Source organism: Trichogramma pretiosum, unplaced genomic scaffold (assembly GCF_000599845.2).
Source record: "Trichogramma pretiosum strain Unisexual culture from Peru unplaced genomic scaffold, Tpre_2.0 scaffold17, whole genome shotgun sequence".
In the NCBI taxonomy this organism is placed as follows: domain Eukaryota; kingdom Metazoa; phylum Arthropoda; class Insecta; order Hymenoptera; family Trichogrammatidae; genus Trichogramma; species Trichogramma pretiosum.
In genome coordinates, this window is record NW_019641225.1 from 205,790 (window position 1) to 276,476 (window position 70,687).

At 42.0% G+C, this 70,687-nt stretch overlaps 7 protein-coding genes across 10 annotated transcripts in view; 4 read left to right on the plus strand and 3 right to left on the minus strand.

Annotated features, from left to right (window-relative positions):
- Nucleotides 1-307: 307 nt before the first annotated feature.
- LOC106649229 (protein odd-skipped-related 1-like) lies at nt 308-2,392 on the minus strand. Its single transcript, XM_014366530.2, has 4 exons — nt 2,073-2,392; nt 1,827-1,960; nt 1,655-1,761; nt 308-1,571 (listed from the first exon to the last, which is right to left on the minus strand). The coding sequence occupies exons 1-4, from the start codon at nt 2,186-2,188 to the stop codon at nt 1,077-1,079; spliced, it is 852 nt and encodes a 283-aa protein (XP_014222016.1). The 5' UTR covers nt 2,189-2,392; the 3' UTR covers nt 308-1,076.
- A 2,641-nt stretch (nt 2,393-5,033) lies between these two features.
- Nucleotides 5,034-6,425, plus strand: LOC106649247 (myoneurin-like). The gene is made up of 3 exons (XM_014366551.2): nt 5,034-5,247; nt 5,321-5,429; nt 5,500-6,425. Exons 1-3 carry the CDS (start codon nt 5,222-5,224, stop codon nt 6,076-6,078), a joined length of 714 nt encoding a protein of 237 aa, XP_014222037.1. The 5' UTR covers nt 5,034-5,221; the 3' UTR covers nt 6,079-6,425.
- A 7,218-nt stretch (nt 6,426-13,643) lies between these two features.
- On the minus strand, nt 13,644-14,980 carry LOC106649051 (gastrula zinc finger protein XlCGF8.2DB-like). Its single transcript, XM_023458148.1, has 5 exons — nt 14,934-14,980; nt 14,759-14,858; nt 14,559-14,688; nt 13,716-14,504; nt 13,644-13,654 (listed from the first exon to the last, which is right to left on the minus strand). The coding sequence occupies exons 1-5, from the start codon at nt 14,978-14,980 to the stop codon at nt 13,644-13,646; spliced, it is 1,077 nt and encodes a 358-aa protein (XP_023313916.1).
- Nucleotides 14,981-16,853: 1,873 nt separating this feature from the next.
- LOC106649052 (zinc finger protein 182-like) lies at nt 16,854-18,691 on the plus strand. Its single transcript, XM_023458212.1, has 3 exons — nt 16,854-16,987; nt 17,063-17,174; nt 17,258-18,691. Exons 1-3 carry the CDS (start codon nt 16,953-16,955, stop codon nt 18,326-18,328), a joined length of 1,218 nt encoding a protein of 405 aa, XP_023313980.1. The 5' UTR covers nt 16,854-16,952; the 3' UTR covers nt 18,329-18,691.
- Nucleotides 18,692-19,704: 1,013 nt separating this feature from the next.
- On the plus strand, nt 19,705-26,574 carry LOC106649175 (multidrug resistance-associated protein 4-like). Its single transcript, XM_014366456.2, has 10 exons — nt 19,705-20,342; nt 20,687-20,794; nt 21,479-21,589; nt 21,657-21,791; nt 21,881-22,323; nt 22,929-23,545; nt 23,607-24,502; nt 24,675-26,142; nt 26,216-26,422; nt 26,491-26,574. The coding sequence occupies exons 2-10, from the start codon at nt 20,721-20,723 to the stop codon at nt 26,551-26,553; spliced, it is 4,014 nt and encodes a 1,337-aa protein (XP_014221942.1). The 5' UTR covers nt 19,705-20,342; nt 20,687-20,720; the 3' UTR covers nt 26,554-26,574.
- Nucleotides 26,575-28,028: 1,454 nt separating this feature from the next.
- On the plus strand, nt 28,029-30,765 carry LOC106649202. The gene is made up of 2 exons (XM_014366489.2): nt 28,029-29,360; nt 29,422-30,765. Exons 1-2 carry the CDS (start codon nt 28,196-28,198, stop codon nt 30,171-30,173), a joined length of 1,917 nt encoding a protein of 638 aa, XP_014221975.1. The 5' UTR covers nt 28,029-28,195; the 3' UTR covers nt 30,174-30,765.
- A 12,013-nt stretch (nt 30,766-42,778) lies between these two features.
- The window catches only part of LOC106649265 (nucleolysin TIAR), a 497,287-nt gene continuing 469,378 nt past the window's right edge, over nt 42,779-70,687 (minus strand). For 2 of the 4 annotated variants that reach the window (XM_014366575.1, XM_023458219.1), the window contains exons 5-9: nt 53,217-53,397; nt 50,409-50,538; nt 47,172-47,419; nt 46,905-47,085; nt 45,307-45,391 (exon numbers count right to left, since the gene is read on the minus strand). In XM_014366575.1, coding sequence (XP_014222061.1) covers nt 45,350-45,391; nt 46,905-47,085; nt 47,172-47,419; nt 50,409-50,538; nt 53,217-53,397 — 782 coding nt within the window. In that variant the 3' untranslated portion in view covers nt 45,307-45,349. Of the gene's footprint in view, nt 45,414-46,904; nt 47,086-47,171; nt 47,420-50,408; nt 50,539-53,216; nt 53,398-70,687 lie in introns of all 4 variants that reach the window. The other 2 variants (XM_014366573.2, XM_014366574.2) reach the window with 2 other exon arrangements.

Below are 70,687 nucleotides of genomic sequence, written 5' to 3' on the forward strand. Positions count from 1 at the left end.
ATGCGTGCCGACATAAAAATATCACTTTTTGGGGGAAGAACTTTGGATCAACCCTCGGCCCCATTCCCCTTCTCTTCCCCCCCAACTTCGCTTCATTTCCATTTTGTTTGACGAGATTGAATGATATATTATTCCAAAGCTGAGTTGAAGGTAATAATTTTTTTTACGAGAGAACGTGTTATTATTTTTTTTTTTTTTATCGAGAATCGAGACTCTTGATTGATAAAGTTGAATAATACATTCCAAAGCAAGCGAGAATTGAAAATTGTTTGACGGGGCTGAATGATACATTGCAATGCCAAATTAATTATACTTATTGCTTACGAGAGAGCATTTTATTTTTTCATCAATATTTAACAAGTACACAAAAAAATTTGTTTACAGTATTCTTGATTATAAAAGAGTTTTGTACTTTCGACAATTATAGATATACAATTTTATCAATATTATTTTTGTTAACAGAATGAAAATTTTTAATGATATGCGCCAAGTTTGTTTTGTGTCAACAAAACCGAATTCTATAATCATTAATACTTCTTTTGTAGCTTAATTGAATTTTTTTGTGTGTGTGAAGGAATGAAGAGAGCTTACAAATACTGTACATTATTTCTTTGAATATAATTCAACGGAACATTAATTTTCATTTCTCATAAACTATATCATTGCATTATCACTTAAAAAAAAAATAAACGTTTGAATTAAAAAAAAAAAGTAATAGATTTGAAGTAAAGATAATCAAGATATAATCGAAATATAATATATTGTTTTCAATTTGAATAATGAGAAAATATTTCAAGAGCATATGAAAATTTTAAAAATTAAAACATTTCTTTTGACCTACTAACTTATTGTATTTACTAGAAAATATTTTTTAATTATAAAAATAGTAATCACATTCTTACATACTAATGGTAAGTTAGAAATTTACATTTTCGTTCAATCAATAATTCATATTAGCTATGAATTCTTGTTGCAAATTTCATAAAGCTCAAATAATTTATGCTAGTTATAAAAATATTTATAATTCACAGTTAAATAAATATTTTTAGAATTTCTAATTATTATTTCAATAATTACTATTCTTTGGCAGTTTTTTTAACCTTTTTAGCTGCATGTGTGTCTACATAATGTTTGTCATAGTCAAGTTTTGTTTTGAACAGTACTTGACATTTCTTGCAAAGATATCTGCAAGGTCTTGGAGGCTCGTCATCAAGAATTTCTGGATGTTTATGTTTTCTAATATCATCTTCTGATACAAAAGCTTGATCGCACTTGAGGCATTTGAATGGAAATTGCTCACTATTGTTCTCATGCAATTTTCTGTGCTTTTGTAAAGATTTTCTCAATGTAAACAATGCATGACACAAATCACACGTAAAATGTTGCATAACATGAGTATACAAATCTTGTAAATTTGGTAGAATTTCATTGCATGTCAAACATAAAGGCTCATTTTGCTCTACATTCTGTGGACGTTCTCCTTTTGGAAATTTGTCAATTTGAATGGTAAGACGAAAGGCATTTTTCGATGGCACTTTTTTTGGAGGAGGCTTGGAACCATTCAGCGCAGACTGCAACAAATTAAACAAACCAATTACAGAATTGTATTGAAAATTCAAATTAAAATATTTTTAATAATTATGAATAAACTTACATTGCAAGGATAGCTTACTTCTAGCAACGGTCTCTGATTGTCTGGAGCTGCTTTTTTCTGACAGGGACCATCGTCATTGGACACGCTATCTATTTTACGCTTTAAAACTGTGTAAATAAATCATTGTCAGGAAAATTTTTTTATCAATAAAAAGCAAAATTAATTGCATTACCAGGAGTTGCAGGAACTGCATCTGGCCTCAACTGTTTTTCATCGTCGAAGCAGCTTTGAGAAAAGTGAAGCTCGCACAAAAGGGGAGTTTCGCCGACATCGATGTTGCACACGCTTTTCCACTTCTGCCTCAATCTGCAAAAGTAAACACAACATCGCGCGTTTATATCTAACGAAACATGACACAAACAATTTGGCGTATCGCCGTAAAAGAGAAAGAAAAATATGATAGATAGCAAAAACTCACTCGGGGTCAGTCGGGAATTCGAACAGCCGTGCCTTTGCTTCGTTGACAAGAGTTTCCTCGTTTGTTTTGCAGTGCCGGGCGGCGCAGCACCGACTGCCGCCGACTGCGTCTGTCATTATACGATTGGAGTTCGATTTATCGCACTGCGCAATTAACGTCGAACGCAGCTCGAAATCCCTAACCACGCAAACACCCAATACCGTTACTTATCACTCTGTGTTTTTAATATTACTCTCATCGTGGTGCAGTAAAAACCAAAACGGATAAAGCCGAGTCGCGAGCCGCCGCGTACAGGTTATAAACAAAGCGAGAGCGGCGGAGTCGGGGAGAGACTACTACCGAGAAACCACCGCATCTCGACGTTTACTTGAGTGCACGGCCGACAGATGTTGCTGCGGCTGTACGCAGCATTTCGCCTTTATCGACTCGCGGTCCACACACGACACTACAACAATGATCTTATAAAGCGGCAGTTTTACTTGCGCGCATCGCTGCGTATCCTCTTGAGCAGTCGATCGACGCTCCAGACGATGAGCTCGCTGGCGAACGCCGAGCCGGCCAGCGACACGCCGTAACACCAGACGATCGCCAACTTGTTCAACAAAAAGCGATCGTCGGATTTTTTACTCCTGATGATCGAGCTGTACACGTCGTCGTCGTCGTTTTCCTCCCCGCGCCCGTCGACCGTTGGCGGCGGCAACGACCTCCACCAGCGTCGATCGAAGCCCGCCTCCATCACCCACCTCAGTATCCTCCTGGCCTCGCGCAGGTAGGGCGACGCCTCGGCGAAGAGCAGACCCTTGGGTGCGCTCCACAGTGCCGGCTCTATTACGCGCATTCGCACTGTGGTGCTCGAGGCCTGCAGACGACGCAGCTGCATCCAGGCCGCGGATCTGTCCATGAGGCAGCCGACCTTGACGTCCTCGCCGTGGCGCCTGCGATCCAGCAGACGAGCCGCGCACCTCTCGATGTCGCTGACGTTGCGTATCTTGGCCTCGAGCCGTTTCATCGACTGATCGTCTCCGTCGGACGATCGAAACGTCATGGCGTAATGTATCTCGTCCATCTCCACGACCAGCTCGTCGCTCCTCAGCACGTCCTCGAGCTCGCGGTACGGACCCTCGCGAAACTGATGGATGCTCATATCGGTCATCATCGAGTAGAGCTCGCAGGAGTAGCGAAACGACACGGCCATCAAGCACAGGTAGAACATCCAGTCGCTCGTGCGGGCTCGATTCAGCTGGTTAGCGGGCAAGCCGCCGCCGCCCAGCAGCACCTGGAGCAGACGATGGGGCCGCCACAGGCGTCGATTGAAGCGCAGCAGCTTCACCGCGCCGTAGGTCAGCAGGACGTGAAAGACCACGTTGAGCAGCACGAAGAGCACGCCGAGACGAAACACCACCGTGGGCACCGGATAGACGGGCACGAGGAGGCAGTAGTCGTCCAGCCAGACGATCAGGCCGGGTTTTTGGCGTCGATGATGGTCCGTTTGGAGGTGTAGGTAGACCTGATTGGCGCCGAGGTCCGTGTCGTCGTCGGAGAAATTTTGAATTTGCCACTGTACGGTGAAATTCATCGTGGCCGACATCAACTGCACGACGTACTGCGAGGCCGTGATCGGTTCTTGACTGATCGGATCGAGCCACTGCAGCTCCAGCGTGGCGTCGGGCACGAACAGCACCTTCAACGGGTAGCCCTGCATGTCTTTCAATTTATCGGGAAAGATGTTGGTGACATTCGGCTCGTAGCAGCTCTCGATCACTCGGTCGACGAACGGATCGTAGGTGAGAAATATCGGACCGTCGCAGCTGGACGACGTCGATGCAACTTTATCGTCCACGACGTGGTGCAGCAACAGCGACACGTCCAAGAAACGGAGCGACCAGGCGTGCCTGAGCAGGCGCGACGTCGACTCCCTGGGAATCGGCTCGCGACTCGCTATCGCGAACAACGAGTGCGGCCGCGAGCCGCTCGGGCTGGATTTCACCAGGAAGCGCAGAATTTCGTCGAACGTCTCGAATAGATACCGATGATCGCCCAAGCCGATGAAGCTAATAAACAGTGTGTCGCCACCGGCATCGAACGTGTAATTGTCGAAAGCCCTCGAGTCCAAGATCGTCAGCGTCGTCGTCTGCAGCGAGTTGGCGAATTTCGCTACGCCGTCGACGTTCAGGTGGAAGCACGAATTGCCCTCGCGTCGCTGCCGATCCTCCGCCGGAAGTACCATGACCATCTGCCGATATCCATTGCTGACCTGGCGCAACGCGTCCTCGATCGTGCGGATGATCGCTTCCTCGGCTGCGCACTTCGACGAGAGGAAAAAGAGACAGCAAAACAAACAAGCCTGATATTTCGTCATTGGTGTGTGTCGAAGCCGCGTTTGAGGTACATTATATATTTGATTAAAAAAGATATGATGTAGCGAGTTAAAGACGTTACAAACGTTCAAGATCAATTTACTTTATGAGCTCGTCTTGACACACTTCGAGTCGCGCGCAAAGTAGATTTCGAATTAGAGTTATCGATCGGCTTCGATCTTATTTTCCTTTCCTTTTTTTCTATATCCTTTTCCGTTCTCTCATAAAATTAATAATTTAGAAAATCGCGTTCAATGTCATCGCACACCATGTGACCAAATCTACTGACCAATTACAAATCATCCTCGTGTTTATTTTAAAAATATATTAACCATCACTTTTTAAATTCTATATGAATAATATATTGAAATACTTCTAATAACAAAAAATGTAGATTATGTACTTTGTAATATTATATCGATGCGACGGCTGTAGTTATTCTACAAAATCATGAAATTTATCAGTGTGGATTCAGAGACATATGTGTGAATGTTTTCCTGTCGCTGTGTATCGCATACACATAAATACGTATATCGAGTCGATGGTAGAGGGGGAAACATCGTCAAGAAGCTACTACAATTACGTACACGGGGTCACCTCACTAATGTACAAGTAGTATATGTTCAGTTTCTGTCTAAGAACTTGATTCCTGAATAAGTGTTTACAAATTGGCGCAAAGGTACATTCAAATTTACAGGTTACATATCGAGACTACTCGAGGCGTATAACCTCAAATATTTTTTCAATGCATATCGTCAAGATTTTCCAGTGAACATACATGAAAATCAAGAAATGGAATGCAACGAGGATACAGTTAGGTACATAACTATTTTAATGTACGCCATTATATTTTTTAAAGCGAACGCTTCATCAAACTTAATTATTCATTAGGGTGAAACTAGAGCCAAACAATACCTGGCCAGATGCAGGCGAAAATTTCGATTCGATGGACTCTTCCGAAGTCAAAAACTTAGAAAACTACCCTATTGACAAATCATCGGTGAGTTAAATGTATTGAGTTATATTTCGTTTCTTCGTGATAAAAAAATTTATCAATATTTTTATTTCAGGAGAATATGACGTTACAGAAAAAATTAGATGAAGAAATATTTTTAGATTTTGAGTGCAAATATGTGAAACTTGAACGTAAGCCTCTATCGAAAACAATCTGCAAAACTGAGTATCAGAGTTATTCACCAATTATTTTGATAAAAAAAGGTTTCGATTATCATAATAATTGTCAATTTAAAGTAAATTCCCCATTGAAAATTGATACATTTAAGAAGGTTAAAATATTTGGAAAAAATGCACTAAGCAAATTATCGTACGAGTGCAAAACGTGTCGAAAAACTTACGAAGAAAAATCAAAATTTAAGAGAAATATCAATACGTCACATGAGGACATTAGATCGTATAAATGTAAAATTTGTCACAAGTCATTGAGACAAAAAAGTAATTTCGCATCTCAAACGAATTTATTCCATAATCGAAGCAAACCCTTCGAGTGTGAGATTTGTCACAAATTATTTGGACAAAAAATTACGCTAAAAACTCACATAACAACAGTACATGATCGTTGCAGACCCTTTAAATGTGATATTTGTCAAAAATCTTTTGGATGTAAGCGTAGCCTCGATAAACACATATAGATGGATTTCATCATCAGATTAAACCCTTCGAATGTGAGATTTGTCAAAAATCATTTGTACAAAAACGCTATCTCAATGTTCAAAAGCAGTACATAATCTAATCAAACCCTTTGAATGTGAGATTTGTCAGAAATCATATGTAGAGCAGAGTAAACTCAAGCGGCACATAAATATAGTGCATAATCGAAGTAACCTCTTTGAATGTGAGATTTGTCACAAATCATTTGCATACAAGAGTAAACTCAAATGTCACGTGAATGAAGTACATGAACGCAGCAAACCTTTCGAATGTGATATTTGTCACAAATCATTTGCACAAAAAAGTGCGCTAAAAACTCACATAACAAAAGTACATGATCGTAGCAAACCCTTTGAATGTGAGATTTGTCTTAAATCATTTGGACAAAAAAGTACCCTCAACGTGCACATAAATTCAGTACATTCTCATAAAAGACCCTTCGAATGTGATATTTGTCAAAAATCATTTGGGCAAAAAGGTCATCTCAAAATTCACCTAAACGCAGTGCATAATCGTAGTAAACTCTTTAAATGTGAGATTTGTCACAAATCATTTGGATACAAATGTGTACTTAAAAGACACACGATTACAGTACACGATGAGAGCAAACCCTTTGAATGTGAGATTCGTCACAAATCATTTGGATAAAAATGTAACCTCATAACTCACGTAAAAACAGTACATAATCTTATTTAACCTTTTCAATGTGACATTTGTCGCAAATCATTTAGCCACACAAGTGTAAGCTCAAAGCTCTCATAAATTCAGTACATAATAGGATCAAATACTTTGAATGTGATATTTGTAAAAAATCATTACAAAAAAAAAAAAAAAAAATAGAAACTTAAAAGACACATGGGTGCAGTTCATGGTCGAAATAAACTATCTAATGTGAGATTTGTCCCGAGACATTTAATCCCAATGAGAACTTCTATCACATGTATATCCTTCACTTTTGCAAAGAATAATAAAATATTTCCAACTATTATTTATTTGTTCATTTATCTTTTAACATTCCAGTCATCATTTGAACCCTTTCTGGAGTGCCTGCTCTCTAATATTAATATTAATATGTCATTGAAAAATCCTGGCTTCGGACTTTCGGAGAAATATCTTCAAGGAACATTGAACAACTGCAATTATCGTCGATAAACAAGTTCTGCAAGTAATGTCAATTCAGTTCACTCGATACAAAATATATCGTGTATCTTACGATGAAAATATATTACATTTTATACAATTAACGTTTGTCAACGTTCATTAACTATAATAGGTTAATATAATTACGTATTCACGAAAGGTAACTAGGATGCATGAATTGCATAAAATTGTCTTATTATGTTACTAATAACTAAGCGAGGATTAATTTCCCTAAACGTAATCAACGCGTACATAACTTTATCTTAGTTCGGAAAATCGTAACATTTGCACCGATGACGGATTTATACCAAAAACTCGTGCGATCATTAGGTCCATCGCGAACGACGCCATCGGCTCGTCACTCTTTCGCGCAATCGAAATCTCGCCGCGACGAGCTCGCCCAGGAAGCAGACGAGCGACGCGATTATACCCACGTACCACACGATGAGCAGCTTGCTGCGCAAAAATCGATCGCACTCGTCGAGATGGCCGATCATCCGCGAGTGTCTTCGGGGCGTCGCCCTCCTCTTGTCGTAAACGATCCACCAGTTCCAGAGTCCGGCCTCCAGGATCCTGCGCATGACGCGGCTCGCCTCGACGATGTAGGGCGACGCCTCGGACAGGATGCAGCCCTTGGGCGCCGTCCACAGGTACTCGCGCAGTATCTTCATTCGCGGCGCCGGTCCCGCGTTGCTGCTGCTGTCTGTCGAGCCGTCGTCGTCGTCGTCCGCACCGTGGCCGGACTCCTCGGCTAAGAACGACCTGGCCACCGAGCGGTCCATCAGGCAGGCGACGTTGCGATGGCGCAGCAGCCGCTGCGGGCAGCTCATCGGGTCCTGGACGAACTTGATCCTGGCGCGCAGTTGCTTCAGCGCGCCGTCGCAATTGTCGAACGTCATGTTGTAGTGATTGGCGTTCATTTCCACGGTCAAATTCGACCGAGCCAGATCCATCAGCGTGTGATAGGGCCCGTCGTTGGCCTGTCGCAGACTGATCTTCGTCAGGCCCGAGTAGATCTCCAGCGAGTACTGAAACGACACGACGATCAGACAGAGGAAGAACAGCCTCTCGGCGTTCCGCACGGGCTGGCGCGTCGTCGGGCTGCCCAGTATCGCCTGATAGACTCGATGGGCCTCCCAGTGCCTCGCGCTGAATCTCAGCAGCATCGCCACCAAGCGGGCGAAGCTCACGTGGCCCAGCACCGTCAGCATGATGTCGATCACGCCGGTGCGCAGTCGGCCCATGGGCGGCGGCGCCTCCACCGGCACCAGGGCGCAGTAGTCGTCGTACCACGTGGACACGGCGCGCTCGCCCTGCCTGTCCTTGCTGCGGAAGGCGAAGTGCAGATAGACCTGATTGGCGCCCAGATCGATGCTGCCGTTGATGATGAAGTCGAGGATGGTGGCGTCGCTGTCCAGATCCGCTGCACCCGGCAGCGGCTGGCTGTAGCTCGAGGCGCCGCTGAACGGCACCCACGTGATCCGGAAGTTGAGCTTCTGCGAGAGCACCAGGGCCATGCCGTAGTCCGAGCCGTTTATGTCGATGATTTTGCCCGCGGCGTCCAGCTCGTAGTTCAGCGATGGATTTCGCCGCACCGCCGACACTTTGAGCGGGTATTGCTTCATGTTTCTCATCTTGTCGGGAAAAACGATGGCCTCCGTCGAGCCACGCCGGTAGCGCCGCATCGAGTAATCGTTGTCGAAGGGATTGTAGCTATAAAGCAGAGTAGTCGAGCCTTCGTCCTCGTACGATTGAGCTATCGTCAGATCCAAAAATTGCTTCCTCCAAGCGTACAGCAGCATCTCGTTGATCCTCTCGCTCGGAACGAGATGCTCGAAGGCCTCGACCAAGATCATCACCAGACAGTACGGCCTCGCTCGCCTCGGCGACAGCTCGACTATAAATCTCAAACTCTTGGAAAATTCGTCGAACAGATCCTCGTGTCTCGAGGATCCATCGAAGCTCAGCACCAGCAGTAGCAGCGACGTCTGTCGAGCATTGATCAGCAGCGGACGTCGAGCACTGATGAGCAGCGGATCTCGAGGTGCTACATAAGTCTCGTGATCGTCGAAATTCGCTGAACTTATCAAGACGAGCGTGTTGTCGTCGTTGACCCGCGATATTGAGGCGCAGATCGCATCGATCAGCTTCGACGACGAGCCGCGATTATTGTCGTTCGATAACAGCACGACGACTTGATAAGACTCGAAGGTGTTCAGAGTGTCGACGAGAACGTCTAATTGCGATGACGATGATGATGCTGATGATTTTTGTATTAAAGTTGCCGAGGATAAGATGTAATAAAGCACGAATTTGTGTAAAATCATTTTTTTTTCGCTCACGGAAATACTCTATTATAGCTGTTATTGCGAAATTTCACGAAACGCCGCGAAAGTCGCGAGGAAACTTTTTTTCCTTCCACTGAATATAAATTTAATCACTTTCAACCGATCATTAATGTAATTGTCGATCGATGCGCTATAAAAAAAGCAAACACTCTCTTCATCACATACATTGCATCAATTATTAACGCGTCGAACGATGAATTCCGCGGCGAAGGCTACGGTCGCCAGAGCGTAACCGACGCCGACTATCAGGGCCAGCTGCTTCCTCAATCCGGCGCTCTCCAGTCGATCCTTCTTGTCGTAGCCTCCAGCCTTGATCCTGGCACGGCTGTGATTGTGCTGCCACAGTTGGATCAGGCCCGCCTCCACAATCCTCACGAACAGCCGGTCGAATTTCTCGACGTACGGCGAGCCCGGGGCCAGCACGAAGCCCTTCCACGACTTCCAGAAGCACGGGAACATCACTCGTATCCTCGGCTGACCGTCGTCCCGATTCTCCTGCTCCTGGCGGCGCTCGACGTCGTGGCCCATGGTCTCGGGCAGCAGGCACGAGTACAGGCTCGGCCGGGCCAGCTGACGCTCGACGCACTCGGCGAAGCTGTAGGTGACTCGCTGGGCTCGTCGCTTGAGCAGCCGCACCCACGGATCCTTGCCGACGTTCTCGTTCGAGTCGAAGGTCGTGGCGAAGAACGGCTCGAACACCAGGGGCACCAGGCCCGACTCCCAGAGATCGCGAAAGCTGCGAAACGGCACGCGGCCGTAGTTGCGCAGGCTGCGATTGGTCAGTCGGGCGTAGTAGATGGTCGAGTAGCTCATGGCGACGAACAAAATCGAGCCCAGCACCAGACGTTCCCTGAGTACGCTCGAGGCGCGCGGAATCGAGAAACCGATGAGCAGTCGGAACACGTTCGAGCCCTGCCAGACCGCGGCGTCGAATCTCAGCAGTTTGGTGAAACGCACCACCACGAGGCTGACCGTCAGGGTGAACGCGACGCCGGCGTAAAACTTGCGCGACACCTCGACCCGGCTCTCGACCAGATTCGGCACCATGGCGCAGTAGCTGTCCGTCCTGAACAGCATCCCGCGCTCCGTCGTGGCTTCCTTGTCCAGCCAGAGATACAGCTGATTGCCCGAGACGTCGATCAGCCCCAGCTTCAGGGCCTGATAGATCGGCAGATCCTCCGGATCGGTCGTGTAGGAGTGCGAGTATCGTTGGGCGTGACTGGGCAGACTGAGCATCGTGACGTTGAGCTCGCGAAACATCGTGGCGAGGAGCCAGTAATCGGGCCCGCTCAGGTAGATGGAGTGGCCCGTCGAGTTGCGCTCGACCACGAGGGAGGGCACCTCCGGCACGAAGATCGTGCGCAGCGGATAGCCGCGCATGTTGTGCAGCTTGTCGGGGAACAGACGATACAGCGGTGTAGTGGGTGGTGACTCGATTTCGGAGTCGTTGCGATAATCGACGATCTCGATCTCGCGGAGATCAGTGAATGGATTATAGCTGTGGATTCTGATCGGATGATCATCGAGCAGCGTCGTCTCTATCGCCGTGAAATCGAGAAACTTTTTTTCCCAGGCGTAGCGCAACAACTGCTCGATGTAGCCCGCGTCGTCGTCGTTCTCTTCGTCCGAGTGGCTCTTCAGAAACAAGCTGAGCCATCGTGGTCGAATGGTCCTCGGCACCATATCCACGTAATCGTCGAGCAGCAGCGACGTCTCCGACAAGATCGCGTCCAGCCGATCATCTACGTCGCTCGATCCACGGCCGATCATCGAGCTCAGCAGCACGAAGAGACAGGTGTATCTCGGCGAGCCGCGATTCAGCGAGCCCCTCAACTCGTCGAGGTGTCTCTGATCCAGCAAAACCGTCGGATATTTGCCGATGAAAAATCGCTCGACCGCGTCGACATGACTGGCGTGCGAATTACGAGCGACGATCAAAACGATCCGATACGGCGACAATTCGTCGACGGCTCGGCCGATCAATCGCTCCAAGACACTCGAGTTCGAGTAGTCGTCGTTCGGCCGGATAAGTATTTCGCTGCTCGGCGCAATCGTTACGCGGCCGCCGTCGATCGATAACAACAGCGCGACAGCCACGCAGACGATCGTCGTCGGTGTTATTATTGTAATCGACATGGCGCTGTAAACTATTGGCGCTCGACGTCGCGGGCGCACTATAGGATAATGCGTGGATTGATATAAAGGAAACATTAAGCGCGGCGAATTATACTGTGAATTAAAAAAAATAATCGAGCCGAGTGTGTTGCGTGTGTCTTATCGTATTGGAATTATTAATAGGCTGAATTTTTTATTTACGCGCGATGTATTGCAGTAGCAGCAATAATATTGATACGAGTATATGAGCGATTTTATGAAAAGTCCTAAAAAGTCCAGGCCGAAATCACGACGGAGCTTTATGTCGCTTGACGTTTACAAATTGTTGATTGATAGATATAGTTAAGTTCCAGAGATGGAGTAACTACTTATCCCATGTTTGACAGAGCCAAAATCATTCGAAACTTTTAATTAATTATCGGAAAAAAAATCGACAAGGGTTTTAAAAAATTAAGACGATTTAATGATACAATTTTTGGTGAATTGATTGTGATCAAATTAAATGATTTTTACCTTGAAAATCATTCTCTTCATAGAATCATAGGAAGAGTAAAAAAGTTTTCAATGTGCTTAAAAGTTACTCAGAATTTTAAGGACTACCGTGATAATTTGGAATTTGGTCCAGGTGTGGAAGAATTTAAATTATTTTTAAAAAATGTACACAAAATGTATTATTTAATAGAATATTTTATTTCCAAAAGATGGGAGAAAACTTTTGACATGATTGAAAATCGATAATAATTGATATTTTTACCAAACTTAAAAATTTATCTGTCAATTTATTATGCCTCCATATCTTAGGATGAACTTTATTTACCAAAATATTTTATAAAATCATGACAAATATTTATGTGTGCCTTGAGGTAATCCTTGCGGAAATATGATTCGTATCAAATATCACACTCGAAGGGTTTTTTACGAATGTGGACTGTATTTATGTGAGAATTTAGGTTACATTTTAGTCGGGTTTGATTAGATATAGTCCAGTGAAAACTTACATGAAATTGCATTTTTTTGGGGAGAGATGAAACCTAGTTTACTTTATGTTTTTGGGTGCGCTGAATTCATTGCCGGTATTATTTTTTACCTAAAACATCAGCGTCAGGGTGAAAATCGAGGGTGAAAGAGTTTTTCGCTAATATCTCGCGAACGAAGCAAGATACAGAAAAACTAATTGCACCAATCGATTCCTCGTGAAATTTTACATCGAAATACACTTTAAACTTTTCAAGTGTCAGTGCAAAATTGTTCACAATATTGAAAAATTAGTTTACAGCGGCCGCCGGTGGTGGGGGCCAGCGGTGCCGCTCGAGTATATCTATACATGTCGCTTCCCCTTCGCTGCCGGCCCCCACCACCAGCGGCCGCTGTAAACTAATTTTTCAATATTGTGAACAATTTTGCACTGACACTTGAAAAGTTTAAAGTGTATTTCGATGTAAAATTTCACGAGGAATCGATTGGTGCAATTAGTTTTTCTGTATCTTGCTTCGTTCGCGAGATATTAGCGAAAAACTCTTTCACCCTCGATTTTCACCCTGACGCTGATGTTTTAGGTAAAAAATAATACCGGCAATGAATTCAGCGCACCCAAAAACATAAAGTAAACTAGGTTTCATCTCTCCCCAAAAAAATGCAATTTCATGTAAGTTTTCACTGGACTAGATAATTGTGTGCTACATTAATGTGCGTTTTCAGCACATTCTGGTATCCGAATAACTTATGACAAATCTCACATTCGAAAGTTTTTCTAAGATTATGTACTGCATTCATATGTTTTTTGAGGGTATTTTTTTGTCCAAATGATTTTTGACAAATATCACACTCAAAGGGTTTGATATGTTCATGCACTGCAGTTATGTGCCTTTCCAGGTTTGTTTTTAATCCAAATGATATATGACAAATCACACACTCAAAGGGTTTGATACAATCATGTACTGCTTTTACGTGAGTTCTGAGATTACATATTTGTCCAAATTTTTTGTGACAAATCTCACACTCAAAAGGGGTGATACGTTCATGTACTGTATTTTTGTGATATTTGAGTTTAACTTTTCTTCCAAATGATCTGTGACAAATCTCACATTCAAAAGGCTTACTCCGTTTATGTACTACATTTACATGATCTTTTAATCTATGCCGGTATCCAAATGATTTGCGACAAATATCACATTCGAAAGGTTTGCTACGAACATGTACTGCTTTTATGTGCACGTTGAGGGTATCTTTTCTTCCAAATGATTTGTGACAAATACCACATTCAAAAGGTTTGCTACAACTATGTACTCCTGTTATATGCGATCTGAGGTTACTTTTATGTCCAAATGATTTGCGACAAATCTCACATTCAAAGGGTTTGTTTTGTTCATGTACAGTCATTACGTGAGATTTGAGGTGACCTTTTCGTCCAAATGGTTTTTGACAAATGTCACATTTAAAGGGTTTGCTCTCATCATGTACTGTAATCGTATGACTTTTAAGTACACATTGGTATCCAAATGATTTATGACAAATTTTACACTCAAAGGGTTTGCTACGATCATGTACTGTTTCTATGTGTTTTTTCAAGTGAGGCTTTCGTCCAAATGATTTGTGACAAATCTCACACTCGTAGGGTTTAATACAATCGCGTACTGCATTTATGTGAGATTTGAGGTTAATTAATGGTTGAGTTTCTCGACCAATTTTTGATTTACACGATGATATTTTTTCAACAGTTTTTTCAAAACCTTTTAGATTTTCATATTCAGCAAGTTTTAAATGAGAGTTCGCAACAAATTGACAATTATTATCATAGTTAAATCCTTTTTTAATCAAAATAATTAGACTTTTTTCTTTTGGTGCGTGAGGTTGACAACTTGCGTACTCTGTTTTGCAGATAGTTTTTGATAATAACTCCATTTTAGGTTTAAAATCTTTGCACTCACAATCGATCATAAGATTTTCATCTGAGCTTTCCTGCAACGCATCCTCGTTCTCATGTTTCACCTATAACAAAATTTGAGGGCTAGTTTTTAACTATGAATCAATTGAACACAATTCATATCACTGAACTCACCGATAATTCCTGAAACGGAAATGTTTCAACGTTTTCGACTTTGCAAGAATCGTAACCTTCGCCTGCATTCGACCAAGTATCGCATGGCTCTTCCTTCACTCTGAAGAACAATTTAATTTCGTAAGAAACGGATTGAAAAATTATCATGCTAGTTTAGTACATAAAATTTTTTTACCTCACTACGTCACTCTTGCTTTCCGTTACTTCCTTGAATCTCTGCATGTTCAGTATAATTTTTAACGATTTGCACCGAAAAAATATTATTCAGCTACTATACCTTGTGTAGACAACAGTGTACCTTGATTTCACCAACACACTTTTACAAATATTATTTGTAAACGCTCGCTCACCGAGGAACTAAACTCCGCACAACGCATTAGTGAGCGAACGCATCGGTCGTGTTTATTGGCGAGGTTAGTTTCGCGACTGTTAGCTCCATGGGGAAACTTTCCCCCTCTCTACCGTTGTATGTAGCTGCATGTATGTCGCTTTGTATTCTGGGATATACAGTAGATTTCGGAAAAAATACTTTCAAGAGATACTAATCGAGGTTACGATTTATTGCTAGTATTTACACGAGCAATTCTACAAATCATGAGGCTAAAAATTTGAGTCTGAAATCGCGATTAAAATGTTCGTTGTTGGATTATCATGCCATCGATATCCTGGAAACATGAGAAATGCGTAAATTAAGGAAATTTTGATTGTCATACATTGTCTACAGATCTAGTTGGAGGATTTCAAGTCAATTTCATTCCTTCAAACTTTATTGGAAGTCCCAACTTGTATGTCCTCAACAAATGCAGCCAAGCGACAATAATTCAAATTTCTACTTCAGCCTTGAATTTCAAGGGGTTTTTCAAAGAATCGATCATATACGCCTCGCAATTGCTGACGCAATTAAACTCATTATAGTCGCACGAATTTTCTCTCTCTCTTTCTCTCCGATACGCACAAGTCTGCATTAAATACGCATTCGCGTGAATTGTATGCGCCCAATTGACACAAATAGATAAGGGGCCGCCGTGGCGCGCGCGCGATTCACCTTTAAGATTATCGCGAGCGCGACGCGTACTCGACTAATTTGTCATATGCGCGCGAATCGCGTCGCATTTTTTCATATTTATTGTATGCATGTACAGCGGCAAAAGATATATATGTAGGCAATTTGTCGCAGCAAATACAACCGATTCCGAAGGATTATATGTATGGCTTTGGCGCTGCTACCGACGACGCCGCCACCGATCGAGCGTCTCAATCATTTTCAATCAAAAGTATTAGAAGGGAGCTTACGAAGCGCTCAGCCGCCTTTGCCGGGAAGATTGAAGGCAATTAGTGCTCTCGGCTGCGAATTGAGAAGCGCCGAGCGTGCGACATGGAAATGTATATAAAGCAATTCTCTCTTGTATTTAATGTAGCCCGCGCGGTATTATTCATGTTTATTTCATCATTCCCAGATTCCAAGGTTTCAGCGCGGCAGAGAGCTGTTTAAGATTTATTCACGATAAATTATCGCAATCATCTTCGGGAAGGTCGAGTGCGCGCGTAAATTTACACGAATCGAATGAAAAAAATCATGGGTATATATGAGCGATTTTATAAGAAATTCTTAACGTTCGAGGCAAAAATTGCGATTGAAATTTTTGTTATTTGACTAATGGGTGAATAATTGGTCATTTAATTCGCAGAACCATGGTACAATCAAAATTTAGATCTTGAATGCAAAAAATCGTGTTTTCCCATAATTTTAATGACTATACATGAATGGCTGATAACTGTTAACTTTAAGGAAAAATGTTTATTCGTCGAGCAAAAACTAATTGAATATGTAATGTGCTCATTAATACACTAGTTTTGCTTCGTTTACATTGATAAGTTCGAGATTTCAAAACACAAAATTTGAGCCGAATTATTTGGAGAAACTAGCCAACAGCGCATAGATAAATTCATTTTCCATTGTTTACGTTGTGCCTCGCATACATGACCTCTCGATGGTTGACCGGCACGCGGTGCATACCACGACGGCGCTACGATACGCGAGGACTTATGGTCGCAAGTAATCTTCGCATAGACGCAGTTTTGCATATTACGAGCACAGAACAGCCCTCCTCGCTAATCTTGTAGATTTTAGTTAGTTTCGTGAGTAAATTCATCACAAAAAGGTTAATTGTTAACGTAAATACAAGTACAAACAATGGAATCCAGTGACATACTTGATTCTGCGGTCAGGTAATTTTCATTTTTTCAAAATTGAAATGTAAAAACGTTACAACATAATACTTAATCTCATTGAGGTTATTTCAGGGTAAAAGAGGAGTCTCGCGACGAATCATTCATTGAAAATGATTACGAGACAGGTGACGAGAAACCCGATCTGAAAAACTTTCAACTCTTACCATTTCCACCAGAAAATTCAGTAAGACTTGATAATTATATGTAGCTTGTACAATAGATCTTTTTTAAATGAAAAATTCTCACATAGCTTCAATTCTTCTACAGATCCAAACGCTTCGGAAAAGTGACATAAAATTTGAAAATAAACTCGAGGACAACGTGGAAATAGTCGTTGAATGTGAAGACGTCAAGCCCAACTTTGATTTATTGACAGTAAAGAAAATGAACGATAATTCTCAAAATCACGTGCGAAATGTGAAGGATAGTGATGATTGTAAAACTCAAAACGCAATTAAAATAGAAAACGTGAGTGAAATAACACAGGAATTTGTTGGTGACACTGTTCAAGAATCGAATTTGAATGTCGACTGTGGACTTTTCGAACGAAATATGAACAGAAAAATTTCGAAAAAGATTAACAGCAAACATAGACTCGAATCAAACATCCTTACAGTTCATAACGATTCAACTTATTCATGTAAAATGTGTGGAAAGAAATTCTCAAAAAAGGGTAATTTAAAAATTCACTTCGATGGAATACATAATGGTGTCAAACATGAGTGCGATATTTGCAGAAAGTTATTTACTCAGAAAAGTGGTCTCAAAAGACATATCGATACGGCGCACAATGGTATCAAATATACGTGCAACACATGTGGAAAGGCATTCGCTGAAAAACCAAATCTCCGAATCCACATCGATGCGGTACACAGTGGTATCAGACATACGTGCGATGTATGTGGAAAGACATTTACCCAAAAAGGTTATCTCAAAACCCACATCGATGCGGTGCACAATAGGATTACCCACTCATGTGATATTTGCGGAAATTCATTTACTTGGAAAGTTAGTCTCAAAAACCATATCAATGAAGTGCATAATGGTAACAAATATGAGTGTGATATTTGCAGAAAGTCATTTACCCAGAAAAATAATCTCCAAATGCACTTTCAATCAGTGCATAATGGTATCAAACATAAGTGTAATATTTGCGAAAAATCATTTCTACATAAGAGTAGTCTTAAAATCCACATCGATTCGGTGCATAGTGGTATCAGACATACGTGCAATGTATGTGGAAAGACATTTACCCAAAAATGTCATCTCAACACCCACATGTGTTTGTGCGATGCACAACGACGTGTCACCCATACATGTAATATATGCGGCAATTAGACATTCACACATAAGAGCAATCTCAGCGGTCACATTGATTCGGTGCACAGTGGTGCCTGATATGCATGTGAGATTTGTGGTAAGAACTTCTCAAGCAGGGTTATCTCAAAGTTCACACTAATTCAAATCTTAATGGTGTCGCATACGCATAAAGAAATATTCAGCGAAGAGTAATCCCAAAAACACATAGGTGGTAAAATTCCACATGCACGCGAGAAAAAATTGAACAGAAAGGACTATTTCAAATTTCACACTGATACACCCATTGATTTCATCATAAGATCCTCTAATATTATTTCATTATATGTAAAAAAAATGTTCAAGTTTTGAAAAAGTCAATAAATTTGACGAGGAAAATGTAGCACGTTATCAATTGTAAAAAAATAAAATCCTTGAAGTTGATATCGATTTAATGATGTTACATACTTTTGCAAGCTTTGTTACCGTCCATTAGAAGCGCAATGCTTCAAAACTGTTTACGTTATTTAGCTAATTAATATTCACTCATATCACAACTTTGTATAATGTAATTTTTTCGAACGGTAAAAATTATTATTTATGCATTTGATATCCCAAAACCAAAAAGAGAGTTTAAAATAAAAATTTCAATCGTAATTTTAAATCTTTTTTCTACAGAATCGCTCATATAATCCTGTACTTTTTACCATCGAAATAATAATCGCGCGAATTATAAAAAACGAGGACGCATAAATATTATTAAAAATGTCGAGTCACTCGGCTCGAGCTGTAAACGCGTACACAACTATTATAATATTGAGCTTAAAACGCCGGCTTCGGTCGCTGACATTTTTACGACTGTATCAATCCTCTCTCTTTAACATTTTTTGTCGACGCTCTCGTGTATAGTTTTTAAATATAGTAAGCCATCGACTCCGCGCAGTCGAAAGTCCGCAGACTCTATATAGCGAATAGCGTGTGCTGCACGTGGTTCGGCGACGCCGCCGCTGCCCTACTCTCCATCATTAAATGTATTCGCGTTGAACTTGCTGCGCTAAGTTGAAACACGATATACCCACGCGTATTGTATAGATATAAATTTCTGGCGCATACGGTATAGCAGCTGCGTGTGAGAAAGACGCGCTGCACTCATTATAAAACTGCACTCGCGAGCGCGCGCGCAAGTGTCTATATACACACGCCCGACTCGGTGTGTCTGTGCTCCAAAGTGTGCGCGTATATAGATGTATGTATTAAAAGAGTTGCGATATCTTTAACTCGGGGCACAACAGTCCGACGAGCCGAAGAGCGGCAATAGTGTTGACCGGCTCGGGCGAGCGTGAGAGAGAAAAGCAGCTCGCGGGCCGTTGAAAGAAAAGTTGAATTCATCTCGCCTCTCTCTCTTCAGTTGTGTTGTGTATACAAACTCGACCCCGGCGAGTCAAGGCTTTTCCATATTAATACAACATAAAAGTGTGTGTGTGATTGTAATATATGTGTTGGTTCACGGGGAACTCGGCAGCTAAAAGTGCCAACAGCAGCAGCAGCAGCAGCAGCAACGTTGTGTAATAAATACGCTCGACCAGTGTCAGAGGCCACTCTGGTCTACTCTGTGCGAAAGAAAAGCGAACGAGACGCGTTTATAATACATATATTTATACACATTATACGGACGAGCGTGTACGCGTGTACACTATAAACACAGGTCGTCGTAAATAAATACGCGCGCGCCGTGTACGTTCTAAACTGTCTCTCGCGCGCGCGCTCTCTACTGCCGTAATAGCGCCTGCAAAAATTCGACTCGTGTGTGTGTAACTGCCTGTTAATTCGTGCGGTGAATCAAAAGCTCTCTCGCGGTGGAGAGATTACGATAAGGTGCAACGAGACGCACGTGATCGCAGAGTTGTATACGACGGTGTCATAGCGTTGCAGCGAGGCCAGTCCGACTCGCTAAACAAGAAGTATAAGCTACATTGCGAGGCAATGTACTTAACCGAATTACCTTTCGCTGTGGACCGTTGACCTTCTCCGGAAGAAAACAAAATACCCGATTAACGTAAGTTCTTTATATACTTTGATTTTTCTCGCTTATACTCGCATTATCGTTGTACGCGCGTGTGCAGTGTACGTCGTAGTCGCGATCGCGTTCATTATTTTTCTCTTCTACTTTTCGCGATAGAGATTACGATCGAGACACGATAATGCTGCAACGAACCCATTGCCACTGTCGCGCGTGCATCGTATGTACCTACGAGTCGCGCTTATCGAGGCGCGCGCGTGTGTATATTACGACTATACGATGCAACTGCGCGCAATGTCGAGCGAGAGAGACAAAAAAAAAATCAATCGATGATTGTTATTATCCAACGTGTGAATTAATGTAGCGTGCGTGTGTTGCAGCGACGATAAAGGAACATTAAGAAATTAAAACGTCATGGACGACAAGATACACAAGGGAGTGATCAATCCCCGGCTCAAGGCGAATCCGATCAGTAAGCTGTTTTTCGGGTGAGTATCTTCCAGCGTGATTATATGTGTTAGTTTACGTAGATATTGAAATTATGCAACATCGTCACTTTGACAGCTTTTCTCTGATTTCAAAGATGTTTTCACTTCGCTCGTTATGATATAGAATCGATTTCTGTATTGTTTATATTTTCTGAGAAATATCGACTTACGCGTACGAGATGCGAAACTCTGATTTTAAATTTTTGCGGGAAGCCTGTCTATATCTGAACGGTAAAATTACATGCAAAATTACATGATTCTAAAAAGGAATTAGTTGAACGCGATACAGATGCACGTCCTCGTTATGGTATACTTTATATGCGAGCATTTTCATAAATACATAATAAAACCGCGAGTCGACGTTATAAACGTCTCGCTCGCTAGAATGAAAAATGACTCGCGCGACAATGATTCTCCACCACCACGGCATGTATAGGCGACGCGAGAGAGAAGAGAGCAAAAAAAAACAATAATAAAATGTGCGTGTACCGAGCTTACGCAAGTGGAATGCGACCGAGTTGGATCATTTGTCAGGCACTTTTGAAAAATTGCTCGCTGATAATTTTTCTTTTCTTCCTTTTTCTTTTTTTTAATTGAAGTAAAAGCTCGTATCGTTATCGACTTACTTCGCGTTGCCCTACTTTTCAACTTGAAAATATATCGTTAAACTTACTATTTTAACAGCTGGTTGATACCGATATTCTGGCAGGGGAGAAAACAGGACTTGGAGCCGGAGGATCTGCACGCGGTTTTACCATGGGACAAGAGCGACCTCGCCGGTGCCGATTTACAGAGGTGAGTGTTGCATAACTGGTTTTTTCAAAATTGATAACGATCGTTTGAATTTTCGTATTCTTGCCAGACAGTGGGAAATAGAACTTCAAGAATCCGCAAAGAGAAACACGAAGCCGAGCTTGCAAAAAGCGATACGTAGAACGTATTTCAAGGAATTCATGTACAATGGATTGTACGCGGCGATACTGACCATAATGGTCAAGTGAGTACACACTCGATACGCATCGACTCAGTCCATAGTCTCGAATAAAAAATGAAAAAAAAAAAACTATTTTTTCTGTTCGCACGCAGAATGCTGCAGCCGATCGCGCTGGGCTTCTTGATCAGGCATTTCTCCACGACGACGGAGCGCGACGATCCCGACTCGATCGTCAAGGCCTACTACTTCGCCACCGGGGTGATAGCCATGACCCTGTTCGAGTCCATCATATTCTGCCACGTGACGTGGAGGCTGCGCGAGCTCGGCTACAAGCTGCGAGTCGCCAGCTCGGCGATGATCTACAAGAAGGTGCTCAAGCTGTCGTCGGAGTCGGCGAGCCAAGCGGGCGGCGGCACAGTCATCAATCTGCTCACCAACGACGTGGTGCGCTTCGAGCAGATGTTCGTCTTTCTGCATTACTTCTGGCTGATGCCGCTGCAGGGACTGACCGTCTGCTACTACCTGTGGACGGAGATAGGTACGCCCGCGCTGCCCGGGGTGCTGTTCATGGTCTTTCAGACGGTGCCGTTTCAAGGTAAAATAGAATATTACTTTTAAAAATAAAGTACCTTTTCAAAATTGTAAGGAACTATTACCTGTATATTTTTTAAACGAGAAATTTTTGCAAATAACTTACGATAATAGTCATTTTGATCTTCATTTTGACGCATGTTAACCACATGTAATTTAATTCCAAGTTCACAATTTTTTTTATTATAGTCTATTTTTTGTAAAATTTTTTTTATTCAGAAAATAACAAGGGTCGTTATATCCTATAGTTGTGTAAAATACTTCTCTGAGGGGAGAAATTTTATTCAATCAATTAAACGTTAATTATATCATTGAAAAAATATATCATTGCAACTATAGCTCAAGTCAATTTCATAGTTACAATTTAACTAATAAACTTTAACTTACAATCATAAAAAAATTAAATTTGATAAAAAAAAAAGTAAATTTTAAAGTTTATTTTTAATAACTTTAAAATTTAACAGTTGAACTGACTATTATCGTAATGATATATTAGTTTAATTCAACTAAATCTGACGATGAATATTTCATACATTCAATAAAATTTTCTCCTCGGAGCTTATATGTACTGAAATTTCTCTCAAATTCATTCATTTATTTTTTTCTCAGTCTACTGGGGCAAAAAGATCCACAGCCTGCGCAAGATCATCACGGAGCGCGTGGATCTGCGCGTGCTCCACATGAACGAGATCATCAGCGGCATACGCGTCATCAAGATGTACACCTGGGAGAAGGTCTTCAGCAAGATGGTCTCCGAGGCTCGTCGACGCGAGCTCAAAGTCATCGCGTTCACCAATTACATGAAGGGCGCCACCTGGGCCTCGTTCTCGTACGCCCAGCGCTCGGCCCTGTGCGTGACCATCCTCTGCTACGTACTGATGTCCGGCCGTACCATCAGGGCGGACATGGTGTTCTCGATCGCCCAGTACTTCAGCACCCTGACCCTGACGATGGCCGGACTGTTTCCGCGCGGCCTCAACTACTACGCCGAGGCCGTAGTGACGATCAAGCGCGTCCAGACGTTTCTGCTGATGGAGGAGAGCGGCTCCAAGGGGGTGGTGCCCTGCCGCGACGAGGACAACGCCCTCGAGCTGGACAAGGTGAGCGCCTCGTGGTCCAACAAGAGCCAGACCGACAAGGAGATCAAGCAGATGGTCGTGGAGCTGGACTTGGAGGTGCCGCAGGGAGAATTGATCGGAGTCGTCGGTAACGTGGGAACGGGAAAGGTACGAGGTTTTACCTTTTTTTTTTACGTTCGATCTTTGAAGGGTTCGTTTATTTCGCCAGAGCACGCTATTGAAAATAATCCTGAACGAGCTGAAGCCCAGCAGCGGCGAGGTCCGCCTGGGTGGCACGGTTTCGTACGCCGCCCAAGAGCCCTGGCTGTTCAACGACACTGTGCTCAGCAACATCCTCTTCGGCGAGCCCTACGACGAGAAGCGCTACCAGCAGGTGGTGAGCGCCTGCTGCCTCGAGGAGGACTTCAAGCAGCTGCCCCACGGCCATCTCACCCTCGTGGGCGAGAAGGGCTCGGGGCTGTCGGGCGGCCAGTGCGCCCGCGTCAATCTCGCCCGGGCCGTGTATCGCGAGGCCGACATCTACCTGCTGGACGATCCGCTGGCCGCGGTGGATCCCGCGGTGGCGAGGTCGCTCTTCGACCGCTGCGTGCTGCGGCTGCTGCGCGACAAGACCCGACTGCTGGTGACGCATCAGACGCAGTTTCTGCGCGACGTCGATCGCATACTGCAATTCGAGGCGGGCCGCGTGGCGTTCGACGGCGCGCCCGACGACTCGGCCCTGGAGATGGCCGAGAGGATTCGCCAAAACTCGATCGGCGAAGGCAGCAAAGAATTGATCGAGCTCATAAGGAAGATGTCGATTTGCGAGGTCAAGAGTGAGGACGGAAAGAGCGTGGTGGACGACGACGACGACGACGCGGAGCTGAACATCGAGGAACACACCAAGCAGCAGCAGTCGGCGGCGGAGACGCAGGTAGGAGAAGGCGACGGCGAAGACGAGCCCCAAGAGACGCAGGAATTCGTGGCCAAGGGATCGGTGTCGAATTCGCTGTACTGGAAGTACTTCAAGGCCAACGGCTCGATTTGCATGCTGATCTGCCTGGCGCTCATGTACGTCGTGGCCCAATTGTTCAGCAGCGGTGCTGATTATTGGGTCGCCTACTGGTGAGTCGGATATCGATTAAACTTTCTAAACTATGATTTCAAATTATCGCCATTGAAAATTTTTTTGGCAAAAAAAAAATTTATTATGCAGCGATTAATTTAGTAAAATAAAAGTAATTTTCTTTGGCATAGTTTAGTGATTATAGTGTAATAATTATTTTTTTTAATCCAGGGTAAAACACGAAGCCGAAGTCGAAAAGTATTACAACCTGACGCTCGCCGTCAACACCACTCTGCCCCCCTCCTCCTCCAAGCCCGAATCCTCCAGCTGGCATCTCTATCTCTACACGATCCTCGTGATGGGCAGCGTCTCGCTCACCATCGGCCGCAACATGCTCCTCTTTCGCATCTGCAAGGACTCGTCCTTCCGCATCCACGAGATGATGCTGGGCTGCCTGATGCGCGCCCCCATCAGCTTCTTCGATCGCAACCCGTCGGGCCGCATCATCAATCGTTTCTCCAAGGATCTGAGCGCCGTCGACGAGACGCTTACGCAGGCGATGATGGAGAGCTTCCAGGTGCTCTCGATCCTGATCGGCGTCGCCGTGCAAGTGCTCGTCATCAACTGGACCCTGATCTTGCCCATGACGGTGATGATCTGCATCCACCTGTATCTGCGCTTCGTCTACCTGGCGACGGCGCGCAGCGTCAAGCGGCTCGAGGGCAACGCCAAGAGCCCCGTGTTCTCGCACGCCAACTCGACCCTCCGGGGTCTGCTGACCATCAGGGCCTGCCAAGCCGAGCGCATGGTGACGAAGCAGTTCGACGATCATCAGGACTACCACACGGCGGCCTTCTCGCTGGTGCTGTCGACCATGTCGGCCTTTGGCTTCTGGATCGATCTCGTCTCGGTGGCCTTCGTCGCCGTCGTCACCTACAGCTTCGTCATTCTCAACGACTCGGACGGCGGCAAGGTGGGCCTGGCCATCACCCAAGTGCTGGCCATCACCGGCGTGCTGCAGCACGGCATGAAGATGGCCGCGGAAATGGTCTCGCAGATGATCAGCGTCGAGCGTCTCTTTCAGTTCACCAAGCTCGACGAGGAGGGTCCCTACGAGACACCGAATACCGAGCTCGTGCCCAAGGACTGGCCCAGTCGGGGCGAGGTGCGCTTCGAGAAACTCTACCTGACGTATCAGGGCTCCCAGGATCCCGTGCTCAAGGATCTCAACATCGTGATCGAGTCGGGCATGAAGGTGGGCATCGTCGGGCGCACGGGCGCCGGCAAGTCGTCCCTCATCGCGGCCCTCTTCCGTCTCACCGCCACCCGGGGCAAACTCTACATCGACGGCGTCGACACCGCGAGCATAGGGTTGCGCGCTCTGCGACGCAAATTGTCCATCATACCGCAGCAGCCGATGCTGTACACGGCCTCGCTGCGCGACAATCTCGATCCCGAGCACAAGTTCGAGGACAGCGAGCTCTGGTCGGCCCTGAGGGACGTCGAGCTGAACAAGTCGTTCACCTCCCTGGATCAGCAGATCGAGCAGAGCGGCAACAATCTCAGCGCCGGTGAGAAGCAGCTGCTCTGCTTGGCCAGGGCCATCGTGGAGAAGAACAAGATACTGGTGCTGGACGAGGCCACGGCCAACGTCGACCCCGAGACGGACAAGATGATACAGAGGGCCATCCGGAGTAACGTAAGAACGATTCACGTCGCATTTTTTGTCGTAACACTGACGTAATTTTACCTTCTTTTGTTTATGTTCGCAGTTTAAAAATAATACAGTATTAACGATCGCGCATCGGCTGAACACGATCATGGACAGCGACCGAGTCCTCGTGATGGAGTTCGGCTGCGCCGTGGAGTACGGCCATCCGTACCTGCTGCTGACCGAGATGGAGAACGGATACTTCTCGGACATGGTGAGAGAGACCGGCGACGAAATGGCCCACAAATTGCGACGAGTGGCGGAAAAGGTGTGTAACAAAAATCTTTTGACCCGCAGCGTTTTTTTATACATATTTTTTCGCTTTTGCTTACGCAGGCTTACAAGGGAGAGCCGTTGGAAGGTGAAGAGATCGACGCCGGCAAGGATAAGGACGTGTGAATTTTTATCAATTTGAATTGACTTCTCAGCAAGAAGAATCATAAAAATCATCGAGCTTTTTAATAACCAAAAGTTTAATCGTCTCATTTGAAAAAGAAAGAACTGTTTTTTGTGACATAGGTTTTACATGTGCGATTGTAAATAAATGTAAATAAGTATATTATGTAAAATAATCGTTCGCGACATATTTTTTAAACGGATTTAAATTAAAAAAATAACAATTTATATATCATCTTTGTCGTTGTATACGTTCTTCTTTGCCGCCAGGGGGTACAAATGTCGCGTAATTCGATATTACATGCATGAAAATTCTACTTTCTCGACTGGAAGTAACGAAGAAAACATATATCACAGCATTTTTATCATCTTTTTTCAAAGACATGCTTAAAAATGTTGTTCTTTCTCGATATACACAATATTATTGCAGGATACGTATACTACATTCACGTCAGATTCCAGCCTATATGCAGTTTAAAACATACCTGTATACGCGAATGTGTAAGCCACATACACGTCGAGCTTTACATATTTGTAGCTGCCACACACACAACATATGTTTTATTGGCAATATGAAGCTCGGAAGTGCAATACGCCCGCTGCGGAGAGCAAATATTTATTTGGCATAAATTAATGGATACCCACAAATTGCGACGAAAAGGTGTGTAACAAAAATTACATAGTCGAAGCAGCAGCAAAAGTCAAGCAAGCGTATGTATTCATTGGTTTGTAACAAATTTCGGTAGACCCCTTCTCTCAGTTTTTTAAGTGCTGCAAGTTTATATGTCAACGTACTGTACGCATGGTGCGTTTTTGTCGTGACTTTGTGATTCGCATTCATATGGGAGTTCTATGATAGGCTCGAAAAATTGTTTTTTAATTGAGCACAGTTGGAAATTTTGGTTGACGTATTTTTATACTATAGATTAAATTTCTTACAGATGAGTACTTTTGTCGGAGATCCTTTTTTTACAGAATTTATGTTCCTTGTTCTTTTTGCAAGTTTCATAGTACTTTGGCCTCGCAGGAAAAAGCCACATCTGGGTGCCTTTGGAATAACGAATTGAACAATGATTTTCTCGAGTAGGTAACTCAGCCAATTGAGTTGGTAACCTGATTGAAGAATCTAGCAAAAAAACCTGAACAAAACCTTGACTTTTCCGTAAAAATGTATTTTTATACCATTGCTCGTTCATATTTAGTGCATTTTAAATGCATAAATGAAAAATTCCCATTCAATTTGTCCAACATGAGCCAAATTGGAATCGGCCATTCGTACGCGAAACTCTGAGATGCTCGCGTCTATAACCGCGGGATTCGGAGAGGGAAAGGCGAAAATACGAAGGGATATCAGCAAAAAGTGTCAACAGTTTATAAGCGTGTTTCGATTGGTCGATAGCTCGGCGCGACACCACGGAAATTTCACAAATCTCCGATTTCAAATATACTCGAGCATGTCGTTGACACAGCTTCGATCGAAACTGTCATTCCGGTGCTCGTGGTCGCGCTGATCGGATCGGTGTTCGGTGTGTGTGTGTGTGTGCGTGTCGCGCGCGCGGTGTTCCGGTACTTTTAAACTAAAAAAATTGCCTCGTCTCGGGGCTTCGTTTTTTTCTAACTAACGTCGACGATCAAAAAACTCAAAATGGTCAACGTGCAGGACGCGTTTCGAGATACGTATCTGCGTCATCACCGACATTTGCTGGGCATACCCGACACAAACGCCAGACTAAGGGAATTCGAGGGATTGTACAAGAGATCTTTGCGCGACCGCGACCCATTGAGGGTGGCGGTTCTCGAGGAGTTGATCACCAACCAAGAGCTGTTCCCGAGAGACGACGACAAGAGATTCTTTCTCAAGCTCGCTCTCGACGAGTACCACCCGAGAATACTGGATCGGCTCGAGAGCATAGAACCGGTGAACAACTTCAACAGCAGCTACAACGTGCACATACTCGACGCCGACTACGACGACAAGTCCGCGCTGCATTATCTGGCCGACAGGTACGAGGCGGCGCAGTCGTTCGACGTCAAGCGGGAGTGCTACAATCTCATGTCGTTTCTCTTGAAATACGACCACAAGATCGTCAAATCGGCCGTGAACCCGGAATCCACGCAGAGACGCATGAGGATCTTCATCGACCGGCTGGGCTACAACTATCTGCACGGCTGCTGCCTGGTGGGCAAAAAGGATACCATGGAGAGATTGCTGTTTCGCAAACTGGTGGACGACAGTCTCATGCGCAACCATCCGCGCAGCCCGCTGCACGTGGCCGCCCAGTACAGGCACGCGGCCTGCGTCCAGGTGCTGCTGGACTGCGGCGTCGACCCGAACTACCAGGACCAAGAGCACTCGACGGCCCTGCACGCGCTCTCGAGGCCGTGCATGCTGCGCTGCCAGTGCCGCGCCCCCGAGCTCAGCTACTGCGACTGCCGTCGACAGGTGCTGGAGATCGTCCGGATGCTCGTTGAGAAAGGGGCGAACCTCGAGGCAAGGAACGCAAACGGAGACACGCCTCTGAGGGCTGCGGTCTCGCGACTCGATGTCGAGGTCACCAGGGCCCTGCTCGAGTGCGGCGCGAATCCGCGAAGTTTGATTACTAATGGTAACGACCGGACTGTGTTGTTCGACGCGGGATTCACGGCCCTCGAGACGAGGTCGTACCCGCTCACCTTCAACATCATCGAGTTGGCCAAGTTGTTGGAGTCGAGGAACATCGCGCTGGAGCTCAGCGCTAGATTGAGGATGGTCAAATGTTGGATGAGGGTCCGAGGAAACGAGGTCGATCATCTGATCCCCGATGATACCGGTACGTCATTCGAGTTATTCAATTACGGAGTAACTTTTTATTCGTTCGTTCTTTCGTTCAGGCCACGTTCAACAAGATCGATGCATCTTGGTGGAGATCAAGAAAAAAATAAAACTCTACGAGGGGCTCGCCTTTTGTCAAGACGCTCTGCGTTACTTGCAACAGCGATGCGCGAGTTTGGAAGAAAAACTGTCGCGATGCAATCCTCCCTGCCCGCCCGTTGGCCCCGAAGAGCTCGTTATCGACCCTTGGATAAAAGAAGTTCAACCGCTGTACCAAATCATCCTGACCCAATCGGATGAGAAAACGAAAACGAAGACGGAGGTCTCGCTCGCTCGGCTCTGCGAAATTAACCATCTCGAGAGCGCCGAGCTGTTGAAAAACCTAAAGGATGATCCCTGCGCGACGATCGTCGGAAAGACGGCCGAGTTGAGCTGCAATACCGCCTTCGTGAACGGCATCGTGAAGAGACGCGTCGCCAACAACCTGATGAGGCCGGTGTTGAATTTGGACTACATTGGACGTGACCTGTTCATGACCGAGGCTTACAACTTGAACATGACGAACGTCCAGTGTCTCGAAGTGGCCAAGAGCATGCCCAGAGAGTGGTTGTTGCGCTTGTTCCAGCAGACGAACGTGGATGCCATGGGAAAATTAGCCTGGAAAATCGAGAGGGATTATGAAAACGATCCGCGGGCCGAGCGTCGACTGTGGACGAACCGGTCTTTTTTTACCGATGAGAGTAAAATCTTCGAGTGTCTCAGGAACCACTGTAGGGCCGTGGCAAGATACGGCCCCTATAGACTTTTTTAACGAGAAAAATTAGTAAAATTTAAGGCGTACGCGTAAGAATTGCGGCGATGAAAGAATCGAAGAAGAATACAGTACACCTGTAAAATCCATTTTTAGCTATTTCAGTAGCTATTTTTTGTACGCGTACATTTTTTATAATGAATTAAAAATTTTTAATTGTCAATGAGGTTCAGTCATATTTCTATGAATGATCTCAATCGATTTCTTACGATTACGTTTGATTGTAAATAAATACAAATTAGGGTATTATACACTACGATTTATGCGTTATATTTCGAGTGAATTGACACGATGGTGAGAGTAAAAGGAGTAAAGAGGATAGGGCCAAGTTGACAGAGTATAGAGAAGACAGACAAACGACGTATTGTAATTGTAAATAAGTGTGAATGTTAAAAGTAGTATTTGTGTATTTAGAATAATGTTCAAGTCAATAGGTAACTGTATCTGTGAAAACAAATTGAAATAATGTATGAGGTAGTAGTGTATAAGTTAAATTGTAAACAATTGAGAAAACGTAAATATTGTGACAGAATATGTAAAGTCCTTTTTTGTGCCTATAAGGTTGAAATAAATAAATATATGAGACTGTAAATTCGCACTCTTACTCGGTACGCCTAACATCTTCCTCATTCTGAAATGATTCAGATAGGTAGCATCTGAGGCTTCTGCTTACCTAAATACTAATCATTTGAGCAAAGTCTTTACCCATAATATTATTTTGTGAAAAAAAACATAAAAAATGTAAACAAAAAAGGTACATCGTTATTATCATAGTGTGTATTCTTCTTGAACGTCAACCACCAACTTACCATCTGTTTACCCCCAGGGGGTACGAAAACCGCTTACATCGGTATCACACATGCAACAAACCTACTTTATCGACTGGAAGCAAGGAAGTAAACATCTGTGTAAGTAACATTTTCATCATAACTTTTTAAAGAAACGCGAAAAATGTTGTTCTTTCGTTGCCGTGATATACGCAATATTATCTCGCGATACGTAAACTAAATTCACGTCAGATTCCAGTCTATATATGCAATTCAAAACATACCAGTGTACGCGAATGTGTAAGCCACATACACGTCGCGCTTTGCATATTTGTAGCTGCCACACACAACATATGTTTCATTGGCAATATGAGAGCTCCGAAGTGCAATACGCCCGCCTCGGGGAGCAAATATTTATTTAGCATAAATTAATGGATATTACATAGTCGAAGCAGCAAAAGTCGAGCGAGCGGATGCATTCATCGGCTTGTAACATATTTTTGCAGCCTCCCTTCACCCCCAGTTTTGCTCGTTTGTATATGTACACGCTCGACGATATAATGCGACGTAACTCGTTCACATTGTTGACATGAAATTTTGCCCAGCCACTCATTTTATATATTATGTGTATTGTATTACGCGGTGCGATGCATTTTTGCCGCGTTCCTCTCTCTCTTTGCGTGTAATGCGCGTCGAATTTGACGTAAATTGAAATCAATGTCGATGCTTGTATACACGCGCGTAATAAAAGACATTTTTAAAGGGGGTTTTAGCACGGGGGAAAACGCGCGGGCGCGCGATCGCAAACATCGAGCTTTCAGTTGTCCTGCGCGCGGGCACGAATAATAAAAATGATGAAAATTTCCCGAGTTAATTATAATAATGCGAGGGGGTGGAGGGCCGAGCGTGCTCGCGTGTATGCGCATTTCCATTATTGACATTGTAACGTCGATAAATGATTGAGGATCCTTTCATCGGGCGTAATCAAATTTTTTCCTCTCTCTCTCTCTCTTTCATCCCTTGTGCGCTCTGAAATTGTAAAAGCACACATACACACTTGTATACTTACGCACATTGGAGAGTTGATTTTCCGCAAATGCACGTAAAGTGTATGTGCGTGCGTTTGTGTGCACGTGCACTCGGTCTACCTATTGCATTCGAATGTAGCTCGAGTGCGTTAATTATACACGGGGCGAAAAGTGCACATTGTATGTGTTTTGCGAAAAACTGCTCCATATCGCTGCAGTGTATAATATTCGGGCAGTTGCTTTCTAGAGGGACAGAGCAATAAGTCGAGCTTTATGCATAAAAGCTCGACTGCTGAAAGCTCGTGTGTCTTTGTGCAGGTGCTTATTTTTATTTATTTATTTATTTTTTTGTCATCGTGACGAGATAAGAATTTATTATAATACGAGCGTATATACGCGTAATCGAGAAAGCCCATTGTCTAATCCTTGAGACGCGAAAGAGAAACCAACTAATTAAGATAATTAAATGAGTGCTTCAAAATGAGGGGGGATTATAATACAAGCCGGACTTGAGTAATGAGACTCCTTTCACGGTATAGTGTTTGCCACACCTTCGACTCTCGGCTCAGCTTGCGGCCGCTGCATGCCCGGCTATCGTGCCTGTCCATACTGCACAGCTCTCGACGTGCTTATACTCGAAAAGAGAACATTGTAAAGAATACAAGCAATTTCACGCTTTTCGTGCGGTATACCTGCGGCTGTATAGATGTATGTATAGGCTCGCGAGTACGACGACGTCGTTTTCATTGCGGCTTCGCTCGCTCTGTGTGTGCGAAAAGCTTTAGTTTGAAAATTATTGAAAATGTTTAAATCACCCCGCGCTTTGGGGAGGAACAGAATTAGTTCGGAGAGAGAGAGACAGAGAAAAAGAGTAAAAAAAAAAAAGAGAGAGAGAGAAAGAAGGTCCAGCCGAAGCACGTATTAATACAATAAATTGCCGAGCTCCATATTTCAGGGACGAAAGCAGCGCTCTCTCTGCAAGCTCACTCATCGTATTCGTTCCTAATTACAGCTAGCCCCGAATCACCGACAAAACGTATATATGGAGAGAGAGAGAGAGAGAGAGAGAGAGAGATAGATATACACACGGACACAGCGAGTGCGACTCTCTTTTTTTTCTTTCGCCGGAAAAAGCCAAGTATTTAAAAAAAAAAAAAAAAGAAGGAAAAAAAGGAAAAGATAAAAGCCAGTCCTATATCGTTTCTCTCTCTCTCGCTCTGCAATTTACATTATAGCACGCGGGCATCGCAGGCGTATCCGTGCTTAATTATCGAGGTTTAATTGGTCTCTCTCTCTCTCTCACTCTTTTTCGGGCTTCCTCTTTTTAATCCTATATTATACTCTCTTTCTCTTTCTCTCGTTTCTCTATCCACTCTCACACTCACACACGTACACACACGTAGAGAGAGAGAGAGAGAGAAAAAGCGTGGACTTGCTGAAATGACACACGGCTCTGTATATGCTGCTGCTGCTGCCGCGTCGGGGAGAACAAGCTCGGTGCTATCTGCTGCTGCTGCTGCTCTTGGGCTAATGCTCTAATATGCGCAAAGGGTGCCATGCCCCGTGTCACGCGGATTACCGCTAATTGTAGTTTATGCTTCATACCGTGCAAGTCTCGCCGCCGCCGCCGCCGTCCGCGCGTCCCGGCTAATAGGGCTTTCCAGCTGCAGCTCTTCTCTCTCTCTCTCTCTCTCTCCCTCTCGCTCTATCTCGTATATATATGTACGCCCGTTACCTTTCGTACGCTCACACACGCGCTCGTGTGTACGTAGATAGCCCCTCGCACATTTATACATACCTTTTCCACACGCGCATACACATACAGACTCGTGCTGCCGCACACGCACGTGTATTATATACGTGGCATATATAGGCATGCGAGCTTGTCTGACTTATTCGCTAAATGCTGCTACAGCTGCGCGCTATATAGCACCTGCGCGCGCGATGTCGAGCGTATTAAGCTTGTCGTCGTCGTCGTCGTCGGACAGGGCGCCCATGACTAGCACCAGCAGCACCTGCACCTGCACCTCCCCTCGCGTATTTACACCACCCGCAAGCTCGCAGTATACCGAGCTTTGCTTTCAAATTTCGACTATAACGTCTGATATATAAACGTACGTACGTAGCAACTCGGTATATATGTACTACTACTAGAGTTGCGCGCTTTGATTTTTCGTCCGTCCGTCGTCGAGCGTGTGCGAATGTCGATAAATTCACGCCTTGTCATATTGTACCTCACTGTATACTCGTCTCCCCCGCGCGCGTCGTGTTTCGATATATTAATATCTATGGGAAAGCACAACGAGTCACATATTACACGGGTTTAATAGAGAAATATTTGTATATTAGTTCTGTACGAACACATCGCGAATAACTTTGTCTCTTTGTGTAAAAAAGCTCTCGAATGAATCAGTCGATCTCCGCGATTAGTTTCATCGATTTTCGGCTCTACCTTCATCATATATTCTCCTATTTTCATTGTCTCTCTCGATCGAAATTCGCGTCATTCGTTCTCTCGCTCTTTCTCGCACTTACCCAATCGTATTGCTGATGCGAACTCGCAAGCTCCCACGTCGTGTAATGCATATACAGGTGTATCACGCCGAGCAACATGTTTGGTTGTTGCCGCACGCGATCTTGCTGCTCGATTGCCGTCGGATTTCTAGCCTGAAAATAATACCCCCGCAAGCTCGTCTTCGCGTGCATTATATGCCTCGAGACGCTTATACTTTCGCCTTTCACTTGGCACCCGCGTTTTCGGCCGCGTTCGATCCAATTTGCCTCTCCGAACTGGAGACTAATCCAATCAGTGTTACATAACGAACGACACACGAAGTGATGTAATTTTTTTGTGCTATCGCGATATCGTTATTCGAGTCACAGATTTATGCGTATAGACATCATCGACCATCGTCCTCATTCATATTATGAACCCGTGAAAATCGAAGCATATATTTGGTGCTATATAACTGAGATGAAATTTTCGAGTTCAGTTTCGAACGGTACTAAAAATATACACGAAGCCATGTGTGAGTGGTAATTTTCTCTTCTTTTCAGACCACGTCCGAGCTTTCGGAGAGCTTGCACGAGCAACTGCGGAAAATCGTATTCTGTAACATTCATTATGTATCGCGCATATAAAACACCCGCAGCTGCGGATGTCGACGCGCTGCTGTGTGTGTAACTTTTTGAATCCATATACGTGCGCGGTGGTCGGCTTTGTACGCCTCGCGAACGAGAAAGAGGTGTCGCGCGAGCCCGAACTAAATCAACCACGAGGAATCGTGGATTAAACGATACACGACGTATGATCCTGCTGTTGCTGAAAAAAGAACGTATAGAGGCTGTGGTGGCTATGTATTTTGGGAGGATATCGTGACAGGACTGTAATAATACGTGAGGGTAAATAAAAGTCTTACACACGTCTTGTACATTTTCTATAATATATTTTTACATTATAAACCAACCATACATCATAATATCTTATGTCCTTAAGTCTAACGTTTTTTTTTCCTTTTGTTATTCTGTGTTCTCGTTTATATATTTTTTCCTTCATATTTATATAATTTGTTTACTTTTTTGTATTTTTATTTATATATATATTTATATATTTATATCCATTGTTTCATTATTTATAATATACGCTATGCATATGTATAATATCGTACATGTTTTTATTCTCGCTTATACATTTTCACTCGGCGCAGTCGGCCCCACGCACGCACGCACATCGTACACAATAATACTCGCGCACACACGCCATTTTTGCATACACACATACGTTACGCACACAATTTTCTTTTTCTTTTTTTTCTAGTGTTACTTCAACATACACACGTACACGTCTTTGAAACTACATTGTTTTCTCGTTTTTTTATTTTATTTTATTTTATATATAATATAATATACGCAACACCTGCAACAAGGGAAAATTTTTCTAATCGTTATTTTTTTTGTTTGTTTATTCGTTACACAATTTTTTCTTGTTTCATACATATTTTTTGTCGTTTGTTTTTTTTTATTTCAACTAGATTATGTGTGCGTGTGGGCTCGTGTGTGTGTCACATTATGGTGTTTGTGTGTAATTACGTGTATTACATGTACTTATCTTTTTTTTTCTGTTTTTTTTTTTTGTTACTCACACACGACTTTGGGGATGTAGCCGTTAATTTTTTACAAACTTTTTTTCGTTTTTTTAAATATATAATATACTTATTTGCTTTTTGTGTGTCGCGTGTGTCCTGCCTCTCGCGTAACTCTCGTGCTGTTTTATAACATATATTTTATAATGATGGGATGAATGTGATTTTTTTTTGTTAATCCTTAGTAATTTGCTCTCGCGTGCGAGCCGCCGTTAAACGTAGCAACGTAAAATAGAAAAAAAGAAAACGCATTTTTGCGCAATGGCGGGGAATCGTATCAATTTTATTCATTTTATTTATTTTTTACTTCTTTTGATTGAATAACAATTTGATTGATATCGGTTTGATTATGGTCAATCCATCATAGATCTCGCACTCATTGTTCGTCATTACTTTATTTTTTTGTTTCGTCACTTCATCCCTCATCTGCTTTTACATTTATTTCCTAACTAAATCGTGCATTCACAATCAGTATATTATACTTGTTTTTGAAGTACATGTCGTTTACAGATAGTAGGTCACTTGCTGCGCAAGCGATCTCTCGGTATAATATTCCCCCTTGACTTTTGGCCCGCATCAATTAAGTATAAGTCACCTTCGTCATTCGCTCGCCTGCAAGTTCATTATGAACCATTTATAACAAATACGCAATCATCATCGTCGTCATCCACACACGTTCACGGTTTATATTTCATATATAGCCTTGTCAACCCTTACTACAAATCAACATTTTTTTTTGATTTATCTATCTTTTGGAAGTCTCATAGCGTCCACTCATTCATAATTATATAAAAACAACCTTAATTAAAAAATTTTTCATCCTCCACGTCGCGTTCAATTAGCTTAAGAGCCTAGTAGTAAAATTTCGATCTAAAATATTTTTTACATCATTGTTGAAACTTCTCTTTTTTTGTCACAGTGCTACAGAAATAAATTTCGTAAAACAGAAAAAGTAAACAGAAAACGTTACGGTCTTGCTTGGTTTATGCTGCTGTTGCCCCGAGATTAAGATATTAACGTGCGCTGTTAACGGGAAAAAGGCACCTAACTCCTTATAACATATGGTGGAATGTGTGATATGCCAGGTCATCCAGAACGACAAGATGCACTTTCGGGCAATCAAGCTTTTAAGCCAAACTTGCCTAAAAAATAATATAAACATTTTTGGTTTTTCATGCTGACCATGTGAAAAAGTATATTTTTTTTTGTTTTTAAAAATGTGAAAATTCAACAGATTTCTCATTTCATCATTGACAAATTATTAAGTGATCATTACCGACTGAGTATAATTTTGAGAAAAATAGATGATGTTTCAGATAGAGATTAGTTATAAATTGAATCGAAATAAATATGATTTGAGTCATAAAGTGAAATCAGATAAAATTTAGTAGCGTAGATAACCATGCATAAGTATTACAAGTTTGCGCAAACGTGAGTTGATAATTTAAGTAAAAATATTATTTATTATATAATTTTGCTCAATGGAAAAGATTAATGAGTAAAATATGAAAACTTAAGGTAGACATAAGAATGATAATTTATGTTAAAAAATGCACACCACATTTAAATCAAAAATGAAGATAAAGAGAAACGCAGATTTGAGATGGTTGAAGAGTTAGAAAATGAACGATTCAAAAGACTTGGATAGAAAATGACATTAGAGATACATGAACTACTGACCTTTTGTTTTTTACGCAAAATTCCACCATTACAAGAGAAGAGAAGTAAAATTAGCAGGGTTATAACAAGAGTGAATAGCATCAAAACTAATCGGTTATTAACGACAGAGTATCGAAGATAATATTATAAAGTATTAATTATTAAAAGGACAAGAGAAAATTACTGTCAAATATCATTGAAAAAACAGAACAAATGAAGTAGAAAATCAAGCAGTAAGAATGTTATATATAGAGAATGAAGTAAAAGACAAAAGCAATACGGTTACTCAGCCGGTAACTATTTCAATGACTACCAGTAAATGCTTTTCTGTTCAAACAATTATATCAATATATTATCAGAAGAACACAACGGAAAAAATTGGCGTTGAAAGTATTCATACCGATACCCATTAAAAAAATATATCATTTCGTTCGTCGTTATTATAAAATTCGGCTAAACGCTCTGGACTCGTGCGTATAAAATAGTATTGTATCAAGTACCTACGTAGAACAAAAGGAACCATCGGGTTGTATTGTATTCATTTTTTTTTCTCTCTATCTCTTTTCCCTCTTTCGGATTATTGTTAAAACGGACGCTTCCTCAATTAATAATGATTCAAAGATATAATACTCATCTATTTAACACTCACTGGCTCTCGTTTCATTTCGCAAAATCTACATTGAGTCTACATTAAATCTATATACTTTTATATTTTATCGTATATATATATTACGTGTCTTTAATACGCCTAATAACCTGCATTTGATTCAACTGTTACCAATTGTTATACAGCGTACGTAATCACGACAATTTTCTTTTTTATTCCCATTTATATAATAACAATATATCGCAATTAGTAGACTGTGTGTCGAATACAATACGTTTAATTAATCACTTGCAGCTTTAGTCTGATGTGTTTACACCAGCGCGCTCGTTGTCGCACCGAGTGTAAGAGAGGTGTACTCCTGAACATGGTGAGAGTGTACTTTTTTATTTTTTTTTTTTTAATGTCTATATACACATGCGATTAACATTCACGATGTATGTTTTTTTTTTTTGTTATACTTTATCATACATCCTAAGGTTCGGGTATACATGTTTTTTATTTCTTTTGTTGCACATAACACATTTTTTATAATAAGGTATAGGTATCGTTCGATAAATGAAGTTTTTATTTATTTTACTTTACTTTTTTTTTCCTTAAATAGCACATGTATTGCGAGCCTCAAGCGCCTCATTTTATCAACATATTTTTACCTATTCGTTTCGATTTCGCGGCTAATTTCTGGATTATTGATACTACCAAGCCCTTACATGTTTTCGTTTCTTTGTTTAGCGTTCTACGAGTGCACCATCTCTCACGAGTCTGTAAAATCGCGCAAAATTAAACATAATTTTAGTTTTTTTTCTCTCGTTAAATTCATTCCGTTAATTCGTTTCCTTTTTTCGTAATACGATTAAAATAAATGGTTATGGATCGATGCTGATTACTCGCGCTTCGTGAGAGAGATTCCGAATAACATAATATTTTTCCTATATAATATACTTATTTACTCGTTACACGTTTATATTGCATACTTATATCGTAAATTTCATTTCATCGTATTTTAATAGCCTATAACTCAAGTCAATAATTAAATTTTGAAAATTATGGCAAATAGTTCGAGAAATTGTTTTGCAGTTTATCGATAATGATCATAGTAAAAAAAAAGTACCATCAATCGCGTTTAATTACTTTTTCAACATCGATTAGGGTTTCGACCGTCGCATAAATAATTTTGATTTTTAATCATGTAGGGAATCCATCTACCAGATGCGAGCTTATTTTTCTTCCAGTCGACGAGGTTTTATATGAATTTCATTCCGGCATTGTTTGTCGTATCATTTATACACGACGTATATGCACGAATAAGTACATGTTTTGCCTTTTGACGCTCGCGCGCACGACACACATACACACACACGTAAGTATAAGCACTGCCCGTGGGTTATGACTACTGTACCCTAGTATAACTACTACTTTTCACGCAATTCACCTGAGGCTCCGAGCGTAATTAGTGAAAGATGGCATGAACGCAACTCTGCGAAATGTGTGTTCGTGCCCTGCGCCGGTGTGTGACAGTGCAGCAGTAGTGTTCCCTAATGACACTCATTTTTACTATGTTTTTTGTTCAACCTTTTTGTCCAAATTATATTTAGCTCCTTTTATGACGCGAGGAAATAATAATTTTAATGAAATTTAATACTTAGCGTAATATTTCAATTCTCAACTCTTGGCGAGAAAGAGAGAGAGAAAGTGCTTTGCGGTCGTCGTCATTTCGTACCAAGAATATTTCACGAAAAGAACATATTGCGTTTACAACGTTTTGGAAGAATTGTAATTGTTTTTTTTTGTTCATTATTTATACTTCAACGTTTCATAAAAATTTGTTACTTTTTATTGACTTTTAGTAATTTGGCAAAAAATTCTTAGTTACAAAACAATGTGTTTCTTCGCGAACTGACTGCAATAAAAAAATTACCGATACTCAAATACTTTGTCAATTCATGGCCTTTCAGTTCTTGCCTATTTATACAGCATTATGATTTAATTTTCAACAGATTTTTCACTTGAACACTTGTTAATTGTAAATTTAAAAATTCATATTAATAAATCTTTATGAAAAAATAAAATATATAAACTGATAAACATTTTCCTTATTAATTATGTACATTTTGTAACATCAAAGTTGAATATACATCATCAACAAAATTACAAAAGAATTAAATAAAAATTATACGTAGTCAATCGTTTATTACCTGTCTCTCAGCGAGTTCAATTTTGCTGTGGATCAGGTAGTTCAAAGATTTCTTTTTTTTTCAAAAAACGTATCAAAGCTAATATAAAAACAACTGCCGTAACAGTAATAATTCCTAATTTAATTGCTCGAAGCAACTTTGTTGCTCAATAGGACTTTAAAAAATGCATTTTAAAAATGCTAATATCGGTACTCTAATTAAGTAAAAACCTAAAATACAACAAATCATCATTTTTAACCCAGTAAAACTGCGTTATTTAAAATTATTTTCACGTACTTAGCAAAACATTGTCGCCAGGTTTTTGTGTAAAAATGTACGCAACTATATTTCAGCGTTTACGCGCATAATTTAACGATCACCGATACTCTTTTCCTGTGGTATTCAAGCTTCTACTTTTCGTTCATTATTTGGTTATAGATCATTGTGAAGTATCATTGTGAAATGCGCGATTATTTAAATAATAACTGGCTGATTCCCATTCGAATCTTCCAAACTTGACGATTAATTTCCACGAGCTTTAATGAGGTAAAACTTTGATTCATGAAATTTCATTTTCACGATGAAGTCAATGTAATTTGTTTTTGTCTTTTTTACAAAACGCGAAATCATCTTCATTCGTCCAACCTTTAAAGCTTCTGTCAAGTGTTTAAATCTAAAAACTACGATTTTTTTTCTAACTACAATTTACACATCTGCCGGTTTAAAAAGTTATGATTTTATTTGTATATGTTTACATTAGCTAGTTAGTACGCCCTTAATGTTTATATCATTACTTTTTTCTACTCTACGGCATTCACATTCATTATTCTTTATTTCATTGTTAATATGTATTCGCTTGCATATTTCGTCATTTATAGGGTTATATTTATCTATCGTGTATATATATTTTTTGTTTTTTTTCCTTGAAACTATCAAATTTAAGAGTGTATATGCATACTTTTTTCTTTTCCGGTATTTGACTCTATACATGTCCTATACTTTTATATATTTATATCCATCCACTTCCATGTATATGAATATCTATATATTTATAATATTTATAACATTCGATTATTCGTGCATTGTCGCTCGTGTGACGCATTTTCAAACTTTACAAGGCTAAATGTAAAGAAGTACCAGCGCGTGTACGCGATCAATTTTTTTATGATTAAATTTTTCATGGCCAATTAGAATTCTGATATTCTAAAGTTACTGTAATAACAATGAAAAGTCTTTTTGACCGATTTATCGAAAGAAATATAATAAACTTGATAATCTCGAGCGAAAATAAAGCTGAGGAAATACTTGCTCGATGTAAATCAATGTCGCGCAAACTCACGTCATTTCATTTGATAAATTTCAGCATGACTGGAAAATTTATCAAAAATTTTAAAACATGTGATTTTTTTAATGCAATTCTCTGATTGTCTATGGTAAATGTTCAAAAATTAAAAATTGTATTTCAAGTAACTTATACAATTATATTCATTTTTGTATCAAGCAGGACGTAATTTTAATTATCACAAAAAAATTATATTTGACCATTTGTAATTGGCTTCAGAAGGTTGAGGCATTTTGAAAAATATTGATTTTCATCTCCATTGTGAGCAACTTTTTTTTCAAAATAATTATTTATTTTTTATCACGAATGATTGTGCTAATGATTTACGTATGTTATATTTTCCGCAATGAAAACTGAACGTTTTTTTATGAAAAGGTTGAACACTCGTTCATAGATGAGGTTTCATGTTTTTATATGATTTTTGAATTAGATTATCACAAATACAACTCATACAAACCGGTATAACTGCTGCATTTCCATTTGCTTTTTTACCCAAACAAAAATATAATCCAAAAATACTTTTAGAGTTGGTTTACGATAAACTTTTCAAGCCTTTATTTTTTTTCAAGGTGATTTCAGTTGGTGGGCCTTATATGCAGTAGGACACGCGGCTATTGTTTTTGATACACGTATAAAACTATTTTTTTTTTTCATCTAATGACCAACGAAAAAGGAAATTGTTTAACGTGCATTTTCATACTTTGCAACTACTTTTGTAATTTTTTTTTAACATTCACTAAGTCACTTGCTCAATATATTCGTTGATAGAAGCCCTAATTCGAGCCTTCGAGAAGTCGGCGACAGCACGGGACACGCGACTACAGAAAATTTTTACTCATTCTCTTATAACATATATTGTGCTTTTCGCAATGTAAGTCATTTTCTTTACTTTTTTTTTTTGCTTCAAGTTTTATCAAATTTCTATTGTTTGTGCTGGGTGTGCAATTACGTGTCTACCTATGCATTGTTTTTTTAATAATTACTTTTTATTCTCACTTCTCGAGGTTCATGCACCACTTTCGATTTTTTTTTCTTATGTACGTTAACTTTTTTTTTTATATATACCTTGTTGATCTACTCTAAGTAAGTGTTTAGCATCATGTGTACTCGTGTACGCATGGATGAAACATTCAGTCGAGTCGAAATTCGAAGTGCAGACGTCGTCCTCGGCGCTACCCACAACAGCTGTTTCGTTTTTTTTTTATATCGATAATAATTTTTCTAATGGTAAAAAATCTATTTTTTTATCCGATTAAAAACTCTTAATGACATTTTGAATGTATTTATCTTAGATAGACTAAAAACATTTTGCTCTTTCAATGAAGTTTTACTTTAACGCCATTAACGATTTCAAATCAAGTTTTTCGGAATAAAAAATTCTGTGATATGAAGTAAGTAAACTACGTAAAAAACTTTTTACGTACAAATGATATTGTATAAAAATAATAGCTGATGTTTTCTTTCCGTAAAAAAGTATCATCAAGTTCATTGAAAAAACATATCTCCGTGAGGATAGAAATCATGGTACATTACAGTATCGTAGCTACTTTGATAGATATCACGTCGTCGTAATTTTTTAAATCATTATTAGCGTTTTTTTTCTCATAAACTTTACGTCGCAGTGCCAAAAATATTTTCATCGAAAGTCAGATAACTCGCACTTGTTCCCATTTTTTTTTGCTATAAAATTTTTTTTTCTTTTTGACCAAGTATTGCTTCGAGAGTAGCTCTAGACTTTATACCGCAGATTCACAAAAAATGATAATTTCTTCCTTTCACCGAGATCTTTTTCCATGTTCTTTTTTCATTAGTTTATGTTGTTGCTTTTCATGCCGCGTGGCCGATTTCGTTGTCAACCGTCGAATTTTGGCTCGGCCCCTTTTTTTACGGGATCAAGAGAACTGCCACGTTCTGTCGTATATTAATATAATATATACCTATCTAACTATCTACTTGCTGCTAGACAGTAAATATATTTAACTATCGCTTTTTTTTACTTTTAACTAAACTTCTCGCGTCTCTCACATATTTCACGTTACAGATTATGATTTTTTTCCTATATATTCGATTGCGTTACTACTACACTTTTTTTCACTCAAAAATGCACCTTCGGTTACGCTAAATTTATCATCTGATGTTTTTTTTTGTCATCATATATATGTCATCGAGTGGTCGGTATGATTATATTAACATTTACGCAATAGAACTTAATGAGAGCATTATCAGCGTGTCAAATCGTACTTAGTTTTTTTCTTCTTTAAAAATCAGATTTTCTCTGTTTCATTTTTTTCGATGATAAATCTACAAAAATAACGAATTGCGGCTTTTTACTTTTTTTTTGTTAATATTTTGCTATCAATTTTTTTTTCTTTTCCATTCGTTGCGCGTCATTCATCAGAGATATCGTAACAATATCCGCTTTTCTTGAACTCTTGGAAGTAAAACTTTTGTCGTCACTCGTAATTTTTTTTCTCTATTTCGTCGCGAACACTGAATAAAACCGTCGAACTCGTAACCGTCCTCTATAATAATATACATATATTTTCGCATCTCGTCGGCCGTCGTCGTCGCGCGTGTGCGACCGCTCACACGATCCTTCTACATTAAATGTTTATTTTATTTCTTTTTTTTTTTTGGTTTTTTTTCTCACGTTTAAATTTTATGCTACCACATCCGTCTCAGCATTTTATATATATTATAATAATATATTCGTTAATATAAATATAGTAATATATATCGTCCGATCATCGAGACGCGCTACTACTTGGCGTACGACTTTAATCGTACTGCATATCTGTCCACATACTACCGATGATTTTTTTTTTTTTTTTTTTTTGTATTTTTGTTTCATTTTTTTTGTTCAATAATACGCAGGTTTTTTTTACTCACGCTCACACAAACAGACACCGACGTGTTATAATATTCGCATATACGGTTTCGTTTTCTAAATATATATTTTTTGTATATATGCGTTTAAATATAATTTTTTCTTTGCTTGTCGTTAAATGATTTTTCTTTCTTTCATTATTTTTTTGTTGCTTTTTGTTTTAAGCGGGTAGTGGCACTGTGTTCATGGGTGTATTCTCATAATAATAAGTCTTTGATTCAACGGCGTCGATCGGTTGTCTTTTGCGTGGCTGATTGATCTGCAATCGCTGCATCTTCGTCGTGATCGCCATCAGCATCGTGATCATCATCAAGAGGCTCGTCAGCGTCATCATCGTAGCAGTATCGGTAGTTGTTGTTGTTATAGTTGTGATAGTAGTTGTAGTAGTAGTAGTAGTAGTGGTAGTAGTAGTAGTTGTGGTAGTTGTAGTAGTAGTACTAGTAGTAGTGGCTGTCTGACCTAACGTTATCGCAGCGGTTGAGTCGGGTCGTGGCGGCATGAGGGGGCCAGCGATCGGTCCTGCTGTCGGCGGCGACGAGTAGGAGGAGGGCTTGACTTCGCGCTTGCTTACCATCACACTAGGAGGCTAGGCGTCAGCCAGTCCTCATCCGCTAGCTGGACCGCAACCAAGAACACACTTTACGAATTTGAACACACAGAAACGCATTGGTTAAGTTCATTTTTTGGTGTTCGTGATCGTTTTTTTTTTTTTTTTAGTCAAGAAGGGGTGAGATTTGTTATACAATGATAGAACACATACATACATTTAATAATAATTGAATGCATTTACATCAAGGCATCAAAACAACGTAATTTACTTTTTTAATTGTTACTCTTGTTTAACTTGAAAAATGAAATTTGAAATTTACTGTTTCCAACAAAGCTAGTTAGTTTATTTGACTTGAAAAATATGCTGATGCTTTGCTACATTTGAATTGTACCGTAGCTGTGTCATTTACTTCAATTAAAATTTCACATTTTCGACGGATTTGAAAAATACGCCGAAACTTGCGTTCTTTTGACATTTCCACATTTTTCATTGGAAATTTTCAAATGATTTTTTTCTTTATTTTGCAAAGAGAGCACACGAGCATGAAAATATAGGTCAGCACATTTTTCAAAAAAATTCAAGTTCAAAAAGATTGATACTAAAATCGAGCGACTTTTTTGTAGTTATTTTTTGTTCATTCTTTAAATTCATGCTTACTCGATTTCAATGATTTTTTTCCCGGGAGAAAAAAAAGAAACAAGCAATTTTCAAACTCAATGTATATCAAAATACAGATTTACGTGCGATTGCATCGACTGCCGTTTGTATGACCACGAAAGCTCACCCAACCTTGATCAACGTGCTTTAATCTACAAATATTGATTTTTCGAGGCATCAAACTTTTTCAAAGAAATTTAGGTTTTTTTTTCTTGACAAAAAAAAAATATTTTCGAACATAACAGCTTGGCTCTATAGCTTCAAATGTAAGCGATTTATATAATGGAGCTCCTGATAAAACGACCAATTTACTTTCAAGTAGTTTTTGATTAAAAAATTTCTCTCAACTTTTGAACATGAATCAACAATTCGAAAACTACTAATGACACTGAAATATAATAAGGCACAATCTAATAAAATTATAAAGCATCAATTATCAACAATTATCGAAAAAATCAATATTCATAAAACAGTGCAAATACTACCATAAAATGAAAAACCAATGCATAAAAGTTGTAAAGAAAGGAGGACTAAGGTCTACTTTTATCTGAAACTACGATGATATCGGCGTCAATCAGTTTATACAAAAACAACGTGTATACACTTTTTTGTCATAATTCATCGAACGATGTTCAATCTCAAATTATATACCATCATGCAGTCACAGTAAAGAGCCTTAGCCAAAGTTTGTTTTTTTTTTGGTGATTGCAAGAGTCAAGACTTTGCTTTAATTTCGTGAAATCCAAAATGATCGACGTGACTCGTTGCAATCGTTTTATCGTTTATTGAATACACGTGCATATTATATCGCAAACACACACATATAATTGTAAACACAATTTCGTATATATATAATATATCCTTCCGAACGTTTGACAATAAAAAAAAACAGTATGTATAGGACATCGAGAGATACTTTACCTGGAACTGCTGCATCGGATAGGCCATCATTTGTGCGGGCGGAGGTGGCGGCGGACCCGCGGCCTGCACGCCGGGCGGCGCCGTGACCGCGGTCGCGTGATGGGGCGGCAACTGGGGCCCGGCTGGCAGACCCTGGCCCCATCCGGCCGCCGTACCTGCTGCGTGGACTCCCATGCCCATTCTGTGTCAATAAAATACATCAACGCTCGAAAATTACCCCCGATAGCTGCTCGAAACGATTGAAAATATATTATGTTCTTCGCTTACCCCATGTACTGCGAGGGCTGATAGCCGGCGAACTGTCCGTACGTGGTGTAGGCGCCCTGCATGCCCTGTAAAAAGCCGCCGGCCTGCATCTGGGTGGCCGTGGTCGGATAGGACTGGGGCGGGTACCAGTAGCCGAGCTGGCCGGCGCTGCCCACGCCGCCGACGCCGCCGACGCCCGCGACACCGGCTGCAGCCGCGGCAGCGGCCGCCGCCGCCGCGTAATACGGATACGTTGCCGACGACAGCGCCTGCAGAGCGAGATAAAGAGAGAATTATTATGGAGAATTTCGTTTCACGAGTCGGGGATTCGATGATGTCTCGATACGAGAGAAAATCAAGGCGTATTGTATATACGCGATCGGAGCTAGTGAATTATTGAGCGAGAGAGAACTGTACGAGGAACGAGTTTGCTCTTTGGTCAAAGGGGGGCGGTAGACGACTATATAGCTGCTGCAACTATACGAGCAAGTTTTGGGTACTGCCTAATGGGGATCTTGCTCCCATTCACCGAGCCACCGCTGCTGCTGCTGCTGCCTCTTATAGCAATTAGCCGAGGCGCGAGCGAGCGAGCGAGCGACTCAACCCGCACGAACAAATGGAGTTATATAAACCGAATCTCGAGGAATATGGAGCACTGTGCTCGGGGATATTATATACTCCGCAAGCTCAAGCTGCTACTGCGACGCGTGCCCGGTTACGAACCCGCGCCCGAGAACGTCATTGTCGCGGATCTCTCGGCCCGTCTTTATTCCGGGCGAGAGAGAGCGAAGAAGATAGCGCTAACTACCGCAACTACTCTCTTCGCGCGCGCTCAGATAGACAATTGTCTCGAGTCTTATCTTTCTCTCTCTCTCTCTCTCTCTCTCTCTCTCTCTCTCTCTCTCGCTTCTTCTTTCTCGACTCGACGGTGTATTATTATGTATGTTATAACGATCGCAAGCTCGCAATCTCGAAATAAAAAAAATATACGTTTAATCGTTGCATTGAATTTTTCGACCAAGTTTCGAGAAGCGACACGGTGTGTGCATATTATATAGACCGCACTTTCGGCGAGGGGTTGGGATCGATCTCACCGTCGCAGCTTATATCTAGAGGCAGCTCCTGTCGAGCGGAGATGTCGATGAACTCGCCACCGACGATGTAACATAAGCATAATTTCTCTCTCTCTCTGTCTCTCACGGAGTTCGGCGAGTAGTAGTAGCTAGCTCTTATTTTACTTGATTAATGCCTCGTTGACTACATCGTGTATGTATATATCTATCCGAGCAGCAGCAGCGTGTGTCTTTCCTCGACTGCTACGATCCACCTTCTCACTCTCTTTCCCTAGCTCGTCGTTCTCTTCATCGAACTCACTCACACAGAGATCGTATATATAACACATATAGATTCGCTCGCAAGTCATCTCGTTTTCGCGGTCTCGTCCGTTACTATCGTGACATCGTCCTAATTGATCCCTATTTCCATAACGCGCCCTGCAAGCTCACCTCCCATCCTCCCCTGAATGTGCCTATATAGATGTATGCCGTGTACGTATAGCCGAGCGAGATGCTGCGCCGCTCGCTCACACTTCTACACACACAGAGAGCACAGCCAGTGGGATTGGATTATTATGCAGTCTCTCTTTCTCTACCACGAGCTATATATATGTATTCGATAGATGTTCAGTTTCCCTCGAAGCTTGTAGAATAAGTCGCGAATCTCGAGAAACCAGGCGGTGGGGGGGTTGACTTCGATTGTTCGAACCCGACAGCTCGTGCAGAGTTTACTTTTGCTACTATAACACACACTCACACACACGCACGCGCGATTCTTGGTTTTTTTCGCCCGATGCTACGAGAAACTAAAAGGCAAAATGTACAAAAATTGAATCATACTTATACAATTATCTTTACTTTTCTACTTGCGGATTCGCCAAAAAATGATACGCGCCATCTAGTGATGAAGGTTGACAAGATGGCAAATTCGTAAGACTATACCCAAAAGGAACATTAACGCCATGTCAATAACTGAAAAATTGTGCAGGCAAAATTTCACACTTATCAGTCGAAGTTCATATTTATTTGATAAAAATACAAATTATCTGTAATTAAAAATAGAAACGAGTCCAATTTTCTTTCAATATATAAATCACGCTCATTCGGTGTACATAGATTAAAACACGATTGCTTGAACAATCCTACATTTTTTTAGCAAAAGTAAGAAACGAATTGGAAAGAGGCACGCGAGATCTAGAAAATCAAGCGCACGCGCGAAGAAAAAGAAGTTCCGCGGTGGGTCCGGGGGAAAATTGCGAGATCATTTTTATGCTTTGACTTATCAATTGCGCGCTCGATTTCTCTCACCTTTAATAGTCTCTCTCTCTCTTTTCGCTGCCGCAATGGCCATTCGAGAATGGCAGGGCGAGCATTTAACGGGGCCAATACTGATATCGTAACTAAAACCTATGGTTGTTCTCAGTAGAAAAATCCGCCTCTTTGTGGTCTCGCTCTTTCGCTCTCTCTCACTCTTCTAAGCCCCCCTGGCAAATCCTGGCTGCTACTACTGCGAATGCTGCTTCGGAAAAAGGGGTAAAAATCCTTTGGGGGCGAAAAAGCCCTTATACCCCATATAATAGCCTCGGCTACCTCTACACCTCTCCTCTCTTTCTCTCATCCTCCATTTAGCCCTAGAGGCATAACGCTTGTATTCATTATATATCCCGCGCGGTGGTAGTATAGGTAGCAGTGTACGTTTCCACTTAGAAATGTGCCCCGAAAGCGCCGCGCGCGCGCGAGTCGAAACGTAACGGTCGCCGATAATCGTAAAGTTCAATAGAGGCGAACGCGTTTTCCTCCTTCAAGTCTGAAACGAAAGGTGGGAGGGAGGGTGCGGGGTGAGGGCTAAATGTGCACAACGCGCGAAAGGCAACCCTCACACACACACACACATACACATAGAGGTATAGGGACTCGAACTGTGGGTTGGAGCTTCGAGGCTACGACCGCAAAGCCGCATTAGCCGTCAATCTTACTTGGGATTAGCTTCGACAGGTTGGTTGCTCCTTTGGCTTTCTCTCTCGCTCGCCTCGCACACAGGAGTGCTAGCTCTTTTTCGACCGTTTTGTACACCTGATATACGATCGTCATTTAAATTTGGCCGAATGAACAATCTCAGACCGCTAATTGTGGAAAATGGATAGCCAATTTTCACGTCAAGGACTCGATAATGATAATAACAATAATATTCGTTTTGCCTTACCTGTCCAGTCTGTTGCGCGTTGTTGGGATCCCCGCTCTCCTTGCCCCAGCTGCACTTCACCGTTTGGCCGTTTATTTCCGAGTTGTGTAAGGCCACGATGGCGTGCGTCGCCGACTCTTTCGTTGAAAACCTGTGCGTGAGAAGAAGAAAACACACGAAAAACGATTATTATCGAACTTATTTTTGCTTCGAAAATAGGATGTGTGTCGGGCTTGCGAAATGTAATACATGCCCACCGATATATACGAGATGATTCGATTCTTTTTTCTTTTGCTCTTGCATCAACATACAAAAATTACACAAGTATGCACGTAGCGAGACGCGCGCACGCGTCAATTTGTCAAGTTTGCGCGGCAGTTAAAAATTAAATCGCGCGCCAATTTGCAAAAGGCAAAAAATACCATTAACCGCTCAGCCGTCGTCGTCGTCGACGTATTTATACATACAGACATACATATAAACGAAAATAATTCGATAATACAGTAAAGTTACGTTCGTACAACTCGGTATATATACGCGTTTGTATAAAATTTCCGCGCGCTCTTTGCAGACAGAGATAGAGAGAGAGAGAATCACATTTAATTTGTAAAAGCTCTATGAAGGCTTTTCCGTGAAATGCAAATCAGTCGAGCGCGAGTTTGGGCCGAGTGAGATGTGTACGTTATATATTTCAGGCCTTGCCTAAGTGATTATTTCAGCGTCAGTCAACTACCTGATGCAAATTATACTATCTCTCTCTCTATCTCTGTAGCAAACGTTATACGTATATACACGTGGAAAATTCATCCCACGCTCTAAGCGCGCGACCCGATGGATTGAATCAGACGCGCTCGATGCGCACATCAAGCGAGGGAAAAACATAAAGAGGAAAAAAAACATAATGTAATGATAAATATTTTATCGGAGGTATAAAAGACATAGGATATCCCAAGGGAAAATTTGTGCGCTTCTGTGTGTATTATGTACAGTTTGTTATTTCGATGAATTATGTATCCGCGTGTAATTTTCGTCGTTATATACGCGCGCGAATTAATAGCCGTGCAGGAAAGTTCATCGATACAGCAGCAGCAGCTAACTCTCTCTCTGATATTCTTCCGGAAGAAAAGAGGATAGCTGAGCAGCAGCAGCGCGAGAGAGCAATGAAAAAGAGGAAAAAAAAAGAGGATCAGAAAAAAAAAGGAAAGAACGGAAAGTATCGTCTTTCCTGTTTCCTCCCCTAATACCGTCGATAAGTAGCCCTTCTCGCTCCGACTCTCTCTCTCTCTTTCTCCCTCACTTTTACACACAGGACTCTACTCTCTCTGCTGCTGCTGCTGCTGCTGCTATACACGTGGGACAAAGAATATTACCCTCCCAACTCGTTCCATTCGTCATTCCAACGCTACGACGTCCGTTTCCGGGGGCTCGCTCGAGCTCGAGCTCGACTACTCGCTACTATACGGTATATGCTATGGCCGGGGCGTGCGAAGAATCGAGCACTGGGCAATTAGGCGGGTAGACTGTGTGTGTGTGTATATATATAGGACCGGCGCTGAATGGACTCGAGCTCGGACACAATGTGTATAAGGATTGGGGATCTATATACTACTGCTGCTCACACACATACCCACTTCCATGGACTGAGAGACAGACAGAATGGCCACATGGTATAGCAGTATGTGCGGTGTGCAGTTCTCGTCGTCGTCGTCGTCGATGGCCCATACACAGCGTCAGCATTTCGCGTGCTACTGTGCTTGCTTCGATCTTTTCTCTACGCGCGCGCGCCTATATAATACGAGCGAACAACCCCGTCGCGAGACGCTTTTTCGGACTTGGGCAAGGAGAAATCGAGACTATAGTCGTTACCGTATACTATGCGGTGTGCATATGACGTCTTTCTCTGTGTACGTGTACGTGCTTTTCTTTTTTTTCGTTCCGAAAGTTCGACGTTTTGATTCGACCAACACGTACGAGAGCAAAAAAAAAATACAGGCAGATGAATTAATCAAAAATGATAAAATAATAAAAATACTCGAGGCCGAACTACCGCTGGGTATAATTATTTCTGTTCTTGCTCCGTTAGACAATCGCCCGAATCGAGGAGCTCCGTGTGTTTTTTTATTCTTCTCTCTTTCTCTACCTACCCCTACTACCCCCTCGGAAGATTTCGTTTTTAACGAGAATCGTGGAGTCGAGGCATGATTCCTCGATGCTCAAACGAACGTGAGGCGGAGAGCGCGCCCGCCCGCCCGTGCCTGCCCGCGGTGTATTTATGTAGTTGTGCGCGAAACAGATTGAGAAGAAAAATTGAGCTGCACGAGAGCAGCAGCAGCAGAAGCCCAGAAAGAATTGATTTTATCTTTAAATGAACAATAACAAGCCTAATTTCATTTCAAAGACTAGCATTTTTCACATTGCGAAGTCTTGCCACCGCCGCTGCTACCTCGAGCTAGTAGTAGTACCACGCGAAGTCACGTATTTTCCAGCATTTTAGCTGCCGATGCTACTACTGCTGCTGCTGTTCTGTACCCCTCTGCTGCTGCTGCTGCTTTTTGTGCTGAGTTGAAGAAAATAAAAATCGCACAACGACGGTCAATTTTGCCTCGCTATCGGATGCCAATTATTTTTGTGGAACAATGAGAAAAATCGAGAGCACAGCGGAGCAAAACACCATTGCAGTAGTGACTCGCGCGTTTGGGGATACGTGTGCTCTCGCTGCGGACGTGTGTGTATACAAGAGAGGTAGCACGGCGGCATCGGGACAAAAGGGAAGAAAGGACAGAAAAAAATAAAAAATGACAGAGATACTCTGTCCAGGTTGTACAGTACCTGATGAAAGCGTAGCCCTTGTCTTTGAAAACTCGAATTTCCTGGATCGAGCCAAAGTGCGAGAAGGTCTTCTGCATGAGCTCCTCCGTGAGACCGTTGGTCAGTCCGCCGCAGTAGACTGTGCAATTGGTCGGGCTGCTCTGATTGTAAACCTCGTCGAACGTCAGCGGCTTCGCGTTGGCTGCAACCACACAACGAACGATAACGATTTTATTCGGGTTCGGTATATAATTCGGCTGAATTGCAAAAAAAAACTATTTTCTCTCGAATCGATTTAAGAGAATGATTCTTTTTTTTGTCCCAAATGAGAATTAGTGGACTTGAATAATGTTAAAAATAGTACAATATATATATGATTATTATTAACGCACACAATTTGCGGACATTTTAAATTGTATATAGATGAAAAGTTGTGAGTAGTAAAAATGAAAAAAATTTAATTTTGAATTAATTATATTATTTTCTATTTATGCTATAAATTAAAGGTGAATCAGGTTTTGATGAATAATATAATGTAACATAAGAGATTAGTGGAGATTACGTTGGCAAGTTAACACTTTGCTAATGCTTGTAAATGCTTCATTCGGTTTTTAATCAGAAAAAAAATAAGATTATTTAACTTTCGTAAAGCTTGTGCCAGTAAAGTTAAAGATATAAGCCAAGAGAAGTCAAAGCAAATTTATTAATCATCATGTTCTTCAAGTCATAAAAGTATATTCCTTGATGGAGTTATAAGTAAAAAAAAACCTGACACCTTGCTAGATCCTTCACTCGAAAGATCTTGATTTTTTTTATCTCATTAGTGATGTAAATGAATTTTGTAAAATTATATAGAAAAAACCAAGTCATGCATAATTTTTCAAAAACATTTTTATGTAAATCTATGGATATTAATAGTTTGAAAAATCGATTATTCTGAATATATAAATATTATTTACAAATTGGTAATATCATAAGAATAGGAGATTGCTATATAAAATATATACGTTATATATGCTTCATCCAGAGTCATTTATATATAAACTATATCGAGTTAGTATACAAAAGAAATATTTATTTTTCATCAACAGTTATGCAAAAACGCTTTTCATTAATATATGGGTATTATATGTCACAAGATAAAAAAAAGAGAAACAATCCACCAGCACAAATCTAGATATATATAATTATCGTTAAGAAAGAGAAAAGATAAAATACAAAAAGAGATCCTTTATTGCGAAGCCGCAGATTCTTTTTTTATCATTATTATCGTTATTATTATTATTATTGTAAAAGCTGAAAAAGTATTTTTTACGTTAAGGTAGAGAAAATCGAAATGTGTAAAAAAGTCAAGATATCTGGACTACTGTACGGATGTGTGTGTGTGTGCTAGGCTACGGCTACGCGCGTTCGCCATTTTTTCTTTATCCTTCGATTTTCGCTCGGCCATACCGTGAAAGAGTAGAGAGAGAAAGAGAGAGGGTTAACTGGCTTTGACTGTATAGCTTCGAATATATATAATATATACGTTGTACAGAGCGAGTGGTATATGGTGCAGCAGCGGCAGGATCAAAGCCTTTTTTTCGAGCCCCGAAACGAACGCGGCGCAGCTATAGGCTAGGCTAGAAGGATGTGTGGAAGCTGTATGTGTGGCGCGATATCAACGCCCAGAGGTGTTACTACCACTACTACTTTTGCTGCTACTATTACTACTACTACTTTTGCCATTACTACAACTACGACTACTACTACAACTGTTACTATTTGCTACCGTATAGGCGAACTATATGCTTGCGAGAGCTTGCGGAACCGAGTTTATGATTCTACCCCTTTTCCGATGACGGCGTCAAATGCAGTTTTTTTTTAATATAATAATAGTACGTATACGCGAGGAGGTCGAGCTTTAGCCTTATAAACTGTAAAGTGTAACGCGTGATCGGTAAAGCCGGATACATGATTTTTTTATCATTTATTAAAAAAAAAAAACAAAAAAAAATTGGTTACCTCGCGATCGCTCCTATTTCGTTTTCTCTTCAGTATTATTAATTAATAATGCAAGTATATACTCTCTTTGGTGCCTGACACGCGCTTTTCAATTTGCCGTTACTTTTCAACGAATCGCATTTTTCAGCTTCTATTTCTCCTAACTTGTATGAGTTTTCTTTTCTCTCCCTCCTTCCATCTTCTCTCTCTCTCTCTACGTCGTCATTTTTTTTTCTACTTGCCTCGCACACTCGCTTGCTTAGCTTTTAATACAGGTATGCGAGCGGTATATATAGATATAGATATATATATACGGTTGCTATTTTTTTTTCTTTCTTTTTTTTCTCTCTGGTAGCTCGCCTTGCTCTCTCTCTCTCTCTCTCTCTCTTCATTCACTCGGGAGAAAATCGAGTTTTCGCAAGTGTGATAACTTGTGGCAGATTTTCGAGAGCTTCTTGCAAGCCCGGCTTCTAGGCTGTCTCGGCGCAAAAGAAACCCCGCGGGCGACTCGTCTGCTGGCTGCTGCTGCTCGTTCTATTCCTTTAGTCTCCCTTGCTCGACTCTCTCTCTCTCTCTCTCTCTCTACGAGATATATATAATAATACGTACATACGAACACATGCGCGTACGAACAGCTCGGGGAGAAGGAAAATTTTTAACCACTTCTAAGGATTTTATTCAATATATGATTTTCAACTTTTCCTATTATCTATAAAGCGTATCGTCGTGTTCCCACGTTTCGACGTTCAAAAAGATTGAGATTAAAAAAAAGAAGAAAAAGAAAAGAAAAGAAATTAATCACGAGTGTGCTTTTGACGATATATATGGGTACACGATACATTAATCCACTTGAGATGTAAATACGGTCGTGCGCGATGCGAGATAGGCCTCGGACGGCAGCCAACTCATTAGCCAACTGATTAGCCTAACGTGTGTCTAAACCGAAACAATCTAGTTTCCCTTGTGCTCTCGGTCGCTCGAGGTCTCTCTCCAGATATATCTGACACCTGACAGCGACGAGGAGGAGGAGGAGTGGGACGGACGGACGGACGACGACGACGTCGACGACGACACTATACATGTCGAAATCGTATTGAGCTGCCTGTTTCGGGGGTTTATGCGACGTCGAGCTCACCGGGCGCGATCCCTATAATGTCACCTGTCCGCTCTCTGTACCCGAAATCGATCCCCACGCGGCCGCTCAGGGTATCACGGATACGAAATGGCTTTAAACTGGATAAATTTGTCGCTCTCGCACTTATAATGTGGCGCGCGCGCGCGAAGCGGGGCACAGCGTGTCGGAGACGCATTTTTTCTTCTTTTTTTTTTGCGAAATCGGTATAGAGCTTGTTCCCTGGATTTTAATTGAAATGCTAATTGAGCAGCTGTTTGAATGAAATTGAAATTTGTCCGCGGTAGCGTGCACCGCTGTAATGAGATGAAAAATCACGTTGTTTTTTTGAATTTTCGAATTGAGATTGACGTCGATTGAAAATATGATAACGATTACGTAACAGGGACATCATTACTACTGATATTTATCGATGAATGATAATTATAAATTTGATTGAAAAAATATTTATATACGGGTATTCACAATATATAATAACGTGAGGCCTACGAAAAAGTGTTTACAATATATATCTTACATAATGCACACCAGAAAAAAAGTTGATTTAATAGAATCGATATATTATTTTGTTTTTAATTTCAAAAAAAAACCTCCATAATTTTATTTCAAAAGTAAATCAAAGCTAAAAAGCACAACAAATGTAAAATAATAATAATACAATTAAAAATAGCAAATTCGTTAAAAAATAATTTACTAATGCCAAAATGTAGCCAAAAATGATTAAATTAATAATTGTTGATGAATGGATCAAGAGTAATGAAAAAAATTAAGTACGACGTCGGTATACAGCCTGCCACGTAACGTGAGAGATTATTTTTTCATGATCTATTTACGATTAGGCACCTACGGACGTGATACTTGGCTCAAAGTGAGAGAAAATGATTCGGAATGATATAGATAATTATTCTGTAACTTTAAGAAATATACGAAGCCACAAATTTACAAAGACTATAAATATAATTCATACAATAGTTTTAATTCAAATACTGTGAACAATATATATTACACAATAATTACAGATATTTTTATCGCACACATGCATAAATATTCAAGATGAAAGAAATTTTTAAAATCGATATTTAATTTGAGTACTTTTACAAATCTTTAAGCTTTCATATATGTTCTCAATTGTTTGTACATATATTTGTTCTCAAAGTAATTGAATCACTTCGAGTCAAAAATGGCTTATCATATGGCCCTTTGACGTTAAACCATATGTCACAGAATAAATTGATTCAGATTATTATTTCTCAACGATGTACTCCAACAATGAAACTGCACTTTATTGAAATACTCGTTATTCTTGACTGACTGACTTGGAAAAGTAGCATATCATTGAGAAATGAAAATCCGAATATGACTGGAAAGATGAATAAAAATGATTGAAAAAGATAAAATGTCGAATGATGAGATATACAGAGCAGTGGTAACAGTGATGATCAACATTTCAACAGGTTGGTATAACATTAGATAATTGGTCATATACTACAGTTTTTAAATTATCATTGATATTGAAATGTTAAACTTCAATTTCAACACCCAAAATGTTGTTCATCACTAGAGAGAAGATGATGAAAAATGAATATTGACGAAAGGATTTAAAATGTATAATGGCACAAAATAGAGCAAAACAGATTGAAATATAAAAAATGCTTTTTTTATTGATGATCAATCATAAAGAATTCAATAAAATAAATGTATAGCATAAAATAATTTCCAATGTGTAAAAGAAAAAACAATTCACAGTAAAAATATTTATTAAAATATAAGTAATTAATTTATTGATTTAAAAAATTTTTGCTTGGTATACTTTATGTTTACACTTACATACTCGTAAGCCTACCAATTTTCATCTTTCTCTCTTTTCATTAATTGATCTCTCTTTTTATTTCTTTTTCATCTCTTTCTTATTGACATCACAGACATTATATGTCTCTCCCTCCTGGAAAATATTCATGTTAATCATTTTTGCCTTCGTTACATAAATCCTATTGATTCAAAGATTGCATTAATTTTTGTTTTTGAAATTTTTGTAAAATTCATTATCAAACCGCTATTTGAAAATAAATAGCAATCTGCCATTAAAAAAAAAAAAAAATAGTAATAATAAAGTACACACAAAATCTTCGTATAAAATAATTCGCTTCAATTTTTTTTTTTTTTATAACATAAGAAAGTTTTAATATCCTTTGAAAATTCAATTACCAAGTTGTTTCATTTATTTTTTTTTTATTTTTCGTTCAATGCGGGGAGAATAATTGAGTTCCCTGATCGAAAATTAAGTAAGTAAACAAAAACGTTTATGTACGTCGTTAGCCAAACTGAAAATAAGATTTCAATCTCGCGCTCGCGCGCGCGCACACACACACACAGCTGCGGTAAAATAAATGATTTTTTCAAACGCAGGTTTGTGCGCTTTTGATATAATACATAAATAAAAAAGATTAAAAAGATCTCTTCTATTCGTTAATATTCATTAGACTTCTTCTTTTTTATTTTCCGTTCATTCTCCAATCGAAACTTTGTTAGTCGGTTCTTTTTGCTCTCTTCCCTCCCTCTCTCTGTGTTATTCCTTGCTCTTTTGCTGCTTCAGTGGCAGCAAACTGCTACTCTTGGCGCAGGCCGAGGCTCCTCTATACATTATAACTGCTTTACCGCGCGCGCCACACGTTTTCATGCATACGTATGTACTTTTATGCATCAAACCAAGGCTGCTGCTCCTCCTTCTCCTCGCGGGCTTCGGACTTGAGCTATGTCTCCTCATTTCTCATTCATGCATTTTCCTTTTTATCCGCGCGTACTTTTTCACTCTCTTTCGCGTCGGGCCATCTAGCATATTTTATTAAATTTATAATTTCACAAACTCACTTTGAATCCGCGCGCTGCAGCACACACACACACACTCTTTCCCGTGGGTGAATTTTCTAACGTTATACTTTTTTAAATTTCACTTTTCAATTAACGGCACCGCGCGCGCGGGTTAAATTCATTATGTACGAGAGGCCAAGCGTAGGTAGTAGTGGTAGTTGTAGTACATCGATAATAGAGACCGAAGCAGCAGGTGCAGATTTTTCAAACTAATTTTCCAACGTTTTTATATTTTCAGTTTTTTTCATCTTTTTCATATTTCGACGTTATGTGACATGTTGCTGCCTTTACCACACGCGCGCGTGTGTGTATGTGTGCAATGTGTGAAGAAAAATCCATACTCGGTGTAAAAGTGCATTATTTGTCAGCGTGCGAGAGCTTTACATCCCTACAAAGAGAAAAAGCCTTTTCACTCCCCCGCCTCCTGTCCCCTTCTACCCTCCGAACCACACGATGTTGGCTTAGAGGACACAGAAAAGAGAGAAAACTTAATTACAGCCCGAGCTGCTGCTGCTTGCTCTCTCGGTCTTATTTCTCATTTCTCTCTTCACACACACATACACACACACATTTTCATCTTCGTTATACACACGAACAGCCAGCAGCATCGTGCTGCTGTTTCTCGCCGCCACCGCGCATTTAATTTTCATTCTTATCTAAGCCTCGTTCCTTGCGTATAGCCCACTTTTTTCCATCACTCTCTCACTCTCTCTCTCTCTCTCTCTTTTGTATTTTCTCTCCCTCTCTCTTTCTCTCTTTTTTTATCTGCCTCTGCAATTCCATTACCGCGAAATTACAACAATTTCATGCAAAGTAGGTGTGGATAGGAGCTCCGCGCGTGGACGAATTTCCAAGTAATCCATAGATACGTGTAGAGCAACTCGGACTCGTATTTAGTGTATAGAGCGAGGAAGCCGAGCTCGTGCGGAGAGGCTCGCACGAGAGAGAGAGAGAATCGAGGACGAGAGGGTAGTTATGTAGTTCATGTCCTTCTGGCAGCCAGCCGACCAGTGGCAGCAGTTCGGGGGGGAGTATATAGTCAATCGACTGTTTTTTACACTCTCACTGAATAAGTTCCAACCTGAGAGCTGCCCTCGGAGCTGTACATACTGTACTCTATGTATAAGTATGAGGTGTGTGTGTGTATAGTGGCGCTACTCGAGGCTGTGCGCGAAGTGAAAAAAAATCTTCCTCCCTGCAGCAGCGGCTCCTTATTTCGTCCAGAAAGCTCGTCGTCTCTTTTTCTTTTCTCGCATTTCTATGCTCTCTATCTCTCTCTCTCCTCGAAACCTTTTTATACAAGCGACATATGCAAATGCGCGTATATAAGGCGCGTCGTCGTCGTCGTCGGCGGCGGTGGCGACGGTGTTCGTTTAATGGAGCGATAAAACGGCTGGTGGAAAGCGTATTTTCCGAATGAAATTAGTGACCGTACGCCATACCAGCAGCAGCAGCTCAAAGTACTGCGAGCAGCAAGGCAGAGAGGGGTATCGAGTGGAATACATATAATAGAAAAATATACGCGCCACGCCGCCTTCTCTCTCTTTCTCTGCTCTGGCCCAAAGCAGCAGCTCTCTCGCTCTCTCTCTCTCTTCGCCGAGTAAAAGAATTTTTTAACCGCTCTAATGACGTTTCATTGAATTTAATTGAATGGATCGTCCTGTATAAAATTATAACATGTTTTAAAATTCTTACTTCTTCTTCTAGCAGCGGTTCCTGTGTCAGTGTATACTTTTTGTGTTGCCTTTCTTTTTCCCGTTGCTCTCTCTATGTCTTGTTTAAACTTTTTTTACTCTCTCTCTCTCTCTCTCTCTCTCTCTCTCCTTCTTTTTTTCATTTAATTTATAATGACCCGAAGCGCGTTCGCTCGCAAAAAGAGAGAGAAAGAACATTGATCTCTCGGGCACGCGGCCGATTTCCGATTACCATAGACAGAGAGAGCGAGCCCAATGTCTTCCGGCAATTTTTTAACTTTTATCGCCCCGATAAAGCCGATCGCACTCCATTATCGGCTGAAACGAACACGGCGGCCCGGCGCTATTATATATTTTACATATATATAGGACGTACACTTTGTCGCTGGTTAATAATGCACGATGCACACGTGCATAAAGCGCGGGGATCGAGGCAGGCGCGCGCGCAAGTTCGGCGTCGCGTTACAAGATGTACAAGATAAGCAATCAAAGTTTTCTCAGGAGTCGATCGTTTATTAGCCTATACGCGAATCGAATCCCCATATACTATACAGCTCGAAAATCTCAGTCCCCGAGAAAGATTACGTTTTATCTCGCTTTGCAAACTAACCTATTCTCTCTCTCTCTCTCTCTCTCTCTCTCTCTCTCGGGCTTTCGCTTACAGATCTCTTCATTCGTATTATATCGCTCGGCGCGTATATTCCTTGCTGCTGTTAGGCGAGCTTTTCGAGCGAAGCATTCAAAGATAAGAAAAAGAGAGCTCGAAAGAGAGAGAGAGGGTGAGAGTGCGAGGCTAAAAAAAATAACACTCATCCTCGCTCGCTCGCGCCTCGAGCTTTTTCGCAATTTCGTCGCCTCCGAATGGCTTTCTCAAATCGCGTCTCACTCTCTTTCGAGCTTGCGTGCATGTATACTCGCTCACACACACATACACAGATATATACATAAATACTCGTGGGGAGAACGAGAGAGAGAGAGAAAATGTATATAGCCTAGTTCTAGCTATATATGGGACGAAGAGGAGGAGGAGGAGGCAGGCAGGCACGTAGCGTAGCTAGCAGTAGTTCGACAGGGTGCAATCACTCCGCGCGCCCGAGCTTTGCCGACGAGGCAGCAGCAGCAGCAGAGCTACGCAAAAGCGAGATGGAAGTGGGCCGTCGCGGGGGACAAACGAGCGTCGATTTGCCTCGAGAGCCGTCTCGTTGCAACTGCTCCATAGTAGCACGTGTGTATGTGTGCGCGTCTATACGTGTGTATTATATATAGAGAAAATGGGAATGATGCTCTGTGCACGACGACGGCGACGACGCATACATCGAGGGAAGAAATTCTGAATAAAAGGGATAAATGAGAATGAGTCGGAGGAAGGATGATGGCTTTTTCGAAAAAAATACCGGTAAATGGGCGCGCGCTCGAAAAGCGAGAAGCTGCCACGTCGTCATCGTCGTCTCTCTGTACTTCAACAGAAGTAGTAGCGACTCTCTCTCTGTGAGGCTCTTTTGCTCGCGATAAAATACCCCCAGAAAATACGTACATATATACGTATACACGTGTATATTTATTTCCAATGCGAGAGAGAGAGAGAGAGAGATTGAAAACGTGTCGGTATAAGCTCTCGCGACGCGATCATCGTCGAGACCGTTGAGCTGAAGAAATTAAAGCTATGTAGCGTTAAACTGCACCGCCACGCGGGGAGGGGTGGAGGTTTGCTGCCACCGCCGCTGCTGCAGGCGAAGATGAGATAATCTAAAGGAAAGAAACGAGGAGAGATAAAAAAAAATCATTTGAAGAAGAGAGAGAAGGTAGAGAGAGCTTTAGCTTTAACGCAGCGATTTGTATAATCGTCCAAGTTTCCGGCGGAAAAAACTTCTGGTCAACTTTCGGCGCGCGCGCGGGGAATGTAATCTCATTGCCAGTAGCAGTAGCAGCAGAAGCTGCTCGATGCAGCGAGCGGGTAATTTCCACCTACAGTCGAACTTTTTTACTTTGTACAGCGAATTTTTACTCTCTCTTTCTCTTTTTTGCCGCTGCTACTGCTGCTACTACTTGCGCAAAAATGGCCCAGCGTTTTCACGAATTGCCGGACTCGCAATTGATTAATAAAGATCATCCATCAAGCGGCTCGCGCAGGGCTAGAGAGAACTATAATACGAGCCGTCGAAAGACGAGAAGAGAGAGAGGGGTACAAAAAAATATAGGAGTGAGAGAGAGAGAGAAAATGGGAGCAAAAAACAAAAAAAGAGGAAGAAAAAAAGAAAGAAAGAAGGAACAGAAAACAAAAAGAAAACGAGAAGGAAAAGAAAACATTTTCTTACCATTAGTCTCTAGCTTACAGTAGCAATCTATATAGCTCCTGACATTAGGAAACAAGTGTATAGCTTATACGTAGCAGCGGCAGCAGCAGCAGCAACCGGTCGTTATCGCGCCTTCATCTCCCTCAGCCCATTTTCTCTTTTATCTCCCTCTCGAGCTGCTGCTGCTGCTGCTGCCGCTGCCGACGCCGCCGCCGCCGCCGTTGCTGCCTGCTACTGGAGTGGAGCAAAAAAACGCATCACAAGCTCTACACGTAATCGAAATCTCGCTTTCTCTTAGCACACACACATACATATACACACTCATATATACGCATACACACACATACACACACTGCCTCTGCACTCCATTATTTCTCTGGTCTCGTAATATCGTATCTCAAGATCCATATCGAGTCTCTTTTCTCTCTCTCTCTCATTCTCTTCTTTAGTGCAGCAGCAGTAGCAGCAGAGCCGCATCAGCGCGTGTGCGTGTGTATGCAGCCCGAAAATTTGATTATGCAGAGTAGATGCCGAGGCTGCTGCCTCCGGTTTGCAAACGTCGGGTATATATAGGGGTATATATGTACGGTTGGCGGCGGCGGCGCCACACAGTTTTTGGGTAAAATTCATTTGCCGGAAAATACGCTAATCGAGCGATGCGAGCGCTCGCATATACACATACACGTACGTAACCGTATATTTATCCCAAGCCTCTTGACTCTCTCTCTCTCTTCTTTCTCTCTCCTCTAAATTAATGGACTCCCTGGGAAAGAGATAAAGCGCGATGATAAAAAAAAATCCTCGGCTAAAGCTGCTCGTTATATTGCCAATTCGCTAAGATCATTTTACCGGGTAGTTGCTCTATATCCGCGTGTGGCGTGGCGCGAGAGAGAGATTCTGTATGTGCACAGCAGCGAGTATATATACGAAAAAGTCGCTCCATGCGGAGGTTTGGAGCTGGGCCAGGTATTTTCATCCTCTCTCTCTCACTTTCCCGTACACCAGTATACGTCGGCGTGTGTGTGTGTGTGTGTGTAAATGTGCGAGCCGAGCTCCATATTTTGCGTCCAACTTTTCTCTCTACTAGCTGCTGCTGCTCCTCTAGAGCATCTACCCCCGTATAAATACACCTATACTTGTGTGTATGTGAGTGAATGTGTACACACGTATATATAGTCCGAGGCGGGGATTTCAGCGAGAAATGATGTTTCGCGGCACACACACACACGCGTAGGATGGCTCCCAGCACATTGTAGATGGTGCAGAGGGTATATAAGTGCGAGGCTTCGGCGAGGCTATCTTTCACTTTCTCAAGCACGCGCCCTTTTCCTTATATTCTCTCTCTCTCTCGCTCTCTCTTCTCACCTATATAACGGTTGCTTCTCTGCTGCTGCTGCGAGAATGAGTCGAGAGGGTGAATGGTGCGAGAGAGAGAGAGTAACGCGCTCGAGAAGAGGCAAGAGGGGGCTTACTTTCATTACTCTCGCCTGGCGGCGATATTAAATTTTCTATTGTCTCGAAGCGATCCTTTTTCGCCACGTGTAATATAAACAAACCGGGGGGCAGGGAGGGTGGAAAGGGGGGATATATATGTTTGCCGCACGAGGAAAATACACACACACATACAGCGTGTCTATCGATCAGCCAGATAACAACAATGATTTGCTCTCGAGCTCGCTTCTTCTTCTTCTTCTTCCTTTCTCGATTTACCCTGCACCGGCGCTCGTGTATATACTCCGGGCCGGGTTATCTTAACTACTCGAAATAAGCAATATCTCAATTTACAAATGGGCTGCTGCTGCTACCAGTGCTGCGCGCAGAGCTTTAATTGTATCGGCTCTGTATATATATCCTAGGGCTGTGCTGTTTGTATAGCTGCCTCGATGCGGCGCAGCCTCCACCCCCTTCCTCTCCTCCTGCCACGCCGCTAACCCACTGTGCTACCTATACCTATAGACTACTATCGCCGCCCGCGCGTCTGACAAAGCAATTCAATTATGCAATCGGACATTCAAACAAGCCGCATGTGGCAATCAGCGTATCGCTTTAATCCTTCGATCCTCTTCGGCCATGGGCAGCAGCAGCCGTGAGAATCGTCATCCGCGTAGATTTCCGGCTTCGCGCAACACCCCTACATACATTGCGCGCGTATTAATAATAATTATAACGATTATGAAGTATATTATCCTCTAATCGGTGCGGCTTGATAATATAACGCTTGATTTACGTTTAATTTGTGATTTTTGAAGAGAGAGAGAGAAAAAAATGGAGGAAAAAAACAACAAGAGTAGAAAATTTTAAATTACTTGAGTACGTGCTTCTTACGATCATAGACGTGGAGGCATAAGCACGAGAGCGAGAGAGAGAGAGAGAGAGAGAGAGAGAAAAGCTTTCAAGCTAACTATTTCTGAGGATATTCGCATTATCTTGTACTTATGAACTCGCAAAACTTCGAGCTTCGCCCGTGAGTGAAGTGCTCTTTCGAATGAGGGTACTTTATCAAGGTAATTATATGCGCAATCTCTGCTCACGTGTGTATGTGTGCCCCTCTCTTGTACCTTATAACCTACCTATACATTCGCTATACTGTGTAATATATGCGATGATCGAAATGGGGAAGGGGAAAAAAGGTAGCAGGTGACTCTTGCACGAGAACTAAATAACCGAATGCGCTGTGCGAGGCAAGAAAAAAAAAATAAATCATCCTACCGAGATGATCAAATTGTTTTTCATCAAGTACACACGATTGCGCGCACACCAGCAGCAGCAGCAGCAGAGGTGCAGCCTGCAAAATATAGGGAAAGAAAGAAAAGCTGGGCTAAGGAAAAAAAGAGTCTGCCTTGGTTTATACCTCGTTCGAGTCGAAGAGAGAAGAAAAGAGAGAGAGAAAGAGAGCCTGAGTTTCGCCTGAGAACAACGACGCGTTGGCGAGAAAAATCTTGAGGGATTACCAGTAGTAGGACGGCGTTACTGGAGAGGCTTGCTTGCTTGCTTGCGTGCTGCTACTGCCTCATGCGCCTTGGCTTGCCCTGGCGCGCTGATAATAACGACAAAATGAAAGTCGCCAGGGGGCAAAGGCGACTGAGATAGTGAATGGACGCTGAAATGACTCGCCATTTTCACATTTCCACCGGGACGAGACCCCGCAAGCACGAGAGGAGATTTTCTGCTCTCTCTCTAGCTCGCTCGCCGAAGATAGTCGAAGATTGCTTGCTACGATATGGCTTTTCCAGATGCTGCTCAGATCTCTCTCTCTCTCTCTCTCTCCTGCTCCTCCTCTAGACCTCTAACACTCTTACCCTCTCACGTACACATACAGACACACCTCAACATACGTGTATGTATACGTGAATTGCTAATGAACTTCGCGCGCGGGCGCACCTTTTTTTCCACGCGGATAAATGATTTTTTCGATTCTGCGACTAGTCTTCGCTCGGCTAGCCGCAGCAGCAGCAGTTGCGCGTGCGAAAATGAGAAAAATCTTTAGTCTCTCTCTCTCTCTCTCGCGCGCGCGCTCCACTTCGATGATGAATTACTCTTTTTTGATTTCATCCTCGGAGATTTTGAAACATTGAAACTGAATATATAAATCAACTTGGGCGCAGTAGTCCTTTGTTGCGAGCGGCCTGTGGGCTGCCTGTGTGTGTTTTCTTTGAATTTCCCGGTGCCCCGACGACGAAGACGACGACGACGATGACGACCCCCCATGAGAATAACCGTGACATTTTCTTTCATTTTTCTTCCTCGTTACTTCTTTTTCTCTTTTATTTTTTCTTTTTTTTTCATAGATATGCAAAAGGAGCAAAAAAAAAATGAAAGAAAATGAAGAGGATTTTTCACGTCGAGTTTATTCTGCTTTCAAAAAAATTTTTTCCAACGCAAAAATCAAAACTCTCTCTTTCTTTTTTGACTGCGTTAAAAACAAAAAACGCTCCAGCTCGCCGAGTTTCGCAACGAGCAGAAATTTGTTTATACACGGCGTTGATCGCTCCGCGCGTCTGCTACACCGTACCTTAGACAAATCACTGCCAGACGCGCGCAGAATTTTTCTCCCCTTTTTTTATTCGCCGAAAAAATGATTCTCATCGCTTTTCGAAATTTCTTTCCCCGTTGCAAAACTGTTTTGTTTAACCGTGCACACACTTGCCGCAGCTGCGTGCATACCTGCCAGTTAGAGCCGAGCTTTTTTCGAGCTTTTGCAGCAGCCGTGCGAGCAGCGAAAACAGTGAAGGGGGGCTCTGGAAAATTTTAACAACCATCAAAGCCGTGTAGTGCGTGTGTATTGTTAAAACTTTTCGATAAGATATCGAGAGCTCGCTCGCTCGCGCAGTTTTGCGAATTTTTCAAGACGTAAAATCACGGAAATGTATGTGTGTGTGTGTGTGTATGTGAGTAGCTGCGCGCATGTTATACAGCGCTCTCGAAGCTCTCATTGTTCGATAAAATAAGTTATAACTCACGGGCTGTTTTAAATCCTTGCATAGTCTCTCTCGCTGCGTGTATAAAGGTTTTAAGCGCTGGATCAATATTTAACTTTTCTGCGGGAGCTCGCACGAGCTAGCGCGAGAAAAGTTTATTAGTAGAAACTCTCGCGCACAGTAGTAGTAGCATTAGTGGTAGTAGTAGCTCGTGGATCCTTGGGAAAAATCACGGGGATTAAAATTGTCCATAATACACAGTATTAGTACAATTGCGAATCGTTCGTGCGCGGCTTGCGCTCTGCGCGGATTTTTCCGAAAAATCAATGAGCCGTGCACCGAGGCACGAGAGAAAACGTTTTGGCTTTTACAATTCCAAAAGTCACTCGTGCGTTTGATTAAAAAAATTAATCTAATTCCAAATTCCAAGTGGCTGCGCACTTTGAAGTTACATAAACCGTTCCGCGCTCGCGCACGCGCACCGCTGGCATTATTATAATGCACACGCGCAGCACAGACAGTACGGAAGCCGTTTTATACGCGTCAACAATGTGTACTTACGCGATGCATAACTCGCAACAAAGAATGAAGATAATCAGCGCGCGAGCCCAAGGGACGAAGCCGAGGGCTTTCAAGCGATATCGTGCAGCGTATAGTAGTCCTCGAGAGATATTTTATTATTATATATAAAACTAAAAACAACGTGGTACTTGATGGAAGCTCGTCTATGAAAGAGAGATTTAACTTTGCTGCCGCCATCGTGTTCGCTCTTACTGTCTCGTGATGCGCTGATAAAAACAGCGTCTGGCTGAACAGCAGCGCATCGGCAAGTGTAATTACATTTTCTTAGCCATATATTCACGACGACGACGACGACGAAGTGATTACGTATGATTGCTCGAGTGCTCGTGTGCGCGGAGGAGGGTTAGTAAAGTATCCATACACGGGGATGCATACGTATATATACAGTTCACGTCGAGTCGTACGATTCGTGTATGGCAATTCATTTATATGTCGCGCCGTGGTATGGTATTTACACCGATGGGATTTCGTATACACAGAACCTGAGAGAGAGAGAAAAGAGGCAGTTGCCTCCCACACACATACGGTCACGGGTGAAAAATAGCGAGTGGATCTCTCTACGCACTTTAGACAATCGTATACGGTATATAGTAAGAGCACATAGTAGCTGGCCTTTAAGATTTAAACCAAGTGATTTAGAAGTATAAAGCGAGTCGTTACGCGTACAAATACACGTATACGTTATTGCATCGTTGAAGAGAGAGAAAAAAAAAAGAATATAAGTACAGTTGCGCATAAAAGTTCAAAGGGTCTAAAGTAAGCTAAGTGAGCAATCGAAAGAAAGATAAAGAGGAACGAGGTACGAAAAAATAAAAGAACAAAAAACTACTGAATTTTCGAGCGATTGCTTTTTTGTGTCAAGGGTATAAAATCGCGATCGAATCCTCCGAGCGCCAAATTCGCGCGATCGTCTCTCGATTAATAGCTGTATACAAGGGAGATAGAGAGATCGCGCGAGCGCGCGGTGTATATTTACGTAAGCCGCAAAAGCAGCCCTGCGCGCTCGGAATTGACGAGGGAATTTCCGTAAAGGGCTGCTGTGCTACTGTTGCCGCATAGATCGAGAATCCGATGCAGCGCCGCGCGCATCCGAGTCGCAAAATAAAGTGCATACACACCCGAGGCAAATGGAAAGGGAGAGAGGAGCCATATCCTTTGTCACGGCACTGATTTTGCACTATTGCATCTAACTGTAGCTATATATGCTCCTCGTGTGTACTCTGCTTCCGATCGTTTATATTATATAAATAAATGCCCGACGTAATTCTCGCGCAACGACGACGACGACGACGACGGCGGCGACGTACTCTCTCCAGAGATGATGAAGTTACGACGAGCGGGCGATGCGACGCGCCCGGGTACATATAACATCGGGCGGCAGATGCCCTTTGTAATGAAAAGTGATTGAGTCGTGAGTGTAGTATAGTCCTCTCTGTATAGATATATATATATCTAAAGGTCTCTCAGGGCGATCATAGCCCAGCCGATATCAGTGCCCGGATAACTTTGTCATTTGGCCCGCGCCGCGCGCTCGTCTTCCAACTACAGCTACACTATGTCGACGTCGATCCTCGCCGCAGCGGCAGCAGCAGCAGCAGCATCAGAGATAGATAGCAGATATGGCATTGATTTTTCGGTCACCGGTCGCGCATCGACAAATTGCAATTACAGGACTTTCGATCGTGTGCTGTGCTGTGCTGTACACGTATATTATATACCAAGTCAGCGATGTAACGTGTTCCGGAGAGATCCGGTGTGCTCTACTGACCGGCCCACACAATATAGTTACGTGGGCTGCACAGCTGGGTTGAACGCAGCCGGAGCAGCAGCAGCGGCAGCAGAGGCTATATACGTATAGAATGACGCGATCACTCAGGCTTTAAGCGTGAGCCATTTATCTCGAGGCGTAAGTTACGAGCGAGAGAGAGAGCATGGCAGAAGCAGCAGCGGCACCTGGTAAAAGTGACAAAATCTACTCTTCCACTTCTGCCCCCGCGGCGTCCTCCTTCCCAGCTATCCTCTCTCACTCTCTCTATCCCAGCGGCAATATTGCAATTGTCCTCGTGAGATTACACATATTTTCCCCGCCGACCGACGACGACACCTACGCGGATTCGGTCGTGTGTTACAATATTTTCCACTTGCCTACGTAAATAAGCTCACGGAATATACGCGCGAGCGAAGGTTCGAGTTGTCGCATTATGCCGCGTGTAATAATGTAATATAATACTGCGCGTATATTTCGTGAGGGAGGCCTGTGGGGCGCGCGCACATATACATGTGATTGCTGCTGCTACACGCGAGAGGTCATATCGCCGAGGCGAAACTGGAACGAAAGTTAGTTATCAAACAAGCGTAAATCGTTATCAACAACGGACAAATGCAACAGCACAGCATAACCTTGAAGCGCTTCACTAATGCGTGTAATACACTCCCTGGAGATATATAGGGATGTGGAGAGGCAGAGAGGGTCACAGTGGCACACCGGTGCCGTACTGGCTTCGGCATGTCCAGCAGTGTG

Bases quoted from the DNA above. Each gene is read 5' to 3' on its own strand.
- LOC106649229 (XM_014366530.2), bottom strand. From the start codon at position 2,188: ATGACAGACGCAGTCGGCGGCAGTCGGTGCTGCGCCGCCCGGCACTGC. The intron at 1,961-2,072 runs GTGAGTTTTTGC...TTACTTTTGCAG, and splicing joins GAATTCCCGACTGACCCCGA to ATTGAGGCAGAAGTGGAAAA. The intron at 1,762-1,826 runs GTAATGCAATTA...TTATTTACACAG, and splicing joins TGCAGTTCCTGCAACTCCTG to TTTTAAAGCGTAAAATAGAT.
- LOC106649247 (XM_014366551.2), top strand. From the start codon at position 5,222: ATGGAATGCAACGAGGATACAGTTAG. The intron at 5,248-5,320 runs GTACATAACTAT...ATTATTCATTAG, and splicing joins TGCAACGAGGATACAGTTAG to GGTGAAACTAGAGCCAAACA. The intron at 5,430-5,499 runs GTGAGTTAAATG...TTTTTATTTCAG, and splicing joins ACCCTATTGACAAATCATCG to GAGAATATGACGTTACAGAA.
- LOC106649051 (XM_023458148.1), bottom strand. From the start codon at position 14,980: ATGCAGAGATTCAAGGAAGTAACGGAAAGCAAGAGTGACGTAGTGAG. The intron at 14,859-14,933 runs GTAAAAAAATTT...ATTGTTCTTCAG, and splicing joins AGCAAGAGTGACGTAGTGAG to AGTGAAGGAAGAGCCATGCG. The intron at 14,689-14,758 runs GTGAGTTCAGTG...ATTTTGTTATAG, and splicing joins TTCCGTTTCAGGAATTATCG to GTGAAACATGAGAACGAGGA.
- LOC106649052 (XM_023458212.1), top strand. From the start codon at position 16,953: ATGGAATCCAGTGACATACTTGATTCTGCGGTCAG. The intron at 16,988-17,062 runs GTAATTTTCATT...AGGTTATTTCAG, and splicing joins ATACTTGATTCTGCGGTCAG to GGTAAAAGAGGAGTCTCGCG. The intron at 17,175-17,257 runs GTAAGACTTGAT...ATTCTTCTACAG, and splicing joins CATTTCCACCAGAAAATTCA to ATCCAAACGCTTCGGAAAAG.
- LOC106649175 (XM_014366456.2), top strand. From the start codon at position 20,721: ATGGACGACAAGATACACAAGGGAGTGATCAATCCCCGGCTCAAGGCG. The intron at 21,792-21,880 runs GTGAGTACACAC...GTTCGCACGCAG, and splicing joins ATACTGACCATAATGGTCAA to AATGCTGCAGCCGATCGCGC. The intron at 24,503-24,674 runs GTGAGTCGGATA...TTTTTAATCCAG, and splicing joins GATTATTGGGTCGCCTACTG to GGTAAAACACGAAGCCGAAG.
- LOC106649202 (XM_014366489.2), top strand. From the start codon at position 28,196: ATGGTCAACGTGCAGGACGCGTTTCGAGATACGTATCTGCGTCATCAC. The intron at 29,361-29,421 runs GTACGTCATTCG...TCTTTCGTTCAG, and splicing joins TCTGATCCCCGATGATACCG to GCCACGTTCAACAAGATCGA.